This window comes from Eumetopias jubatus, unplaced genomic scaffold (assembly GCF_037043125.1).
Source record: "Eumetopias jubatus isolate StellerSeaLion01/CBP00866 unplaced genomic scaffold, mEumJub1_p1.0 scaffold_2, whole genome shotgun sequence".
Classification (NCBI taxonomy): Eukaryota; Metazoa; Chordata; class Mammalia; order Carnivora; family Otariidae; genus Eumetopias; species Eumetopias jubatus.
In genome coordinates, this window is record NW_028274808.1 from 41945274 (window position 1) to 42017362 (window position 72089).

Below are 72089 nucleotides of genomic sequence, written 5' to 3' on the forward strand. Positions count from 1 at the left end.
ATAACTGATAATAGAAAGTAGCACTTAAATAGGACTTTATGGTTTATAAAGTGCATTCTTATTCATTTATTATCTTATTTAATCTTCATTATAACTCTGTTATAAAGGCATTCGTATTATTCTCACCTTACAAATAAGGAAGTTTTCTATTGCAACATCACTTTTATGTATGGGGTCCTACCACTGCTTTGCTTTGTAAGACTGCTTTCCTCTCCCCAGGTCCCTGACATCCCATGTCATGATTTTATGGTAGATCTAGGTTGAGCACCATACCACCTGCACATTTTCATGAGCTATACCTTACTTTCCTTTTTTTCTTGTGAAGATTTGCTAAGCCACCTGTTGGGTCATCTGCTCTGTCTGCTGACCCACAGCACACTCTTCCTTTAGGAATAGTTGCCAGTTACTGAACTGGGCAAAAGAGTCTGAGTAACCAAAACCAGCAAGATTCGATTCAACTTCACTCTTCTCCCTTGTGATTTCAGGAGACTGCATGATGACTCACTTTGGAGGATAAATGCAAATAGTCCTTGATCACTCCTCCTACCTCTGCTAACACTGTGCTCTTCACTCTCCGGAGGAAAAGCAAAGACAAAAAGGGGAAGGAGAAAGAGGAAGAAGAAGCAGCACATTTTATTTCCAGTAATTTCCTGAAAGCAGAAATTAAAACTTCAAGTAACATTTGTATATCTGAGGTGATGTGGAACATTGGACTGACCTCTCAGCTTTGACTCAGGCTCCTCCCAAGGCCCTGCCCCTAGCCCTCACTGAAGATGCCCTGAAATGAGCCAGTGGTGGGAAGGAAACAGATCTGAAAATGGTGATACAAAAGCCCAGAGATATGAAATGATCTATACCAGGCCACACAGCTAGAACATGGGAGAGCTAGGTGAAAATATTAGGATTAGGTCTGTCTACTCCTGACTTGATCCTCTTTCTATCATCTTATGATTTATGATCATTCCTGTCCTAAAACCCTTAAGACTGTGGAGAGTGCTGTGTTCCAAAGCTACTTCATTCCAGTCCTCCCTTGTTCCAGAAATAGTTCTTCTCCCACAGACAAGACTGTAAGGATGAGCTGTGTAACAGTGGCTCTGGTGTGCTACCCATGAAGCTCAGCCTATGTGGGGGAGAACAAACAGCTGTTAGAGACAACAGAAGTGCTTTGCCACACCCCATCCAGGGACATCTAGGAATGCTAGGGGGAAGGACTGCATTGCCCTTTCTTCATGTCAGCCTCAGAGGACAGACTTACACAAGCATTTTTGAGCTGCCTCCAGGAAGAGAGTTAAGTTGATTTGGGCTATATCTGGGAATAATGAATTCCCTAAGTAATACAATACAGTGGGAGATAGTATTTCCTAATATTTACTCTCATCTTAGCTCTTTAGCACTTTTGGAGTGGCCCTTTGTGGAAGTGTTCTAAGACTCTGGTCACCAAGACTGGGACTTTCTTAAATATTTTAGCTACTTTAATCATATCCCCTCATATTTGGGTCTCTCCCTATAAGAATTTTCCTGTCTCTCTCTACATCACTCTCCCTGCCACTGATTCATCACCTCCTGTGCCCCCTCTACATTTTCTCCAACTCCATAGTCACTGCCTTAATTTGTGGTGCTGTAGCTTCCACCCAGGTTTTGTACTTTGGAAACAAAATGTCTTCTGGTTTGTTTCCAATACTCCCTCTGAGAATGCCCAAAATTTCTCTGGCCTATTGAACACAATGTCTCATTGGTCCCACTATCTTCTCTGCTGCATCATAATTGATAATTCAGAGACTATCATCCTATAAACATGTTTATGGTCTCTTCAACTCCTCTCTTTCCAAAGGGGAAAATACATTTCTTTATCCTTTCCACAGGAGAGGTCATCTGACATTTTATGCTACTTAAAAAAAAAAAAACTTAATTGTGACTCATTTTTGCTGGACTGATTATTTTCATGTTTAGAAGAACTTAGTGTCACCTGTGAATGTGGAACTTTATAATGTATTATTTTCTTCATATCATTTATTAAGCCACTGATGAAGACCAATCCCGGGGTGCCTGGGTGGCTCAATTGGTTAAGCAGCTGCCTTCATCTCAGGTCATGATCCCAGGGTCCTGGGATTAAGCCCCACGTCAGTCTCCCTGCTCAGTGGCGAGTCTACTTCTCCCTCTCCCTCTGCCTGCCTCTCTGCCTACTTGTGCTCTCTATCTCTCTGTCAAATAAATAAAAAATAAAATCTTAAAAAAAAAAGACCAATCCCATTGTCTATTTTTATGGGATTCTCCTTTTTATACTCTTCCATACATAGACTGTGTTTATGATCTATTTGTGATCTAAAATAAAAAAAAAAGTTCCTTGACTTACTTCGTAGTACATGATGTTGACTTTTCTACAATAAATTATAATTATAATTTATACCCATTGTTTTCCCCAAAATATGTTTTATATTGCTTAAACAATGTTAACTGGCAGGTCAGGGATGAGTTCCTCTTTTAAAAATTCTTCCTATTTTATAAATGTGTTAACAGTTTTTGTAACAAGCCCAGTCTTTATTATAAATCCTCCTCCCCAGGTAGGAGTAAGGAGTGTACCATTGTCAGTGCCCCTGACTCCTCTGCATCCTAACTTACCTCACTCCCTCTTTGTACAGGGGTCCAGTGGCCATTCACTCAGTCTACATGTAGTTACAGCTTACATATTTTGACAAAGGATTTTCTAATTTTACCTTGGGATTCTTCAAATTCTGAGACAAATAATATCTTGACTAAATGACAACATAAGCACAACTGGTTTTGAAAATCAGGTAAGTCTAGTTAATGCTAACCTTCTAAAAACATATCCATAAATCAGATATCCATTGTCCAAGTGATAAGGATTCATTGAGGTTCAGCTTGAATGTGTTCTGGTGATTTGAGGCTTGCCCTGAGCCCACCAAACTCCTGCAAAGGAGTGCAATGATCAGAGCCAGATATCATTCCAGAGTAAAGTTTGAACATCTCAATCTGATATCCAGGTATCCCTACAGCCTGCACTTGTGGGTCTTTCCATTCCTACCTCTGCCTCCATTTCCACCATTATTCCCCACCCAGACTATGAGCATCCCTACCTCTTTGTTCTTGAACACAGAGTGTATACTAACTTGCAGTATTGATCAATTCTATACTGTGTATATCCTGTTTGCTCAAATAGATGGGAAGCTACTTAAAAGGGGGTAGCATGTCTCCCATCTCTTTGAAACCCCACATTTAATAAATGTTTCAAAAAGGTAAAAAATGTCAAAATATTTATAGTATCTATGTATTTGCCCACACATTCTCTTTTGCTATAAGAGCATTTAGTCTACCATGTCTGAATTAGGTAATAACTTATTCATTGACAAGTGAGAACAATTCCCCATTATAATCATTGTATTAGGAAATCCATTGTGGGAAGGGATTTCAGGGTGGTTGCTTTTCACTTCCTCCAATAAAATCTTGTAGTCAATAATTTTTTTCTGTCCTTTCCTAGGAAAGGTGTAAACCCAGCCTTCCATTCGCTGAGGGCAAAATCACTTTAACAGCTATAGGTTTAGCCACAGAAAAACCACTCAGCTTCTAAAAAACAGGCAAACAATTTCCCAAATTGGCAATCTGGCAGCAGTATAACATTGAGGACACTTTCTCAACTCAGCTGAGAAAACTCAGGAAGGACCACATGGAGGAACAGAGGACAAAAGTTTTATGGTCTGTTGGGAATGTGTCAAAGAAAATCAGATAGCAAATGAAATGAGGTTTGTCAGTCACCCCACTGGTTTCAGGGGCACACTGTGCTCACTGCTATTCCTGTGGAATAAGTCACTCCTTGCAGCACCCACCAGCTCAAGTTTAATCAGCCTCACAACAGCCTAGGAGAAAGCATCACTACGTCCTCTCATAAAAGATGGGCACCTGAGGCAACAAAGCTTAGAGGAAGAACTACGGGTTACACAGGTAAGGAGGGAACCAAGGAATGGCACTCGTGGGAGGGGAGGAAAGGAGATACCCAGGGGAAAGGGAAGTGAAGCCTATTGAGCAGCCCATGGTGATCTGGTGATCAGTCCAAAGCTGATGAATCCACATGTGACAAGGTTCGGAGACCACCTTCTCCTACTACTCTTCACTGCCAGCCTCCTCATCGCTGTCCTCCCCCAGAGGAAATTCCCTTGTGGGCTTCTGAGTTGCACACATCCGAGTCTCCATGGCACAGTCCTGGCTCAAAATTGCCTGAAGCATGACACAGGAAGAGAAATTACTGCATATCTTTTACCAGTCTCCCTGTTCCCTTCCCTCACTAGTTCATCCAAGTCTAGTGTTGCTCAAGAAAGATTCAAGAAACAAGCATAGGATTCTTTTTCTGCTTCATTTGCAGGCACAGACCTCCCAAGGCACCTAGGTGTAGCAATCCTGGTCAAGACAAATATCTGGTATGTTTTTAATTGAATCATAACAGTGGTAGTGTAAGCTATAGCAGGGAGCCAGCTGAAACTGGTACTATCCCCTATCAGACCTCTCTGTCTTTTTTCGTCCCTGTGATCAGCCCCTACATCCATCATTAAGCCACCCAGACCCCTAGGGTCCTCATGCTGCAATAAAGTATCTTATTAACTAAAATCACAAGTTATGGTTCTCTTCTCTGGGGTTTTGTACTTTAAAGGATGACCTGCTAAGGGTAATGGCAGACATGAATGAATGAATGAATGAGCCCAGTGGAATTTTGCCCACCTTGAGGAGATAATGTATTAACTCACATTTTGCTGGTAACTAAAGTATAGGATGCCTTTGATGGCCCCTGCCCCCAACTCTTTATAAGCTTCTCATTTTTGTTCTTTACTTAGGGCCCTTCTTAACCACCTAGTATAAAAGGAGAAGTGGTTAGTAAAGAAGGGAAAATAAGGAAGAGCACAAAGGAAAAATAAAGATGAAAACGGGATCAGAAAATATGGCAAAGCAAAAATGACTTCCAAAGAGGGAGGAAATAGCATACAATGAAAAGCAATGAGAGAGATGAAAAACAAACAAATAAACAGAAGATTATTATTCTTTTAGCAACAGTCAGAGCCCCTTACAAGATTTTCCTCCTTGGCTGGGGGGCTTCTCAGGTAGTAGCAGAGAGGAGCATAGATGATGTTGATGACCCCAATGATGACCATAAGCCAAGGGAAGCCAATGGCATGCACAATGGCACCCCCAGTGGATGGGCCTGTGAGGAATAAACCAAATTCACAAGTGTTTATTGACCCTTGATCAAAAAGAAAACACTATGCAAGGGGCAATGGGTGGCCCAGAGGATGTCCCAAAGTCAAATATCTCCAGAACCCTGGGAGAATCAGCCTCCTGGCTTTACTTTCTGCTGGTAAACAGTAGATAAGAGAAAATAGGACACCAAGTCCTGGGTGCTCCCCTCTCCCCTGCCAACATACCTATAGCAAAGCCCATACAAAAAGCCACATCAGCTATGGCATAGACACTCCCATACACTGATGTGTGACGCAGGTCCACCAAGTGTCCCATTATGGGCATCATAGAGGAATCAACCATGCCTGTGGCGAAAGAAACAGGACACTGTCAGCTCTACCCACAGTCCCTTCTCTTTTCTGTGGCACCCTTCCTTCTTCTCCTCCCTTTAGTCTATTCCCTTTGCCTGCTATCCTCCCACTCAGCACTAACACCTATTCCTGGTAGGAGTTAGGAGCCCACACCTTTGCCATCCACCCTCCTGCTTCTTCTGCCTTTCCATATACCTCCTCTGATCTGACCCAAAGCCAAAATTCAGGGGCTTTTTGTCTCCTTTAAAAGTACTCTTACCTATGGAAAAGCCAAGCCCTGCATTGGGGCCAATGAGACCAAAAATATTGTGAGCCAGAGGAACCTGCAGCAGGGAAGAAGGAAGAGTTTATCAGAAGTCCAATTAGTTACCACAAAAACAGAGGGTTTTGACATGATAAACATTTATTAACCATGTGCTATGTACCACATATATTATCTATCTGGATTATCACTTATCCTTATGAAGAAGAATCTTTACCTTTATTTTAAAATATGAAAGCTAGATTGGTGCCATTTGGGTTAAATGCCCTATCCAAAGTTAAAAAGCTAGTAAGTGGCAAGATTAAGTCTAAATCTCAGATTTGACTCCATTATACATAATAATGGACCTCTTCTATTGCATGAATTCTTCTTCCACTCCCTTTAACCCCCCTCCCAGACATACTTCTGTCCTCACTCTTCACTGAATGGAGTTTCCTCTCAACAACATTCAAAGGTTTTAATTAAATCCTAATTTGGTAGCTACTGGAGCAAGAAGACAAAGAAAAGACACCAACAACCAATTACCAATAACAGATTAAAGAAAAATATCTAGAGGGGCAGGTGGCATGGTTTGGGGTGCTGCTTCAGCAAGCTTGTGAAACTCATTCCCAAACCTCCAATGAAAGACTTCTTTCCTCTTTCACCACTTCCTTAGTTCCCTCCCTGAACACCTGTTACCTAAATCTGCTACCCCAACACATTTACCCCTCAGAGGTTTAACATACCATCTAGATGTTTGTGGCTAAAAAAATTTTAGGGATTATTCCTCAAAAGATATTTATAGTTTATCAATAGTTTGGGTTAAGGTTTACTGTGGGCCCACTGTGTGCTGTAGTTTATATGGACAGTCCTATGAGAGGCTATCAGAACCCTCTCTATACCGATGAGGATACTAAACAAAAAGAGGTGACATATCTAGCTCAAGATCCTACAAGCAGCAAGTGGCAAAGCTGGGAATGAATGTGGAATTCATGCTCCTGATCAAGACTTCCAGCCTTTCTTGAACACTGTACTCAGTGCTTTACAGCTCTAGTCTCATCTCCTTTAAGCCTAGGAGGCAAGTGTGCTTATGATCCCCAATATGGGGAGGAGAAAATAAAGGCTTAGAGAGCTTGAAGGGGGCTCTTGAAAATAGGAAAGCTCTTCTTTTTTTCTTTTTCTACCAAACATTCTGGCACCACAGACTGCAACTCATACGATGGTTCCCCTGGTGGCTTATGAGGTCCTGTTAGGGTGAGATAAGTAAATTAAGTCATAAAATGAACCACTTTGATGGCCCCATAAATAGATGACAACATGAATTGTTTCATGTGGCCGTACATAGTGCCTCAGACCTCTGGCTACAGCTGCTCCCTTCTTCTCTCCTTCCCCACCTCCTTTAATGGGATGCTTGGTGGCATCTCTCCCAGAGCTAAATTCTTACCCATGCAGAAAGAGTTTCCAACAGTCATTGCCAAGTTAAGCTCCTGTTCATTTTAAAGGAAAATGGTATTTAAATGTCTGGGTCTCTCTCTCTCTCCCTTTCTCTCCTTCTCTCCTAGACCTTATTATACTTACACAAAGCAAGCTGGTGCCTACTACAATCATCCCAATCAGGGAGCACAGCCACCTGGAAGAAAAGAGCCATCAGCAAACTGTGCTAAAGGGAGAAATCCCTTCTACCTGCCACTTTATCTCCACAACACTAGTCAGTCCTACACCCTGAATTCCAGGAACCCCTTAGGATGTGAGAAGATGATGACATCTCTACATGATCTGTTTATAACGAGGTGAGCCCTTTCCCTGCCCTCCTCCTTGCCTGGCTCCATATCTCTTTCCATAGTAGAAGCAGAGGAGGTGCAATGGGACATATTCTTTCTTCCCCTAGCAGAGGAATCAGCTTACTCAGAAGGTTCCTGCCCCTTGGAAGTAACCTTCAAACTTAATTCATGCTGTTTCCCAATTCAGACTACCTCTCACCTATTCATAGTTTATCTGGTCTTCAAGGTCCATCTCAAAACCCACAAAAAATACCAAACTTCTTTCCTTTTCTGATTTCCTATAGTAGGGGTTTTTAAGCTTATCTTAAAAATCTATATGCTGAGCTTCAAAGATATAATTGAAAATTGAAGCTGTTCTCACTGTAGTAGAACAAGATCCAGACTCATACTTTTTAGCCCTCAAACCCTTTCCACTTGGTGGCCTCTGAGGTACCTCTTTAGAACTCTCTAGGGCTCCAGGGAACATAGTTTTACAACCACTGCCCCCAAAGTACTGAGCTTTTTCATAGTTGTTCTCTGTGGTGTTATTTTAGCTCTTCAACTAGACAACAAACATCTGGAAAGTAAAGGTTATCCCTCATATATTCACAACCAACTCAGGGCCTTACTTTATCCATAGCCCCCTCACCACCTACCACTCCTATCCTCCCTGTAGGCAACTTGTATCCATGTGTACTTGTCCTAAACTTTCAACCTCAGAGAAGCTGTTCATTATCCTAGGTGCAGGGACAACCTCAAAAAGGCTCTCCCATCTTACATTCCTGTTACTCTCCACAGATTCCCAGACTACATACCGACCCAACTTGTTGGCCAACACACCAAAGAGATTGGTGCCAATGAGGTAGGACACACTGGCAGGCAAGAAAGCTAGACCTGTAGAAAGACACAGTTCTAAGATTAGGACATGCCCAGTTTACTATAAAATACTTTATTTGCTGTAAGATAGTGAAGTCTCTCTGTTACCTTCAAGGATTCCAAACCACATTGTTTTGTGTGTTGGAGATCCTTGTGCAAACCCAGAACAGTTAACATGAGGCTCTATACTTCCATCTTCCTCAGGAGCTGGGCTTTGTTTAGCTTTAATACAATGTACTCCCAGCTCCCCACTTAGATTTCCTAAAGAATGGCCCTAATGAGCCATTCTCATGTATAAAATCCTTCTGATTATCAGCATAAGAACATCATCAGCCTTACAGAAAGAAATACATATTTCCTGGGAAATGAAATTCCTGCCTTGCTATTCACCTTTCTTTCCATTGCTCTGGTAGTGATCTTGGATAAGTTACTAAACCTTTCTGAGCTTTAACATCCACATCTAGCAAAAACAAAGCTATGATTCTATCATACCAATTTACACTGAGGAGCAAATTGGATAGCATATTTAAAAGTATTTTGTAAACTGAAGCACTGGTCACATTGCTTTCTCTGACAGTAGAGTCAAGTGCTCTAGAGCATGAGCTTTGAATCCACACAGTTCTGGGTTGAAACTGTGGTTTGGCTACATTTTAGCTCTGTGACTTTGGGCACCTTACCCTCCCTCAGTCTCATTCATTCATTCAGTACTTTTAATGAGCTCTTACTCTGTGTCAGGTGTTCTAAGATTAGAGGGGTAAATAAGCTAGACAAAATCTTAGCTTTTGGGGAGTTTACATTCCAAGGGAGGGAGCCAGACAATAAACAAGTGAACAAATGAAGGAAAAAGATAATTTAGAAAAATATTAAGTTGTGTAAAAACATTTAATGTTGTGGCATGGAAGTGTGATCAGGAATAGAGCTAACTTCAATTTGGTGTCTGGTAAGGCTTTTTTGAGGAGATGACATTTAAACTGAGATCTGAATAACCAAAACAGAACATTCCAAGCAGAAACAAACAAATAAACAAATAAAAACATCTAATGCAAATACAAAGAAATTAAAGAAGAAACTATTTGTCTGTTATAAGAATAGAAAGGAGGTCTGTGTGGCTGAAGCACAATGAGCAAAGTGAAGAGTAATAGAAAATGTAGGCCTAGAATTTGGAATTTATTCCAAGTGCAATGGGAAACTTTGAAGGGGAATGACATATTTTAATTTACATTTTTTTCAAGCCCTCTGGTAGTGGTTAGAAGAATGCGTTCACAGGACAAGACTATTTGAAAAACCCAGGAAGAAAGAGATAATGCCTCAGCTTAGATGTCATGATGGAAAGAAGTGAATAAAACAAGAGGTATTATTATGGTGGTAGAGTCAGTGGAATTTTCTGTTGGATTGGGTATGGGCATAGTGGGAGTGAGAGAAAAAGAAATCAAGGATCGCTCATGTTGTCTTACTCAGTTGGGTAACTAGAGATGGAGGCAGAACTTAGGGAAACATGAAAGGTTTAAAATGCATATTAGAAATCCAACTGGAGATGTCAGGCAGTTGGTGTACAGGTCTAGACTTCCCAGGACAGATCCTAAGCACAGATATACATGTTTAACTGATTGGTTTATACATGGTTCTTTAAGCCATAGGAAGGGGCGTGAGCAAGATGGAGGAGGAGTAGGAGACCTAAATTTCATCTGGTCCCAAGAATTCAGCTAGAGAGGTATTAAACCATTCTAAACACCTACAAACTCAACAGGAGATTAAAGAAAAGAATAGCAGCAACTCTCTGAACAGAAAAGCGACCACTTTCTGGAAGGTAGGACGTGCAGAGAAGTGAATCCAAGGCAGTATTTGGGAAGACAGACCGAGAGGGGAGGGAACCAGCTACCAGCAAGTGATAGAGCAGCAGAGCACAAAATCGGAACTTTTAGAAGTCTGCACCGCTGAGGGATGTTGCTCCAGTGGCTAAGCAGGGGGTGGAACCCTCTCTGGGACAGTGTGGTCTCAGGATCCTCGGAGTCACAGAAAGACCGGGGGTGCCTGAGTGTGGCAGAGCTCCTAGGTATCGGAGCAGGGAAGCCAGCTGCAAAGATGGAGCTGAGGAGTGGGCTGTCAGCTCGGCATTGCCATAAACTGTGATCCATGGCACAGTCGGGCCACTGCTCTTCCAGCAGGGACCCAACAAGTGGCAGATCCGGGGAGACTCCCCTTCCTCCCCCAGGGAGGAGTGGCACAGGAGTGTACTGCAGGAATCTGCTGGGTTTGGAGACTCCAAATGGGGTGCTGTGCCAGAGATAGAAATGCTCAGTCACAGGCCAGGTGAGCACGGAGTGCGGCTGGAGACTGGGAAGAAGAGAGCGATTGACAGCTTTTCTCTGGGGGCACACGGAGGAGTGGGGCCTCGAGCTCTTGACTCCTCCAGGATCAGTGATTGGGAGGCTGCCATTTTCATTCTAGTCCTCCAAAGCTGTATGGAAAACTTGCAGGAAATAAAAGCTACCAGAGCAAATCTGAGCAGATTACTTAGTCCAGCCCCTATGAGGGTGGGGCAATTCTGCCTCAGGCAAAGACATTTGAGAATCATGGCAACAGGCCCCTCCCCCAGAAGATCAGCAAAAACAGCCAGCCAAGACCAAGTTTACCAATCAATGAGAATGGAAAAACCCCAGCGCTAGGGGAATACAGCACAGAGAATTCATGGCTTTTTTCCTCCTGATTCTTTAGTCTTTCAAAATTAATTTTTTTAATTTTCTTTATTTTTTCTTTTTCTATTTTTTTAATTTTTCTTTTTCCCTTTTTGAACCAACATCTTAACAATCCTTTTTTAAAAAATATTTTTATTTTTCATTTTTATTTTTTTTAAGATTTTATTTATTTATTTGACAGTGAGAGACACAGCGAGAGAGGGAACACAAGCAGCAGGAGTGGTAGAGGAAGAAGCAGGCTTCCCACTGAGCAGGGAGCCTGATGTGGAGCTTGATTCCAGGACCCTGGGATCATGACCTGAGCTGAAGGCAGAAGCTCAACAACTGAGCCACCCAGGCGTCCCTTATTTTTCATTTTTAGAGTCATATTCTATCCCTTCATTGTAGTTAACCTTAGTTTTTGTATATATATGTTATCTTTTTAAAATTTGGGGATACAGTTTCTTCTAACAGACCAAAATATACCCTAAATCTCTAGTGTAAGGCTTTGTTCTAGTCTCCTGCCTGATCACATTCTCTCCCTTTTGTTTCTTTTTTAATTGCTTTTCCTTTTTTCAACCAACTTCTTATCTTATCAATTCCTTTTATAAAATCTTTTATAATTTTCATCTTTACAGTCATATTCCATCCCTTCATCGTATTTACCCTTATTTTTATACATATATAAGTTTTTCTTTATTTAAAATTTTGGGAGGCACTTTCTTCTAATGGACCAATATATGCCCAAAATCTAGTGTGTGGCACTGATCTATTCACCAGCCTGATCATATTTGATCATATTCTATTTTTTTTCTTTCTTTCCCTTACTTTTACCCCCCAGTTTCAGGTCTTTTCTCATTTGTTTAGTGTATATTATTCTGGGTTTGTTTTTACCACATTAGCATTTTGATCTCTCATTCATCTATTCTCCTCTGGACAAAATAACAAGACGGAAAAAATCACCTCAGAAAAAAGAACAAGAGGCAGTACTGACTGCCAGGGACCTAATCAATATGGACATTAGTAAGATGTCAGATTTAGAGTTCACAATGACAATTATAAAAATACAGCTGAGCTTGAAAAAAGCATGGAAGTTATTAGAGAAACCCTTTCTGGAGAAATAAAAGAACTAAAATCTAACCAAGTCAAAATCAAGAAGGCTATTAATGAGGTGAAATCAATATGGGAGGCTCTAACTGCTAGGATAAATGAGGCAGAAGAGAGAATTAGTGATATAGAAGACCAAATGATGGAAAATAAAGAAGCTGAGAAAAAGGCAGATAAACAACTACTGGATCACAAGGGCAGAATTCGAGAGATAAGTGATACCATAAGATAAAACAATATTAGAATATTTGGGATCCCAGAAGAAGAAGAAAGAAAGAGAGGGGCAGAAGGTATATTGGAGCAAATTATAGCAGAGAACTTCCCTAATTTGGGGAAGGAAACAGGCATCAAAATCCAGGAGGCAGAGAGAACCCCCCTCAAAATCAATAAAAGTAGGTCAACACCCCAACATCTAATAGTAAAACTTACAAGTCTCAGAGACAAAGAGAAAATTCTGAAAGCAGCTCGAGACAAGAAATCTGTAACCTACAATGGTAGAAACATTAGATTGTCGACAGACCTATCCACAGAGACCTGGCAGGCCAGAAAGGACTGGCGTGATATATTCAGAGCACTAAATGAGAAAAATATGCAGTCAAGAATACTATTTCCAGCTAGGCTGTCATTGAAAATAGGAGAGATAAAAACTTCCAGGACAAACAAAACCTAAAAGAATTTGCAGACACCAAACCAGCCCTAAAAGAAATATTGAAAGGGGTCCTCTAAGCAAAGAGAGAGACTAAAAGTAACATAGTCCAGAAAAGAATAGAGGCAATATACAGTAATAGTCACCTTGCAGGCAATAAAATGACACCAAATTCATATCTTTCAATAGTTACCCTGAATATAAATGGGTTAAATGCCCCAATCAAAAGACACAGGCTATCAGGTTGGATTAAAAAAAAGACCCATGAATATGCTGCCTGCAAGAGACTAATTTAGACGCAAAGACACCCCCAGATTGAAAGTGAGGGGTTGGAAAACCATTTACCATGCTAATGGACACCAAAAGAAAGCTGGGGTGGCATTCCTTATATCAGACAAATTAGATTTTAAACCAAAGACTGTAATAAGAGATGAGGAAGGACACTATATCCTACTTAAAGGGTCTATCCAACAAGAAGATCTAACAATTGTAAATATCTATGCCCCTAACATGGGAGCAGCCAATTATATAAGGCAATTAATAACAAAAGCAAACAAACACATCGACAACAATACAATAGTGCAGGACTTTAACACCCCCCTCACTGAAAAGGACAGATCATTTAAGCAAAAGATCAACAAGGAAATAAAGACTTTAAATGACACACTGACCAAAAGGACTTCACAGATCTATTCAGAACATTCCATCCCAAAGGAACAGAATACTCATTCTTCTCTAGTGCCCATGGAACATTCTCCAGAATAGATCACATCCTAGGTCACAAATCAGGTCTCATTTGCTACCAAAAGATTGGGATCATTCCCTGCATATTTTCAGACCACAATGCTTTGAAACTAGAACTCAATCAGAAAGTCAGAAAGAAGTCAAATACGTGGAGGTTAAAGAGCATCTTACTAAAGAATGAATGGGTCAACCAGGAAATTAAAGAAGAATTAAAAAAATTCATGGAAACACGAATTCATGGAAACAAATGAAAATGAAAACACAACGGTTCAAAATCTTTGGGATGCAGCAAAAGCAGTCCTAAGAGGAAAGTATATAGCAATACAAGCCTTTCTCAAGAAACAAGAAAGGTCTCAAATACACAACCTAACCTTAGACCTAAAGGAGCTGGAGAAAGAACAGCAAATAAAGCCTAAACCCAGCAGGAGAAGAGAAATAATAAAGATCAGAGAGGAAATCAATGAACTAGAAACCAAATAACAGTAGGACAGATCAAAGAAACTAGGAGCTGGTTCTTTGAAAGAATTAACAAGATTGATAAACCCCTGGCCAGACTGATCAAAAAGAAAAGAGAAATGACCCAAATAAATAAAATCATGAATGAAAGAGGAGAGATCACAACCAATGCCAAAGAAATACAAACAATTATAAGAACATATTATGAGCAACTCTATGCCAGCAAATCAGATAATCTGGAAGAAACGGATGCATTCCTAGAGATGCATCAGCTACCAGAACTGAACCAGGAAGAAATAGAAAACCTGAACAGACCTATAACCACCAAGGAAATTGAAGCAGTCATCAAAAATCTCCCAACAAACAAAAGCCCAGGGCCAGATGGCTTCCCAGGGGAATTCTACCAAACATTTAAAGAAGAATTAATACCTATTCTTCTGAAACTGTTCCAAAAGACAGAAATGGAAGGAAAACTTCCAAACTCGTTTTATGGGGCCACCATTCCCTTTATCCCCAAACCAAAGACCCCACCCAAAAGGAGAATTATAGACCAATATCCTTGATGAACATGTATGCAAAAATTCTCACCAAAATACTAGCCAATAGGATCCAACAGTACATTAAAAGGATTATTCACCATGACTAAGTGGGATTTATCCCTGGGCTGCAAGGTTGGTTTCACATCCACAAATCAATCAACGTGATACAATACATTAACAAAAGAAAGAACAAGAATCGTATGATCCTCTCAATAGATGCAGAAAAAGCATTTGACAAAGTACAACATCCTTTCTTGATCAAAACTCTTCAGAGTATAGGGATAGAGGGTACATACCTCAATATCATAAAAGCCATCTATGAAAAACCCACAGTGAATATCATTCTTAATGGGGAAAAACTGAGAGCTTTCCCCCTAAGTCAGGAACATGGCAGGGATGTCCACTATCACCACTGCTATTCAACATAGTATTAGAAGTCCTAGCCACAGCAATCAGACAACAAAAATAAATCAAAGGCATCCAAATCAGCAAAGAAGAAGTCAAACTCTCACTGTTTGCAGATGATATGATACTTTATGTGAAAAACCCAAAAGACTCCACCCCAAAGCTGCTAGAACTCATACAGGAATTCAGTAAAGTGACAGGATATAAAATCAATGCACAGAAATCAGTGGCATTCCTATACACCAACAACAAGACAGAAGAAAGAGAAAGTAAGGAGTCGATCCCATTTATAATTGCACCCAAAACCATAAGATACCTAGGAATAGATCTAACCAAAGAGGGAAAGAATGTGTACTCAGATAACTATAAAATACACATGAAAGAAATTGAGGAAGACACAAAGAAATGGAAAAACATTCCATGGTCATGGACTGGAAGAAGAAATATTGTGAAGATGTCAATGCTACCTAGAGCAATCTACACATTCAATGCAATCCCCATTGCATCCATCCACTTTTTTCAAAGAAATGGAACAAATAATCCTAAAATTTGTATGAACCAGAAAAGACCTCGAATAGCCAGAAGGATGTTGAAAAAGAAAAGCAAAGCTGGTGGCATCACAATTCCAGACTTCCAGCTCTATTCCAATGCTGTCATTATCAAGACAGTATGGTACTGGCACAAAAACAGAGACATAGATCAATGGAACAGAATAGAGAGCCCAGAAATGGACCCTCACCTCTACGGTCAACTCATCTTTGACAAAGCAGGAAAGAATATCCAATGGAAAAAAAAACAGTCTCTTCAACGAATTCTCTTCAACCAGTCTCTTCAACCAATTTCCCAAGGTGTTGGGAAAATTGGACAGCCACATGCAGAAGAATGAAACTGGACCATTTCCTTACACCACACACAAAAGTAGACTCAAAATGGTTGAAAGACCTAAATGTGAGACAGGAGTCCAACAACATCCTAAAGGAAAACACAGGCAGCAACCTCTTCGGCCTCAGCCACAGCAACTTCTTCCTAGAAACATCACCAAAGGCAAGGGAAGCAAGGGCAAAAATGAACTATTGGGACCTCATCAAGATAAAAAGCTTTTGCACAGCAAAAGAAACAGTAACAAAACCAAAAGACAACCGACAGAATGGGAGAAGATATTTGCAAATGACATACCAGATAAAGGGGTAGTATCCAAAATCTATAAAGAACTTCTTAAACTCAACACCCAAAGAACAAATGACCCAATCAAAATTGGCAGAAGACATGAACAGACATTTTTCCAAAGAAGACATCCAAACGGCCAAAAGACACATGAAAAAGTGCTCAACATTGCTTGGCAACAGGGAAATCCAAATCAAAACCTCAATGAGATATCACCTCACACCAGTCAGAATGGCTAAAATTAGAAGTCAGGAAAGGACAGATGTTGGTGGGGATGCGGAGAAAGGGGAACCCTCCTACACTGTTGGTGGGAATGCAAGCTGGTGCTGCCACTCTGGAAAACAGTATGGAGGTTCTTCAAAAAATTGAAAATAGAGCTACCCTATGATCCAGCAATTATACTACTGGGTATTTACCCCAAAGATACAAATGTAGGGACCCGAAGGGGTACGTGCACCCCAATGTTTATAGCAGCAATGTCCACAGTAGCCAAACTGTGGAAAGAGCCAAGATGTCCATCGACAGATGAATGGATAAAGAAGATGTGGTATATATATACAATGGAATATTATGCAGCCATCAAAAGGAATGAGATCTTGCCATTTGCAACGACATGGATGGAACTGGAGGGTGTTATGCTGAGCGAAATAAGTCAATCAGAGAAAGACATGTATCATATGACCTCACTGATATGAGGAATTCTTAATCTCAGGAAACAAACTGAGGGTTGCTGGAGTGTTGGGGGACGGAGGGATGGGGTGGCTGGGTGATAGACATTGGGGAGCATATGTGCTATCGTGAGCACTGTGAATTGTGCAAGACTGTTGAATCACAGATCTGTACCTTTGAAACAAATAATACAATATAAGTTAAAAATAAAAGAAGATAGAGGGAGGGGAAGAACGAAGGGGGGGAAATAGGAGGGGGAGATGAACCATGAGAAACGATGGACTCTGAAAAACAAACTGAGGGTTCTGGAGGGGATGGGGGGGAGAATGGGTTAGCTTGGTGATGGGTATTAAAGAGGGCACGTTCTGCATGGAGTACTGGGTGTTATACACAAAGAGGAAATCATGGAACACTACATCAAAAACTAATGATGTAATATATGGTGATTCACATAACAATAAAAAATTAAAAAAAAAAACCTTAATGAGATACAACCTCACACCAGTCAGAATGGCTACAATTAACAAGGCAGGAAATGACAGATGTTGGCGAGGATGTGGAGAAAGTGGAACCCTCCTACACTGTTGGTGGGAGTGCAAGCTGGTGCAGCCACTCTGGAAAACATTATGGAAGTTCCTCAAAAAGTTGAAAATAGAGCTACCGTATGACCCAGCAATTGTACTACTGGGTATTTACCACAAAGATACAAATGTAGTGATCTGAAGGGGTTTGTGCACCCCAATGTTTATAGCAGCAATGTCAATAGCCAAATTATGGAAAGAGCCAAGATGTCCATCGACAGAGGAATGGATAAAGAAGAAGTGGTATATATATACAATGGAATATTATGCAGCCATCAAAAAACCAAAACCAAAACAAAACGAAATCTTGCTATTTGCAATGACGTAGATAGAACTAGAGGGTATTATACTAAGCAACATAAGTCAATCAGAGAAAGACAAGTATCATATGATCTCACTGATAGGAGGAATTATTAATCTCAGCAAACAAACTGAGGGTTGCTGGAGTGGTGGGGGGTGGGAGGGATGGTGTGGCTTGATGATGGACTTTGGGGTGGGTATGTGCTATGGTGCACGCTGTGAATTGTGTAAGACTGATGAATCACAGACCTGTACCTCTGAAACAAATAATACATTATATATTAAAAAAAATAGAAGAAGAAGATAGCAGGAGGGGAAAAATGAAGGGGGGATCAGAGGGGGGGATGAACCATAAAAGACTATGGACTCTGAAAAACAAACAGGGTTGTAGAGGGGAGGGGGTGGGGGAATGGGCGTAGCGATTAAGGATGGTATGTATTGCATGGAGCCCTGGGTGTTATATGCAAACAATGAATCATGGAACAGTACACCAAAAACTAATGATGTACTGTATGGTGACTAACATAACATAATAAAATAAAATTTAGAAAAAAAGCCATAGGAAGGGCTGGGATCACCTCTGAAACATCAGATAGAGAAGAATAGAGATCCAAGGTCTGAGCGTTCATGGACTCCTACCTTTAAAAGTTATCAGGGAAGAGGAGATAACAAAGGTGATAAGAAGTAGCCAATGAAATAGTTGAGAGGGGATGGAATGAAAAAGAGGAAGGAGGAGGAGGAGAAGAACAGCAACACCAAGAAGAAGAAGTGGTGGAGGAGGAGGGTGAAGAGGGAGAGGGAGAGGAGGAGAAGGAGAAGTAACGGTGGTGGTGGTGGTAGTAGTTGTTGGCCTCTGAAGGGGCTGGGATGCTTTAACTATAAAAAGAAGGCAGTGAATGTGGGTACAGATGCAGGAAAAAGAGTATACTTAGTAATGGGAACATATGAGTTCCCATCTCATTGTTTCTAATTTCTCAATGACTAGGAACTGAGAATGATGAAGGTAAAAGGATGAGGGTGTGGAAGAGATTTGAAGGGATAAGTATAAAACAGTCATTTCAGAAAGTGGGAAGGAGAACATAACTGGGGACTTAGAGAAAGATTGTTGGGCAATGTGAAAACCTACTTTAGATTTGTAGCCATAAATGTAGGGTGAGACCAATAGTCTCGCTGTGTGTTTTCCCACGGCCCCAAAGCGCTGCTCATGCATAGGTATGGAGTAGGCAACCAGATTGGCTTAACCAGAATCAATGCTGACAACCCCAGAGGGAGAGCAAGGCAAAGGAATTAACAATACTTTCAAAGGAGTAACATCATGATGGACTTCAGGCTGAATAAATGAAAAAGTGAGGACATGAGAAGTGATGCAAATAGAAAACCTCCAAGTGACCAAAATTTGTTGATATGGGGATATTAGAATACCTGAGCAGGGAATTAAATTTAGAGATGATAAACTTAGAATTAAATTTCAGAGATGATAGAATTAATGCCAAGGTCAAAATTATATAAAGGTTAAGGCAAAAAGGAGAAAAAGATCATTGCAAAAGATTATTGCAAGAAAGTAGATTAAGGAAGAGGCCAAGATGTTGGTAGGGTTATCCACCTGGATATTGAAGCCACCAAAAGTGGTGACAGGAATAATGGAGAAAAGAATATGACCCAGGTGTTGATAATTTTAATGAATGAGAAGGGGTAACTAAGGGGTCAATAGGTGATTGCAATGAAGAGAGGTAGAGGGGAGGTATAATGTAATGACATAATCTTCAAGGCAGTTTGGGTCTTTGAAGGAGAATTAAGAAGAAATGATTCTGGGGTGCCTGGGTGGTTTAGTCAGTTAAGTGTCTGCCTTTGGCTTAGGTCGTGATCCCAGCGTCCTTGGATCGAGCCCCGAGTCAGGGCCCCTGCCGGGAGCCTGCTTCTCCCTCTCCCTCTTCCCCTCCACCTGCACGTTTTCACTCTCTCTCTCAAATAAATAAATAAAATCTTAAAAAAAAGAAAGAAGAAGAAGAAGAAGAAGAAGAAGGAGAAGGAGAAGGAGAAGAAGAAATGATTCAGAAGCAGCAAAGGTGAGCAAAGTCTAGGGGAACGTGGATTTTCTCAGGACAGCTGGGAAACTGTTCTCAGGAAACAGATCTCAGGGCAAGATGATGGAAGTATTTAGAGATGAGGCTGAGGACATGGGGACACTTGTCAATGACAGGAGGTTCTACAAGGCCCAGGACTTTTTAGAGGGGGAGATAGGAAATTGGGTTAGATTAAGAAATTTCTGAAATATGGGGATAATAATAATTCCTACCAGATAGGCTGGTTGTGAGCCTTAAATGAGATAATGTATGCCAGCCATTTTGCACAGTGTTTGACACAGAATAAGTGCCCTCTGAGCATCAGCCTTAACCGTTATTTTCATTAACTGGTGAGTAACAGGGTCAGGACTTGAACCCAGGCCTTTTCCTTCAGATGACTCTGGCATAAGGGACTGCACAGAATCAGCAGTGAGAGTTTCTTCAGGTCTCACTAGCCTCTCTATGCCTTTCTGTACCTACAGGAAACAGTGCTGCCTAATAGAAACTGTCATGATGATTACAATTAAACCTAAAGTCAACAATTCACCAGTTACTGGTTGATAGCTTGTTTGATTTTAATATTCTCTTTGATGGAGTGGAAGTGAAGCATATCTTAGTGTATTTGTCTATTTGTATAGGGCTGCAATATGTTTCAAACTGTACCCATTTGTTTATGTTTAATTGCTTTTCAAAGTTTAGAACTATAACTACTCCACTGTTTACCTAACTACTCCACTGTTTTTACCCGGTGAAAAGCCCCTCTAGGAAGCTCACTATCCTCCTAGATAACATCTTACTATTGTTTTAAATGATGTGGAATTTCCTAAATGAGATTTTCCTCAACCAATGTGACTTGTTCTTTAAAACCTGGGTATAGCTTGCATTTCAGTAGCATTTTGTGCAAAATAGGTGTTCCAAACTATATGTCTATAGACAAACGTGTATTTTTCACAGCATATCTTCCAAGGAGCAGGGAATTACACATATCTGTGACTGTCAAAATAATTTCAACAAAAACAATGATGAAAATAGTAATTTTTATTTAAGTAGTATATCTATCCTGTATTCCATCCACTGTGCTAATCCCTTTATTTACTTATTTTTAAAGATTTTATTTATTTATTTGAGAGAGAGGGAGAGAGAGGTGGAGGGGAGGAGAAGAGGGAGAGGGACAAACAGACTTCAAGCTGAGCACGGAGCCCAACACGGAGCCCAACACAAGGCTTGATCTCAAGACCCTGACATCATGGCCTGAGCCAAAATCAAGGGTTGGATGCTCAACCAACTGAGCCACCCAGGTGCCCCTGTGTTAATCCCTTTAGAATACATAGATGTATTTAATCCTGACAACAACCCTGAAAGCATCCCCATTTCTTCAATTGAAAAAAAAAGTGGTGTTTGAAGAGGTTAAATAACTCATCCAAGGTCACAAACAAGTAAGTGGTCAGGATTCAAACCCAGGTAGGCCTGTTTCCTCCCCTAAGGAAGAGTACTGGGCACAAAATGGGTCACTTAGAGAGGACCCAGTCACAGACTACAAATGACTCTCAAACGTGCTGTCTCCTCTCCTCCAAATAATTTTGACAGGTTGTCTGCATTTGGTGCAATATTTTTCAGTGATCCCTGACACCATATCGGCATCACCAGGAAACTTAAGAAAATGCAAATTTGATTCTATTGAATTTCTGGGTGGGGCCCAGCACTCTTGAGTTTTAAAAGCTCACCAGGTGATGTGAGAGCTTTTGAAGCTAGACTTAGAGATGCAGATAGCATTGAGGAAACTTGTAAAGGATGGTGGTAGACAAAGCCTTCTTAATGTTCTTTATTTCCTGAGGGCTTTCTACTGCAGCCTCACCTGCAGAAGGGACTGCATAGAATCAGCCCAGTGAGTTTCTCTGGGTCTCACTAGCCTCCTGATGCCTTTCTGTACCTAGAGGAAACAGTGCTGCCTAATAGAAATTGTCATGACAATTATAATTAAACCCAAAGTCAACAATTCACTAGTTACTGAAGGCTGGTTTGCTTTTAATATTCTCTCCTGTGTGGTGAAGAAGAGCTGGGGAGGAGCTGTTCTGAGCTGTGTTTGCCCACTTGCACCAAGAGCCTGAGCTGTCATAGCCTTGGGGCAGAGGATGCTTTTCTGCACGAAGCACCAACTAACTCAATTAATTGTCAGGTCAGAGGCATTTGCGGCCCAGAAAAATTCAATTTGAGGCTAGGAGTGCAGCTTGGAGCCTTGCTTGGAATTGTTCCCTTAAAAAATTAGATTTAGTGCTTTTCATTGTATGCAGAGCTGTATCAGGTCCTTATCGACTTCCCCTCTGGCCCCATACGCCTCTCCTCCCTACAGGGACTGAATGGCACATAGGCTTCTCTGCTCACTTTCCTCAGGCTTCCTGGGAAGGACCAGAACCTCCTCTCTAAACTCAGAGTCACAAGGACATCTCTCCATGAAGCAGAGGAAACTTCATGGTACCTCCATAAGCACCTTGTTAGAGGTAAAAGGATAGATAAAGAGAAATCTAGGGGAAGGGGAGTTGAAGAGAGAAAAGTGTGGGTGGTAATGATGGTGCATATTAATATTATATAGGTGCAAAGCATTTCCACATATTATGCCATTTATTTCTCAAATTATCCTTTGAACTAGACAGTATTCCAATGCCCATTTCAGAGATGAGAAAGTTGGTGCTCAGAAAATTGATGTGATTTGGACAAGTTTATATAGCCAATCAATGGAGCTGAAATGAAACCCTTGATCTTTTGACTAAAAATCATTGATCATTCTACCACACTGCTAGGTATGTTGTCACTCCATTGCCCCTCTCAACTCCTCCCACCCTGCCCTTCTTGGGCTGCTTCTTGGAGGTGTTGCCTGCCCACTCAGTTTTGATTTACAGGTGTGGACAGAGAAGATAATTCTACAAAGGAAGCCCATTGTGTCTCTGTGACCCTGAAGACCTGGGCTTGATAGTGCATCTCAATTACCTGGGAAAGGGCCCATGGCATACACCTCTGCCCAAGCCCAAGTTGGGGAGCAAGATCACTTACCTAACTGCCACTCAGGTGAGCACATGGTCTGCATCATCCAGATGGGCAGTGTAGGCTCCAGCATGGCCACTCCCATGTTAGAAAAGCAGAGGGAGCCTGGAGAGACAGTTCTGTGAGTCTCCAAGGGCTACCCAGAAGCCCAGACTCTCCCAGCCCAAAGAAAGGCATTTTCAGGCTTACCTGCAGCCACCAGGATATAAGGGTCTTTGAGAAGTGTAAGGAGAGGAGTCCCCCTGGCACTCTGAGAACATGGACAACAAAAAACTTCCATTTGTACAGTGTACATCTCTCCTATTGTCATAGAATCTGAAAATATGCAGACAGAACCTTAGAGATCATCTATGTCAGTTCCTTTACTGAAGAGACCAAATAACCAAATCAAAGGAGATAAAGTGACTTGCCCAATGTCACAGAGTCATCTGGCGGTGCACCTTCTGTGTACAAGGCAAACACTGTGGTAGTCACAAAGAGTAGGACAACAAATTCCAGACATGATTCCTGCTTTCATATGATCATCTCAACTAGATGAGTGTGGATAGTCAGCAAGGCCAGCAATGGACAATGGGTGTCTGGACTCTCAGTCTTGGGCCTCACCACTAGATCTTGCTGGCACTAATTGTTTGCCTTGGGAGAACCACAGGCAGAGTGCTGAATCCCAAAGGTGAGCACAGAGGTGATAACTCAGAAAGCTCCTCAAGCATTCTGGAGGCTTTATTATGACCATTTTGAGCCATACTGGCAAGTCTAGCTGAAGGTGTTTGAACATCTAGATTAAAATGCAAGCCTAAGTGTTCAGTTCTGATTTCCCCCTCCCCTCAGAAAAAATTTATTCCAATTAAACTCAATCACTCTGCCTTTCTCCCATGCATTCCAGCAGGTTATTTTTGCCTAAACTATGTTCATGGTTGGTTATTTTTGCCTAAACCACCTTCCTTCTCTCTACAGGTCCAACTCCTACCCATTCTTCAAAGTCAGTCTTAAATGGCTCCTTCTTTTCCACTGCATTCCCTGACTCAGTAGCTGAAACTTGTCCCTCTAACAAAATTCCTGAGCACTGTGCCCTAATCTGTGATGCTAACTACATTCTATCTGGTAATAGATTTAATAGTTTTGATATAATAACCCTTTCTGCACACTTACAGGGGTGGATAAAAATATTCAGAGATACTAAAGCTAAATATATAATTCAAAATACAGAGACAGATCTAAATCACAAAATACACATAAAGAAGTCCAATAAGCCCTTTAGCCTAACAATTCCACTTCTAGGAATTTATTCTATAGATTATCTCCAATGTTATAAAAATGCATATACATAAGGTTATTAATTGTAGCACTCTTTATAACTGCAAAATATTGGAAGGTAGAAAAATAAAAATTAAATTTTTTGAATATGTAGAACATATTCAATGTAGAACATTACCATCTAAGTCAAAACTATTCAGAAAGATATTAAAGGAAAATAAATTCTCCTTTCACAACACTTTTGGTACCAAATGTGGGAGCTTTCCCACCAAACAATTCTTTAGTTCTCTATGGGCACCAACTCAGTGTCTTATAATGTAATTCAATTCTGACACTGACTACTTGGAGTTAGCACACACCCCACAGGTAAAGGGCTCAGGCCCACAAGACTGCCCCCTTTCAGATCCCAATTGCAAATAGTGGGTTCTCAGCTTACCCACACTTCTGTCTGACTTGGCTATAAAATCAAAGTTTTTAGATCAAACTTTCCCATATTTTCCATACTTCCTTATCTTTCATTCTTAGTGGTTTGGTATGGATTTCCCAGAGCCATCTTTGGCTTGGAGTCAGACAAATACCAACTCTGATATTTAACCATGATAGAATGATAGTCTATAAAGATACTCTTGGGGGGAGAGATGATCTAAATAACCTCTAAGGTCTTCTCTAGCTCTGAGGTATTGTAACTATGAACATACAGGTCCCAATGTCATTGTCTCCTGGTTCTGAGTTTATATATATATAGTTTTTGTAATGTTTCTTTGATTCTTCACAAGGCCCTTCCTCCATCTTTGTCCAACATCAGTCCAGACTCCCCCACCATCCCCAATGCTACCCTAAATATGATACCATCTGGGAATCCAAGTATAGTTCTTACTTTCCTTGACTCCACTCCTCTTCACCTTTCTTCTTATGGTTTGACAGGGATGATCTAGGGGTCTTAGCACATAACCATTCTATATATCCCTTGGCAATGGAGCTTAGTGTCTACTTACTTCAGGAGAGACTTTGGAAGGCTGTAGGATACACAGCTGGAGTGCTAAGAAAGAAAGTGGGAGAGAAAGAGTTTATTTTGTCCACTGATTAGTTGGAGGCTCCAATAACAACCACATTGATATCACCTTATCATGTACAGATCTAACTCCCTGAGTTTCTTCCTTCTTTCCTAAAATGGGGCAGTCCTTGATCTTTTAAGCATGTCGAGACTAACACCACAGCATAGTGCATTCCCAACCTGACTTAAGCTATCTTTTGTCTGGTGACCTTTTATGGTGACTTACCTCCATCCAGTAGTGCCAGGAAGGCCAATATGAGGAAGGGTGAAGACCGCCCAACAAATACATACATCACACTTCCAAAAGGAGCTCCCACTGTAAAGGCAAAGCAGGCATGGATTTCAGAAGAAAGGACCAATTCCTAGTTGGTGTGATTTGTCCACATTTACCCAATGAGCCTCCATGTAAGGTTCTGGGGATTCAGGAATGAAGAAGTCCTGGATCTCAGGAGCTCACTTTCTAGTAGAGAAAATGCACGTGGTGGGGGTGGGGCAAGGGGACCCATATAATTAGAACATGGTGAAGAGTAGAGTTCAACAGTAAAGGTTCAATCTACAAGGTGCTATGCAAACACAGTGCAATGAGCAGGTGGCCACAAGGGCTTTGTCAAGTGGGTAATATAGGTGGGGAAGAAGCATAAGTGAAGAGCATTGATGTGCCATAAAAGAGAGTGTGGTTGCAGTATGGAGGTTCCTCAAAAAGTTAAAAATACAGCTACCCTACAATCCAGGAACTGCACTACTAGGTATATATCCAAGGATACAAATATAGTGATTCGAAGGGGCACATGCACCTCAATGTTTACAGCAGAAATGTCTACAATAGCCAAAATATGGAGAGAGCCCAGATGTCCAGCAGCAGATGAATGGATAAAGAAAATGGTGTATATATATACACACACACACAATGGAATATTAGCCATCAAAAAATGAAATCTTGCCATTTCCAATGACATGGATGGAACTAGAGGGTATTATGCTAGGTGACATAAGTCATCCAGAGAAAGACAAATACCATATGATTTCACTCATATGTGGAATTTAAGAAACAAAACAGATGAACATAGGTGAAGGGAAGGAAAAATAAAATAAGAGGAAAACAGAGAGGGAGGCAAACTGTAAGAGACTCTAAACTATAGGGAAATAACTGAGGGTTGCTGAAGGGGAGGTGGGTGGGGGGATGGGGTAACTGGGTGATGGGCATTAAGGAGGGCACTTGAAGTAATGAGAACTGGGTGCTGTATGCAACTGATGAATCACTGAATTCTATCTCTGAAACTAATACTACACTATATGTTAATTAAATTGATTTTAAATAAAAAAATTTGAAAAGAGTGTGGTTGGATAACAAATAGATGAAAATCAGTATTCAGTGTTCAGTCACTAGAATGTGAGTATTTGGGAGAGGAAGAGTAGAGGTAGGGAATGTTGAGGCCAAATAGTCAAAAGCCCTGTATATCCAGATAAAGCATCTAGTTGGTCTTGTGGGCAATGGAGAAACATGTTTTTTAGCAGGAGAGAAATACCACCAGCTCTGGGCATAGGAAGCTTCTTCTGGTGGCACCTTGAGGGAAGGAGGGAATGCACAAGAGATCAGGCAGTAGGCTGGTTCCAACTGAGGTGTGATGAGGAACCGACCTTGAGGAAGTAGCTGTAGAGAATATTAATGGGCTTATCCATTTGGAAGTGAGAAGTGATAAAGGAGACCAGGATGTACCAAAGTTTTAGCTTGGGTGTTTGGGAAAATGGATATTAACAAAGAGCAGGATTTTTGTTCCCTCTTCTCCCTGGGTTGTGGTTGTGGGGGGTGGGTATGGACCAGGAAGAGACCTTTGGTGTTTTCTCCTCAAGTAGCTTGTGAGCTCCTAGAGGGAAGGAACCATGTGTGAGGCTTCTTACCTATATCCCCTGTGTGCTAGCATTGTCCTTGGCATATAGTAAGTGTTCCATAAAATATGTGACTTGTTGGAATAGTCAATCAATCTATATGAGGAATGAACCTCAAAGAAAGTGTTATTTTTTAGAGTTTGGGGTTTGAGTCCAGAAAATCTGAGTCTATATCCTGGCTCTGGCATTTTCTAGCTATGTAATCTTGGATGGCTACTTAACTTTTTTGGTCCTCATCTCTATAATGGAGACAATCATTCCTCCTTCATAGTGGTGTGAGGATTAAAAGAGATTATGTCTGCAATATATTTAGCACAAAATCTGACAAAGAGCTCCTCTCATTTTGAAAGCACTGGCCATGTGTGGAAGCAGAGGTGAGGCGGTGGCTGCTAACATGGGGATATTTGCTCACTGGAATAGACTAGGTTTCTTCCATTTCCAGGACCTCATGGGCTATTAAGCTTCTTAACAGGAAAGAGATTTTGCCTTTCCTGGGAAAAATTTCAGAAAGACTCAAAACATGATTGGACAGAAAAGGAAAGAAAATCCTCTCTTCCATGACCCTTAGGAACACTTGCCTCCTGGAGCCATCTTCGAAGAGTATGCAGTATCTTACCCTCTGAACCTAGATTTGGGACCAGGTGCCACTTACCCAGCACTCCCAAAGCCAGGCCCCCCAAGGCGATTCCCATGGCACGCCCTCTCTCATAGTCATCAGTGTAGACACTTGCCAGCATCCCAAGACCTGAAAGGAGAGTGACATATGGAGTTAGCATACAGGAGCCCTCTGTCTGCCTCTCTCACTGAATCCTTGGTCTATTAGTTCTTAGTTCTCTATCCTTATTATATCTTCAGGGATCATCTTACCTACGGTTGCAGTTTGAGGGGTTTTGTGAAACTTAGTCCATAGTATTTTACAAATACTGTCCCCACTGGTCCCCCAAACCCCCACATTGTTCACTCCTTCTGTTCACAATATTGTTGGAAGTGTGAAGGTCTCTGGGAAGGGTAATACAGAATACCACTGTCCACTGATAGAGCATTTCATTGCATTTTATCATTTCCTAACACATTTCCCTAAATGAATGGATGGATATGGAGTAGGTCAAAGGAAAATCTATAAACACAGACACAATTCTATTCAATGGAGGTGCCCAAGGAAGAGGAAAGTACAGAAGACATGTGAAAGACAGCATGGGCTGGGCTCTCCTATCGTTTACTCATGTGTAAAATGGCATAAAATAGCTACTTCACAGGATTACATTAAATATTGTACTTAATGATACTTTGCAAAGTGATAGTGTTACTGGTAGTATTAGTATTACTTTTCTTATAAAATTTTTTTTCATTTTTACAACAAAACTTTATTTACAGAACCGCAACTCAGTCTGTTTTGGTATCACTATTGACAAAATGCCTACAGCTGAGGTATTACTAAGGCAATACACTGATTTTAGCTGTACCTAAAATCACAATCCAACACCATCCCAGTTTCCTATTTCTGTGTGGCTCTGAATGCAGCTTAAAACAAAAACAAAATTCTTTTTATAATGTATAATGGCTTAAGCAAAACACTTCTTTAGTTTTTTTCTATTTAAGGGTTGGAACTGAGACTACACATTTAGAAGGGGGCAGAGAAAAGACCATAGGGGGCATTAAATAAAAGGCTGGCTTACTTCATGGTTTTACCTTGGGCTTGCTTTGACCTGAACTGGCTGTATCTAAATATTATCAGAGGAAGTTATGTCAGGCTTAGGGATTTATAACACTGACAATAACTCTACAGTTATCTTGTTTTTGAATAATTTCTGCTCACTAGGATACTTTCCTATCTATTCATATAAATCTTATAGGGTCTGAGGGTAGTAAGAGATGGTAAGAGATGTATGTGTGTGTATGCACGTGTGTGTGTGTGTGTGTGTGTGTGTGTGTGTGTAAGATGTCAGCATTACCTGCAACAGATGAAAATGAAGATCCAATGCCTTGAAGGGTTCGGGCTACAAACAGTAGGGTATAGGTACCAGAAAAAGCAAACACTGTGTATAGAGAATAGCAAGAATGCTCCAATTAACAAATTGTCTTTGTTCCCTCACCACCAGAAAATGTGCCCATGATATTGTAGATATGAGCCACTATGTATATATTTTAATAAAGGATCATCATTGCCCCCTATTTTTGGAGTTGTCTTTCTAATCTCCCACACCTTAATCAGGATTGCATTTTAATTGACACGAAGCTGAGAAACCACAGAAACACAAACCAATTCACCACACAGTGGATGGAAGCCTGGATTTTCACATTTCTGGCCCAAAGCCCAATATCCTGTCCACTGGAATCATGGCTGTCCAAAAAGTACAATGCCCTTAGACCCTACTTCTCAATCCTTCATATTCAACACCCAGATTTAACTTTTGCCATTGTTGGTCTCCACTGGGTCATCTACAGTGAGGGAATAAAAGCTATGTGTAATTGAAGGACCATAGGTATTGGGTAGAAAATAGTATCTTGTGATCCAATCAGATATTATTTCCTCTTACCTTATGCTGGAAAATATTTTAGCCAAATCAAATCAGTGAATGTAATATCAAACATACAACTATACTAGAAATGTGAAATAAAGAGAACATTCAGTTCATGCCCTTTAAGAGGGTCCATCTACTTAAGACTAGCATACACAAAACTGAGTACCAAACAGGAATATGTTATCAAAAACCAAATTACAGGGTGTTGGTGGTAAGCTTGGTAATTCCAGACATGTCTCACCTCCATTTCAAGACAATGCCCTTAAAAGAAAGAATTCCTCCCAAAGTATCTGAATCAGCAGAATTTGAATCCCTTTGCCCTTTCATTACAGATATATTTGGTCATTTGATGTCTTGTAATCTTCGTCCATTATTTCCTGATGTGATCACACTGTCTTCCAAACATGCATGTGCTTGGTCTCTCTTTGCTGAGTTTCCTATGCCTTCTCCTAGGCCTTCTGATTTCTAGTCTGTTCAAGGTTAGCTATTCTTATGTCCTTTTTTTTTAAGTTTTTTAAAAAAGATTTTATTTATTTATTTATTTATTTATTTGACACAGAGAGAGAGCACAAGCAGGGGAAGTGGCAAGCAGAGGGAGAAGCAGGCTCCTGGATGAGCAGGGAACCCAACACAGGACTCAATCCCAGGACCCTGGGATCATGACCTGAGCTGAAGGCAGATGCTTAACTGACTGAGCCACCCAGGCACCCCTATTCCTATCCTTTGAGAATAGAATGACCAACTTGTCTCAGTTTGCCAAGGACTTTGCATTCTAGGAGGACCCTGAATCCCAGACAAAGGATGGTTGGTCATCCTATTTAGGAAAACCAAAACAATTTCTTTCTCACTTTACCCCCTAACATGGGTTACCATTTCACTCCTAATTACATTAAGCATGGGTCTCAGCTAGGGGCCCTTAATGGTGGTAAGGGGCATCAGCAACCTCTTTTTAGTATTTAAAAAACCCTAAAAAGGTGCCCCATAAGATTTCCTAAAGACCAAACATTTGCTAGAATTAGGTCAATTCAGTATAGCAACACTGATTATGGCATGGAAACAATAATTATTATTTAATTGCAAAGAATCAAGCAAGGCCCTTATGCTAAAGAGTTTGTGATACTCTAGCATTATCCTATTTTTCAGGGTGTTTGTTACATCTTCCCAGGCATGTATCATAAACTCCTAGGCTGGAACCATGTCATTTCATTCTTTATCTTCCCCCAGTGACTTTTGCCATCAAGACATAATATGTGCGCTCCATAAAGTTTTTTAGAGAAAATTATGAGTCTCATTTGATGAAAGGAAGAATCCTATTAGTTTTTAATTTATTATTTGGCATAGGCTGAGGTTTTAGAAGTTCAATAAACATTTCTAACTTGAATTTCCTCATTTTCTTTGATTTAGCTAGAATTTTCACAAGTAAGCTCCAGTTCTCAGAACTTTACACATCAAGCTTCTGCTCTTTGCAACCTTCCAGCCTTGACTGCAACAAATTCCTGTTAAGCATTGGTTGATAAGAGTCAAGCTATATGCTGATAGGGAAGAAAACTTGAGGAGGAGCAATAGAAAAAGCAGAAAAGCAATAAAAAGTTGGTAAGAAAAACAGGAGGAAGGAGATATGTTATTGGGAGCAGAGTCAGCAGAGGCTCCAGAAGCTGCCTTCTCCTTCAATTAACCTCCCACCCCACCCCACCCGCCATCATTCCTTCTTATTTTAATTCTCAGGATCAATTTCCAGACATAATTTGTTTACTTACTGTTCTTATTCCATCTCTATTTTATTAGAACATTTATCTGATACTGGATAGACTTTCTCTTTCTTGTTTTTTTTAGCAAATTTATTTCTCTAAGCTATAACCTTTAATGACCTATGACATCATTTGAAGGCAGTAGACTTTTTGGTATTATCTAGTTACTATTGTTCAATTTAGATTCTTTGCTGGTGGCTCTTTACCTTTGTGTATCAAAATAATACAACCTCTTCCCAAAGATGGGATATTTGGACTAACCTCATTCAAGGGACTACTGATACACACACACAACAGCATATCTATCAAAACAACTGTTAACAATTTTCACCAGCTGAAGGAAGTAAAGCATCTGTTCTTCTATAGCAGAATATACAAATTCCAATTAGACTGATTTGCCACTACTGCTCTAAGGCCCATATCCAAAACTGCAGAGGATTTCAATCAGTGTCATAGGCCATTTTGTCAGATGCCTAATTAGCTAACTTGACCCTACTCTCTGCATTGTAGTGCATGTGATAAAATCAAAGGTAATCAGTGAAAAAAATAAAAGAGGAAGCAAATTACTTACTAACTGTGGAGAGAAACAGGATAACAAAGCCAGCAAACATGGGGATGTGATATCCAATTCTAAAAGAGAATTACAAAGATAAAAGATACAGTCCCAGTAGGCATCTATATAATTGGACTATATTTTTTCATGTAACTGGTAACAGAAATGCAGTTATTTGAGTACATAGAAAAGCATGTCTCTGAATGCAAGGGTACAGATAGGATATGACATATTGATGTGTACAAGTAAATGAACAAACATGCAAATGTACCTGTAGACCAGGGCAAAAATCCTCTTTTCCAGAAAGGATGGCCTAGTCAGAGTGTATATCCCTTTGAAACATCAGGATAATCCTAAACACTGCTAATAAGCCAGTGCTCTAGATTGCAGTAGTTCTGCCTTGGAGCTATGTTCCAAGGCACTGATATAACATCCCCAGTATACTTCTGATCACTGGTTCTTTTTTTGGTGCTTAGCAGTCATTACATCACTAAGAAAATTTGAAGCCTATGGCATTTCATCAATATCATATTATCGTTTGGGTAACCAACTTTCCAAACAGTTGATTGCCTGGAGACTGACAAGTGAGTTTTCCTACTTTTTTCCTTCTAACTACCTTTATGATACCTCAGCCTATCATCCTCTTACTCCTGAGCCAGTGAGTACTATGTAGAGAACTGTACCCATTGAGATACCTGTTGGTGAGAGGTCCCACAAAAGGGTTGACCAGAAGTTGCATCAAAGCCTTTGAAGCAAACAGAAGCCCAACCCGCAAGTTCTCTTCCTCCAGAAACTCTGTGCCTTGCAAGCAGTTGTTTTGTTGTGCTGGGATGGCTCCAGTGACTGGAGGGGGGATGGTGCCAGCATTGTCATCTGTCCATGCTGTGCCACTGGGTGCACTTTCTTCGATAGCCATGGTGTTGTTATCAAAGAGGGAGAAGATGGTGGAAAAGGCAGGAGAAGTAAGGACATGCTGAGAAATTGTGGTGAGGCCAAGGTATAGAGGAGCGTTGATTTCTTTGAACTCTGTGGCATATAGAAAGTTGGGTATAATGGGCACTGAAAATCAAGAAGGATAAGTGATGAGAGCTAAGCACACTTTTTAACACTAACTGGTTCAGGGGCATTACTATGAGCTTTATATTCATGTTGAGGAAGGTGTCTAAATGACATGATTTGAAGCCTACTAAAAGACTGTACCTGCCCAAATTATCCTATTAGATTAAGTACCTAAATTCCAACCCACATACAATTGGTCCTCATTACTCCTGAATTCTGTATTGGCCAATCACTTACTTGCTAACATTTAGTTGTAATCACAAAATCGATGCCCACGGAGTTTTCACAATTTTTCTTGGACATGCATGCAGAGAGTGGGGAAAATTTCAAGTTACCAGATGCTTATTTTCACAGCTGAGGTTGAAGAATGTAGGCTCTGTCTTATTGTTTCGGCTCTCATATAGGGATGGCAGAGCATAAAAATGGTAGGGGCAGGGAAGTATAATGCAAGAAGCTCCAGCTCTGGGGTCAGTTGGACACAGCTTGAACCCCGACTTGGCACCTAAGGCAAGTTACATAACACTTCTGAACCTCATTTTTTATTTTTTGTTTTCTAAACATAAAAAGAAAAATTCTCAAGTCCACTCACTGTTGAACTTTAGCAGGGTGTATGCTACCTGCTGGGGCCCAAAGCAAATAACCCCCAGCCTAAAGACACCCAAACATACCCACTACAGTAAGCAGCATGTTGTCCAGAAGCAGAGCAACAAACACCACCACCAGTACCAGCTTCCGTGACTCTCTCCCCTCCTTGAGCAACTGCTGAGGAGTATCCAAAAACACCTTGGGCATGGTGATTGCTGGGCTGGGAGTGTCTTCTCCAGTTTCTTATGAAAGGTCCTGTTATAGCTATAGGTCTTCTGCAGCCTTTATAGAAGAGGGGAGAAATCCTGCCCAGACAAGTGAAACTTACTATTAAAATGAAATGTGCAAGTAGTTGCAAATACTAGTATGGTATTTGAACCATTTCCTTGCCTGTGTCTCTGCTCACTTCCTATACATCTCAATAATTCTACCTGGTTCTCAGATTGCCTTCTAAGAAAGCATTGCTTACCAGCTTTTTATATCTGGAATTCTACCTAGCACATTAAGTAGATTCTAGCTCTGTTCACTTAGCTCTGTGTCTCAAATGCCTATCACTTCAATGGTTTATGTCAATATCTGAGGCCTACTTGTATTATTATTTGTTCAATCTTTTCCTCTAAATCCACTTTTTTTAAAAACCAAAATACTATTGTTTTTAAAAAAAATAAATGTGCCATACAAAACAAATTATGGTTCATGTGTATGCACCAATCCAAAATTATAGCCTATGGTCTGTACAACCCCCCAATATGTCATGTGCTACAAGTGTTACTTGTGCTGCCCACATAGAAACACTGACCTAGACCAACACTGTCAGTTCACAGATGACAAGTATGAAGACTCAGGAGGCTAGGAGATCTGTTTCACACAATTAGTATCAAACTGGAATGAAACGCCAAGCTTTTTAACTTGCAGGATTATAGTCCACCATCTTCCCATATTCTGTGGTACTTGAAGCACTTCTATGTTGTTTGAGCTATAAATCCCTGCCCAGTAAGGTGTGTTACTGTGTATAAATAAAATACTGTCATAATTAGTTCTCTACTTAGGGTTTCATGTCATTAGTCAGCATTAAGTCACAGTATTTTGTTAAACTTCAGGTAATAGCAATTTCAGGGAAGAATTTTTTTGTGTGTGTGTATGGCTTCTGTTGTGATATCAACAATACCAATCATACACGTTTTAATACATATTGCTGTCATGAAATGCATCAGGCTCTAAAATTTATGTAGCCTTTTATTCAGTAACTCTACTTCTAAGAACATATCTTAAGGAAAAGATCAGAAGTGTGGCCAAAGATTTATATTTAAAATTATTAATAGCTGAATTATTTATATTAGTGAAAAAAATCAAACATTTTAATGGTGGAATATAAACAGCTCTTAAAAATCATTTTTTCAAATAATTTCAATAACTTAGAAATACCCAATATAATGTTAAGTTAAAAAGGATATTAAACTGTATTTGCAGCTTGACCTCAATTATATAAAAAATCATGTGTATATTTTAAAAGATCAGAAAGATACACACTCCAGTGTCAGCTATTATAATCACTGATTTAAATTATTTTTTTACTTTTCTGTAATTTCTAAATATTTTTTAATTAACTACTTTCATAATTAACATACTTTACAAGAAGTAAATAATTTTAAATGATTATCACTGGAGTTCAATAGTGAGTTTTAAATGTTGGGAGTATCCCAAGCACTGAGCTACTCTGTTCTATTCTAAGACTAGAGCTGGGAGAAGAACATCATCCATGCTACAGTTTTAAGTGACCAAGAGGTCCTCACTGAACCAAATTCCCAGATAAGTTTTAAGCAGAAAATGCATGCAATCATTTAAGATCTTTCATTTCTCTATGTAAATAAGGTGTTTCTAAATACAAATTTACTTAAGATACATAAGGAAAAAAGGAGAGACTAAAAAAAAGGGGGCAGATAGAAAACTGAAGATGTAAAATGGAATAAGTACTGTAAAGACAGATCAAAAAAACACAGCCAGACCAAACAAAACCAAACCAAGAATTTGCCAGCCAGTCAGTAATAAACTTTACCTTAGAGTCAAAATTCTCTGTTGAGAGACAAATTATAAGGAAGAATTAAATTGTGTCCAGGGAAAGAAACATCTTACCTTAGAGCCCATCTTATGTGAGGTGCTCAGTGAGGTATCAGCAGCTGTTAGCAGTTGAGAAGGGACTCTGTTCTCTGAGTGGATGTTCTGATGGATTTATTGCCACCTGTTATCTGAGGATGTCATGTGTGCCCTTTGTCCACAAAGATTTAATTGGAACTTCCAAAAGGTTTCATTCAGAGCCTTAGTTCCCTGCGTCAGAGGCAGGAAAGCAGGACTGGAGAGGATAAAGAGAGGGGGAAATTATCCTAAGCAAAGATAGACTGGGCTGTGCTGTTTTTCATCTGGGCTTATCTATCACTGAATTCATTAACTCTTGCCTAGATCTGAATATAAATTGGCAGATAGAATGAAGCCAGAGTACAGTTCCTGTCCCTTGTTACTTAGTGAAAGAGACTCCGTGTACCCCAATTGCTTTCTGGAAAGAAACGAATCTTAGAACATCCACCAGACCAAAACATAAAGCAAAAAAAATCTATGCATGTCATTCTCAACTCATAAAAATCCAACCTCTATTTCCTCTCTAAGGCATATATTGTGCTGCCATCTTTGCATCTCAATGCTAGCTGATTGCCTGGCAGATAGTGGCCTCCTATAAATACTTCTTGTATGGATGACTGAATTAATGGCTACAGGAGAGAGTGTGGCTCATTGTGGGGTCTTGGAGTACGACCAGAAATCTGTATTTTTCTGACATTAAGAGTCATCAGTGGGGCAAAGAACATAAACAATTCATAAAAGAACAAGAGCAGCAGCAGAGGTTTCCAATTTATGGTCCCTCCTAACTGTTTTAAATAACTTGGGGACTTTCGATTTAAAGTCAGAAAAGAAGGAAAGAGTTTTAAAGGAAACCTGGGAAGAGAAATAAGGGGAAGAGGCAAGGACACTAAGGGAGCATATGAGTTCCCTGTTGCTGCTGTAACAATTACCACAAATTTAATGGCTTAAAACAACACAAATTTATTATCTTAGAGATTTGGAGGTCAGAACTCCAAAATAGGTTGTATTGAGCGAAAAATCAAGGTGTTTGCAGAACTGCAATTCTTCTAGAGGTTCTAGGAAATAATCTGTTTCCTTGCCTTTTTTAGCTTCTAGAAGCAGCCTCTGTTTCTTGGCTTAATGCAGCTCCCTTCCACCTTCAAGTTGGCAGCAAAGCACTAATTCATTTAACACACACACTCTCTCTCTCTCTATCTCCCTAATTCCTAGCTTCCTATCTACTCCCTTTACTTATAAGGATTCATGTAATCGCATTAAGCCCATCTGGATGATCCAAAATAATCTCCTCCATCTCAAAATCCTGAACTTAATCACATCCGCAAAGGCTCTTTACCATGTAAGGTAACATATTCACAGGTTCTGGGATTTGAATGTGGACATCTCTGGGGCCATTGTTCTGCCTATTGTAGGGAGCATCGCATACTGTCCCTGTGGCCTGAGCCTTTATGAAGAGAGGGGGTTGTGGCCAAAAGATGGAGGAGTCATATTAATAAAGACATTTACAAGACTCTAGGCATAACATGGTGTCCTACGTGAAGCCCAGGTGACACTTCTGCCACTGTGTTATCCATCCTAAGTGCAGTTCTGGAACCCTGAGGGCTTAGGAAAGCTACCAGCAAAGCAAAGCAATGATTAAGAGCGAACACCAGCAGCAGAGGGCTTGGGTGGAGCACCTCCACAGTGAAGAAAAAACTGTTCTGAGATACCACCAAACTGGGGATGCCTCACATAACTGGAAAGCCATGGTTTATGGGAGCTGAGGGCCTGAGAGAGCAGGTACAGGCTAAAAATAATTATACTTTATGCATTAATAGAAATAATGGCAACAGTAATAATAGCTATCATTTATTGAGCACCCACTATGTAAGGTATGTTTCTAATACATATATATAATTATACTCACATAGGTTGACTGTGACCATGTTAGTACTCACAGGCTAGCCAAGCCTGAGGTGTTCTCACAAATGCTCATCACTGTTAATAACCAAAGTGTTGTCTGTTAAATAGGAATGAGTTTTTATCTTCCTCCTGTTTGATTTTTTAAATTTTAATTCCAGTGTAGATAACATACAGTGTTATATTAGTTTCAGGTGTACAGTACAGTGATTCAACAGTTTCATATATTACTCAGTGTTCATCAAGGTAAGTATACTCTTGGGCACCTGGGTGGCTCAGTCCATTAAGCGTCTGCCTTCAGCTCAGGTCATGATCCCAGGGTCCTGGGATCAAGGCCGGCATCAGGCTCCTTGCTCAGCGGGGAGTCTGCTTCTCCCTTTCCCTCTGCCTTTTCCCCTGCTAGTATTCTCTCTCTTTCTCTCTCTCACTTGCTCACTCTCTCAAATAAATAAGTGTAAAAAAAAAAAAGGTAAGTATATTCTTAATCCCCTTCATCAATTTCACCCATTTCCTTACCCATCTCCCCTTTGGTAGCCATCTGTTTGTTCTCTGTAGTTAAGAGTCTATTTCTTTGTCTCTTTCTTTCCCTTTGTTCATTTGTTTTGCTTTTTAAATTCCACATATGAGTAAAATCATGTGGCATTTGTCTTTCTCCAACCGGCATATCTTCTCTCATTCAGTATGTTGTCTCTTAGTCTTGTTGGTTGTTTTCTTTTACTGTGCAGAAGCTTTTTATTTTGATGTAATCCCAATAGTGTATTTTTGCTTTTGTTTCCCTTGCCTCAAGAGACATTATCTAGCAAGATGTTGCTATGAACAATGTCAGAGAATTTACTGTCTGGGCTCTCTTCTAGGATGGTTTCAGGTCTCACATTTACATCCTTAACACATTTTGAGTTTATTTTTGTGTATGGCATAAGACAGTGGTCCAGTTTCTTTCTTTTACATGTAGCTGTCCAGTTTTCCCATCACCACTTGTTGAAGAGACTGTCTTTTTCCCATTACATATTCTTGCCTCCTTTGTCAGAGATTAATTGACAATATAATTGTGGGCTTATTTCTGGGCTCTCTGATCTTTTGATCTATGTGTCTACTTTTGTGCCAGTACCATATTGTTTTGATTACTACAGCTTTGTAGTAACTTGAAGTCTGGAATTGTGATACTTCCAGTTTTGCTTTTCTGTTTCAAGGTTACTTTGGCTATTTGGGATCTTTTGTGGTTTCATACAAATTTTAAGATTGTTTGTTCTACTACTGTGAAAAATGCTGTTGGTATTTTGATAGGGATTGCATTAAATGTGTAGATTGCTTTATGTAGTATAGACATTTCAACAATATTTGTTTTTCGAATCCATGAGCTGGAATGGCTTTCCATTTTTTTGTGTTGTCTTCAATTTCTTTCATCAGTGTTTTATAGTTTTCAAAATAAAGGTCTTTCACATTTTTGTAAGTTTATTTCTAGACATATTATTATTTTTGGTGCAATTGTAAATGGAATTGTTTTCTTAATTTCTCTTTCTGCTGCTTCATTATTAGCATATAGAAATGCAATGGATTTCTGTACATTGATTTTGTATCCTCAACTTTACTGAATTCATTTATCAGTTTTTTCATCCTCTTGTTTAATTTCTTAATGTAAAAAAAATGAAGCTGATATGTATAGAATGCAAGCAAATTTCTGCACTATTAATACACTATTAGTGGCTATGCAAACATACAATTCTTTTATTTTAATTTTTTTATTTTTTTAAAGATTTTATTTATTTATGTGACAGAGAGAGACACAGAAGGGGGAGTGGGAAAGGGAGAAGCTGGCTTCCCACTGAGTAGGGAGCCTGATGCAGGGCTTGATCCCAGGACCCTCGATCATAACCTGAGCTGAAGGCAGACACTTAACTGACTGAGCCACCCAGGTGCCCTACAATTCTTTTAGAAAGCAATTTGAGTTTCTATCTTTTGTCTTTTAAGTCATAAAATGTTCATACCTTTTGACCTAGTAATTTCACTTCTTAGGAATCTATTCTAAGACAATAAGCTAAAATATGTGGGGAATATGATAAGTACAAGATTTTTATAATAGCATTTAGGGAAAAATTGAAAATATCAAACATCAAATATCCAACTATAAAAAAACGTGTAAGTACATGGGCTTAAGAACTATCATGTTGTTGTTAAAACAGAGAAGAAAAGATTATTATGAAGACTACATATCAATCTGGAAAAAATTTATCTAGGCATACACATAGTTATTATAATGGGAATGAAAGGTAGGACAAAACACTTTATGTATATTCATGGCAGAATTATGCACAATTGCCAAAAGGTAGAGGTCGCCCAAATATTTATTGATGTATGAATGGATAAACAAAATGTGGTATATCCATACAGTGGGGTATTGAAAGTGGGGTATATCCATAGAGTGCTTCCTTTAAAAGGAAGGCAATTCTGGGGCACCTGGATGGTGCAGTTGGTTGAGTCTTGGTTTCATCTCAGATCAAGATCTCCAGTTGGTGAGGAGATTGAGCCCCATGTCAGGTTCTGCCCTTCGTGATGAGTCTGCTTGAGACTTTCCAGGGCAGAGTCTGCTTGAGACTTTTTCTCCCTCTCCCTCTGCCTGCCCCCCACAAATAAATAATCTTAAAAAAAAAAGAAGGCAATTCTGACACATGCTAATCTTGAAGATGAATCTTGAGGACATTATGCTAAGTAAAATAAGCCAGTCACAAAAATACAAATACTGTGTGATTCCACTTATAGGAGGTATCTAGAGTAGCGAAATTCATAGAAACAGAAAGTAGAATGGTGGTTTCCAGGGTCTGGGGGGAGAGAAGGAAATGAGGAATTGCTTAACTAACAGACTAAACTAACAGAGTTTCAGTTTCGCAAAATGAAAAACTGGAGATTGGTTTGTTGCACAACAATGTGAATATCTTTAATACTACTGAACTGTATACCTAAAAAATTTTAAGATAATAAATTTTATGTATATTTGACTACAACTGAAAAATGTTTAAGACTTTATGTATATTGTAATTATATGCCTATGAAAACTCCATATAAATAGGATACATACACTTAAATTATATTAGTGGTTATGCTAAATGCCAAATTATGGAAGATTATTTATTATCTAAATTATAGTGGAAAATGTAAAAATAAAGAGTCACCAGTAAAAAGTAATAGCTCAGTCTATATGTTTTTGGACTAGTGAACTCTGAGTCCTTGATATAAACTAGTGATTTCTAGCCAGAGCAGCTTATTGAGAGCAATTTGGGACTGAAATGGAAGTTTGAGGCTCTTTGATAGTGGTTCTGTTATCACTCCAGTTAAAGTGGTTGGCATACAGCATCATCAGACAGATTTTTCTCCAGACCAAATAACATGCATAACCTAATTACACTTACATTTGCTTGTGACTGACATGGCCTGCCAGAGCAGATGCTCCCTTAGCTCAGACCTAGAGGGTGCTTTTGTTTCTCATTGTTTCCTGTTTTTCTTGCTGTTGAAATATTGAACAATCAGTTCAGACTTCCTCTTATATCAGGTGTATATGTCAGCATTCCAGCCTCAGAGTAGAGGGGTTTGGTTCCTGTCACAGGCTTCTGAAAAGAAGGCCAGGAAGATGTTACTTTATGGCTACAATTTATATGGCATTGTAGACCCCATAGGGGTGAATTTGTGTCCAAAAAGCATGGAATTGCTATGCCTGGTAAAGTGAGGAAAGAGCTCATTTCAGATCAAGGGAAATGAGGTGGTTTAAAACCAAACTCAAAATAAGCTGGAATTTCATAGAATAATTGTATTGTAGAGACCCTGGAGACAAACTGGATAATAAATGAATAAGTAGACTGGAGATTAGGGAAATTCAGCACTCTGCCATTTCCAACCAACATCTCTTGATCCCCAGTGCTCTTGAGGATATAGCCCTGCCTAAGGAGATAGTAGACCCAGGAATGTTTAAAACAAAAGAAGATAAAAAATTTGGCCCTGTGATACCAGATACCAGAGAGAGGTCCCTTCAAATTCAGTCTGGATTTCCTTTAGCCAGGCCTACCAGGGGGAGCCTGCAACTCTCCCATGACAGTAGAATTAGGGGGCTTTTCTAGCTGTTGCTTCTTACCCGCCATCTCAGTCATTTCCTTTGTTTCCTCAGTATAGACCTACGATTCTTATCCACACGCCTATCTTGTACTTTCTACCTGCTTTTAACCTAACTTGATAAAGGCCCTCCCTTCTTTCTAGTTTCTTATTGCTTCTCAGTATGTCATTTCAAAAATCCTCCCTTGCTATCAAGTTTCTGCCTGCTGTCTTTCCCTGATAATCAGGGTGCCTAGTGTGATTCAAGCCTGCCATCCTTAGGAACTGCAGCCCCAGCTACATTTACCAGTCAGTGCTTCCATCTCCTTTCTTTCGTGCCCACCTTGGAGCTATGCAGGAGTTGGTTGAGAACAAGACTGGCCAAAAGCCAGAAGCAGAGATATGATACTTTATTACACTTGTGGCATTTTTCTTTGAATTGCAGTTATCTGCTTCTAGACTGTACACTACTTAAGGGCAGGGTTTTATCTTCCTCAGCTTTGTACTCCACATAGTACCTGGCATCTTGCCCAGTAGAAGTACTTGATAACTAGTTGTTGTTGTTTTTGTTATTGTTGTTGGTAATGATGATGACAATGATGATGAACTTTCTTTCCTTTTTGAGCATCACATAAGACTGGTGAAGTATTAGTTGCCTTGAAGGAGATTTGTAATTTCCAGACCCTCACTGCTTAAGAATGGGAATAGGAAATTCCACCTTCCATATGGAATTCAGCTCCCACTCCCACCCACTTTGACTCTGTGAGCAGAATTCCACAAGCAGAGTTGAGAGTTTTGAAATTCAGCACTGGCCCTTGGGATCTTAGCCTCAGCCATGTCTCCTTACTAACCTTAATTCATAGACCAGGGATGGAAAATTTACCATCTCATGAACCACTGCACTAGATCAGAGAATGTATAGAAATATCCATGACTTCAGTAGGCTATGAGAGGCCACTGGTATTGTCTCTTAAAAACAAGGGCCATGTTTTCTATGAATATATTTCTATAAACATGAGGAAACAGAAAAGAAGCCCCTGAATTAGCAGGGTTTGGGTCCTGGTTCCTCTATTCACTAGCTATGAAAATTTGGATAAACTACCTGATTTCTTTGTGCCTCAGTTTGCTAACTTCTATAGTTCATGTGAAGTAGATTAATCTACTACAATGAGTAGATTAACAATGAGTACCTGTAAGAGTGTCTGGCACATAGTAGACATATAATATTAGATTCTATGAACTTATTTATCAGAAAAACAGTAAAACATTGACTCTGCTCCAACTGAACTCTATTTTGGAGTGGAATTAAGTTCCTTAATTTAAGTTCCTTAAAATAAATTCCTCTTCTAAATGGAGCATCCACCATGAACGGCTTCAGAGCTGTTACTTCTTGTTTACCATGAGAACTTACATGCCTTGCTCCACTCCCATCAGATACCCAATTAATGTTCCTCTCATCCAAATTCTCTCCAGATTCCGTCTAACTGAAAAGATCTGCCTTTCCATGGATACCAACCTAAGAAAATCTTAGCTGACTTTTCCCTTACTAGTTAGACAATCAACATGTCATTTCATGCTGTTTTGCATGTTCTTTTTGTCAAATCAAGTGTGTTAATCTTGTTACAATAATTTAACCTTTAGCTTCTTAGAAATAACATTTTACAGATATGTCACCTTTACTTTAAAGATGTGACACAGGCCCAAAGAAACTGTGTGCCTGAAAGCACAAAGCTCAGTCCAATGTAGTCCTATCTGCTTACAACTGAGGAGCAGAAACATGTACTCTAGTTCTTCTGAGGCTTTCTAGTGCCTAGCACCATGTTGAATTCATTATCAGTACTCATTCAATATGTACTTGTTGATAGAAAATGTCATTCAAGCTTTAACTGTACTTCTTTAATGAGTACATTGTAAGTAAGCCAAGACATAAGGCCTTCCCTAGCTATGGTCAGATTCAGACATTGAGATTGTACAGGCATGTTGCCATGACAACTAGTGGAAAAATAGAGATGATCCAAATCAGAATAAATCCCTAGATTTTTTCCTGAGAATCCCAGATGTTCTAAGTCTAGCTTGTCCCCAGGTCATCTGTGCAACCAAAGTAGGAGCTTCAGGCAGACACCAGGTCAGTGCCTGCATCTTAGATTCTCATTTCAGAGAATCAGAATCCCCCACCTCTTAGAGAATTAATTTAGTCTTCCAAAGGACCTCTAAATAGGGATAGAATAGACCATCTATAATTACCCTGCATCAGAGGGAATCTCCCAGACTTAAAGAAATGTATACATAGGTGACAGAGCAAGAACTGGGCAGCTGTGGACCAAAAAAAAGCATGGTCTAAGGTCTAGGAAGGTTAGATTGTCTTCTTAGCACTGCTACTATCTTGCTTCTGGAATTTGAGAAAATCACTTTATTTCCCTGAGCTTCAGTTTCCTCACCTGTAAATTGTCAAGTTAAGTCTAGTTGATTCTTAAGGTCTATTCCAAGTCAAATAATCATAAACCAGTCTTAGAGTTAAAACAATGAGTTCTCATCAAATGTGGACTCTGTGTCATCTGTCGCTACTTTCTTTGACCCAGATTCCTTGTAGGTATCTGTAATATGGAACTTTTCATTTACCTGATTATATACCTATTTTACCACTAGTAAAACCCTCTACCTATTAAAATGAAAACTGTACTATTTTAAACAGAAGCATCTTGACATTCTCAATTTTATTGCTGATTAAAAAGTGTAATGGAGGCTCAAGCAAAAAAAAAAATGACATAGAATACTAAACCTCCCATAACTCAGAGACCACCACTGATAACATGTATTCCTTTCTAATATTCTCTCTGAGGGTACGTGTACACATATAGATAATAGAGATTATACTGTGTATGCTATTTCATATAGAATTTCAACTTAATACTGTATTGTGAAAGATATTTCTGTCTGTCTTAATGTTTGAATAATATTCCATCAAATAGACACATCAGCATTTATCCAACTGATTTCCTTTTGTTTGGAATATTTAGGATGAGAAAAGTCTATTTAGATCTGGAGGGGGAAGAAAGGCTTTGACAAAGGACACCTGGAGTTTCAGACTTTTTCCCACTTCATTCTACTGGCATGATACAGCTAGCATTTGGTAAAGGAACTTCCAACCATTGTTTTTTTCTTGGACTTACATGTTTAAACATTTTTACCATTTCCTCAGTAGCTATTGCTTTGATTATAGGGGGCCCTCTATTTTTCCCTCTCTTTCCACAATACATGAGTAACCCTAGTGACAATGAAAATAATATAGAATAAAACCAAAGATCTGTTTTCAGGAGGTCAATACAGTTTTCAGCCTATAAAGCTCACTTTCCATCTGTTGATCAGAAATACAAGATAACCAACACAACAACAAAGAGAAAGTACACACACATACACACACACACGCACCCATACCCATATGCAGGACTTGATTAGCTTCCTTTCCCATCTGTTGCCAAAAATTTTATATCGATGATTTCATACTAGTTTCTGCCTTGTTACATGGAAATGTATAGCTCCGTTTATTTAATCTGCTGTGGTTTGTCTTCATAATGCTTTCCTTGATCAAAATTTTCCAGCAAGTGAAGAGAGATACATTGTGTATGGGGAAAATTAGATCACTGACATGAGCTTTTCTTTCACTTCCCTTCTCTGATTTTCTTCCCCAATAATCATTTGTAATAAAAGAATAAGCTTTTTCATTTCTTTCTGAGATGTTGATTTCTAGAAGCCTTCTTTTAAATCCTTGAGAACTATCACATAAAATCTTCCTGACATATGGATGCTCAGAGACAGAAGGAATTGCGAATTAGCGCAAAGTCATACTGTGCATTAAGACACAGTCCACAATGAGACTGGAGATGCTGACTCTGAGTCTTATGTTCTGATCACATTCCCTACTGCTGGCGCCAGCTGGTCTTGCATTCCTTGGGGGTAAAGTAAGGACAGGATTTCAACAAATAATAAAAGGACAATAACCAGCATACAGGATGAGTACTCCTTGGGGCAAAAAAAAAAACAAAACAAAAAAAACCCCCAAAAACCAAAAAAACAAAAAACCCTCCATATGTAAGTATAAGATTGGTGAAGAGCTGCTCATCTTTAGGAAAGGAGCAACACATTTTGATTCATCTAATAGTATGTATTAAATATTATGTGTAAGTTGCCTTGCTAGGTACTATAGATATAAAACAAGAAAATTACAACATATAATGTCTGCTTACTGTGAACTAGTTAGGGAGACATGCCATTTATAACAACTACAGAAAAGAACCTGACACATAGCAATTAATATGTAAATGTTTGATCAATCAAAGTATATAATAATAACACTAGCTGAACATATTTAGCTTTTGATATTTGCCAAATTAATCTCTTTTAAGGCTTACAAGTTTATGAAGAAGGTAGTATTATGTTTCTCAGTTTGCAAATGAGACTTAGAAAGAATAAATAAACAAATAAAAATTTGTTCAAGGTCAACGAACTAATAAAATCAGGACTTAAATTAAATCTGTCTGGCTCCAGAGCCTCTTAACCTTAATACAGTATCCCACCCCTTTCCTCAGGTTACACTGTCTGTGAGTGTATGTGAATTTGGATAGTTAATGTCTACTTAAAAAGAAAAAAAAATGAAACCCCTAAAAACACTGCAATATCAATTATTTATATCACTGCACAAAGTCTCCTCATTTTTATCAGTGTAAAAAAGTGTTTTATGCTATTGCAATTGGTCTATATCTGTGTTTAGTTCTTTTTACTATTATTTTGTACAAGTAGTTCCATATACTTAAAATCCACTAGTTACATATTATATGTATACCAGTATCCATTAAATATAGAATCCTTTTATTAAAAATCTACTAGAAGTAATAAATGAATTCATTATACTTAAAGGACACAGAATTAAGATACAGAGATCTGTTGCATTTCTATACACTAATAATGAAGTAGCAGACAAGGAAATTAAGAAAACAATTCCACTTACAATTGTCCCCAGGAATAAACTTAATCACAGAGGTCAAAGACCTATACTGTAAAAACTATAAGACACTGATGGAAGAAATTGAAAATAACACAAACAAATAAAGGATAGCCCATGCTAATGGATTAGAATTAATATTGTTAAAATGTCCATACCACCAAAAGCAATGTACAGATTCAATGCAATTCCTACTAAAATACCAATAGTACTTTTCACAGAACTAGAACAAATAATACTAAAATTTGTAGGGAAACACAAAGACCCAAATAGCCAAAGCAATTGTGAGAAAGAAGAAAAAAGATGGCAGCATCACAACCCCAGATTTTGAGATATCTTACTAAGCTATAATAATCAAAATAATATGGTGTTGGCACAAAAATAGGCACAACAAGGGAAGAAGGAATATACAGTGGGAAAAAGACAGTCTCTTTAATAAATAGTGCTGGGAAAACTGGACAGCTACATGCAAAAGAATGAAACTGGATTATTTTCTTACACCATACAAAAAAAATAAACTCAAAATAGACTAAAGACATAAATGTGAGGGGCAGAGCAAGAAGGCAGAGGAGTAGGAGACCTGGATTTCGTCTGGTCTCAGGAATTCAGCTGGATAGGGATCAAACCATTCTGAACACCTACAAACTCAACAGGAGATTGAAGAAAAGAATAGCAACAACTCTCTGAACAGAAAAGTGACCACTTTCTGGAAGGTAGGATGTGCGGAGAAGTGAATCCGAGGCGGTATTTGGGAAGATAGACCGAGGAGGAAGGGAACCGGCTACCAGCAAGTGATAGAGCAGCGGAGCACAAAATTAGAACTTTTAGAAGTTTGCACCGCTGAGGGATGTTGCTCCAGTGGCTAAGCAGGGGGTGGAACCCTCGCTGGGACAGTGTGGTCTCAGTACCCTTGGGGTCACAGAAAGACTGGGGGTGCCTGAGTGCAGCAGAGCTCCCAGGTATCAGAGCGGGGAAGACAGCTGCAAAAATGGAGCCGAGGAGTGGGTTGTCAGCTCGGGGTTACCATAAACTATGATCCACGTTACAGTCGGGCCCCTGCTCCTCCAGCAGGGACCCAACAAGCGGCAGATCTGGGGAAACTTCCCTTCCTCCCCCAGGAGGAGCAGTGCGGGAGCACACCACAGGGATCTGTTGGGTTTGGAGATTCCACACGGTGTTGTGTGCCAGAGATAGAAACACTTGGTCACAGGCCAGGTGAGGACAGAGTGTGGCCAGAGACCGGGAAGACGGAAGTGATTGACTGCTTTTCTCTGGGCCACACTGAGAAGTGGGGCCCCAAGTTCTTGGCTCCTCTGGGGCAGAGATTCAGAGGCCTCCATTTTCACTCTCGTCCTCCAAAGCCAAACAGAAAGCTTGCAGGGAACAAAAGCTCCCAAGAGCAAACCCGAGCAGATTACTGAGCCTGGACCGGCAAGGGCAGGGCAATTTGGCCTCCAGCAAAGACATTTAGGAACCATCGCAACAGGTCCCTCCCCCAGAAGATCAGCAAGAACAGCCCGCCAAGACCAAGTTTATGGATCAATGAGAATGGCAGAACTCCAGCGCTAGGGGAATACTGCACATAGAATTCATGGCTTTTTTACTATGATTCTTTAGTCTTTCGAAGTTATTTTTTACCTTTTTCTTTGAATTTTTCTTTTTCCCTTTTTTCAACCAACATCTTATCAATCCCTTTTTTAAAACACATTTTCATTTTTCATTTTTAGAGTCATATTCTGTCCCTTTATAGTAGTTACCATTATTTTTGGCATATATATATATATATATATATATATGCCAAAAATATATATATATATGCCAAAATATATATATATAAGTTGTTCTCACTTTAAAATTTTGAGATACAGTTTCTTCTAACAGATCAAAATATACCCTAAATCTCTAGTGTACAGCTTTGTTCTAGTCTCCTGCCTGATCACATTCTCTCCCTTTTTTTCTTTTTTAAATCGTCTTCTTTCTTTTTTCAAACAACTTCTTATCTTATCAATTCCTTTTATAAAATCTTTTATAATTTTCATCTTTACAGTCATATTCCATCCCTTCATCGTATTAACCCTTATTTTTGTACATATATAAGTTTTTCTTTCTTTAAAATTTTGGGAGGCACTTTCTTCTAACAGATCAAAATACACCCAAAATCTAGTGTGTGGCACTGATCTATGCACCAGCCTGATCATATTTGATCATATTCTATTTTTTTTGTTTTGTTCTGTTTTTGTTTGTTTTTATCCTTTTCTTTTTCTTTTTTCTTTCTTTCCCTTTCTACTCCCCTGGTTTCAGGTCTTTTCTGATTTGTTTAGAGTATATTTTCTGGGGACATTGTTACCCTGTTAGCATTTTGTTCTCTCGTTTCATCTATTCTCCTCTGGACAAAATGACAAGACAGAAAAAAATCACCTCAACAAAAAGAACAAGAGGCAGTACCAACTGCCAGGGACCTACTCAATACAGACATTAGTATGATGTCGGAACTAGAGTTCAGAATGATGGTTTTAAAGATACTAGCTGGGGTTGAAAAAGGCATGGAAGCTATTAGAGAAACCCTTTCTGGAGAAATAAAAGAACTAAAATCTAACCAACTCGAAATCAAAAAGGCTGTTAATGAGGTGCAATAAAAAATGGGGGCGCTAACTGCTAGGATAAATGAGGCAGAAGAGAGACTTAGCGATATAGAAGACCAAATGATGGAAAATCAAGAAGCTGAGAAAAACAGAGATAAACAACTACTGGATCATGAGGGCAGAATTAAAGAGGTAAGTGATACCATAAGATGAAACAACATTAAAATAATTGAGATCCCAGAAGAAGAAGAAAGAGAGAGAGGGGCAGATGGTATATTGGAGCAAATTATAGGAGAGAACTTCCCTAATGTGGGGAAGGAAACAGGCATCAAAATCCAGCAGGCACAGAGAACTCCGCTCAAAATCAATAAAAATATGTCAACACCCCGACATCTAATAGTAAAACTTACGAGTCTCAGAGACAAAGAGAAAAACCTGAAAGCAGCTTGGGACAAGAGATATATAACCTACATTGGTAGAAACAGATTGGCAACAGACCTATCCACAGAGACCTGGCAAGCCAGAAAGGACTGGCATGATATATTCAGAGCACTAAATGAGAAAAATATGCACTCAAGAATACTATATCCAGCTAGGCTGTCATTGAAAATAGAAGGAGAGATAAAGAGCTTCCAGGACAAACAAAAACTAAAGGAATTTGCCAACACGAAACCAGCCCTACAAGAAATATTGAAAGGGGTCCTCTAAGCAAAGAGAGAGCCTAAAAGCAACATAGACCAGAAAGGAACACAGACAATATACGGTAACAGGCACCTTAAAGGCAATACAGTGGCACTAAATTTGTATCTTTTAATAGTTACCCTGAATGTAAATGGGCTAAATGCCCCCAATCAAAAGACACAGGCTATCAGGTTGGATAAAAAAACAAGACCCATTGATATGCTGTCTGCAAGACACTCATTTTAGACCCAAAGACACCCCCAAATTGAAAGTGAGGGGGTGGAAAACCATTTACCATGCTAATGGACACCAAAAGAAAGCTGGGGTGGCAATCCTTATATCAGACAAATTAGATTTTAAAACAAAGACTGTAATAGGAGATGAAGAAGGACACCATATCCTACTTAAAGGGTCTATCCAACAAGAAGATCTAACAATTGTAAATATCTATGTCCCTAACATGGGAGCAGCCAATTATATAAGGCAACTAATAACAAAAGCAAAGAAACATATTGACAACAACACAATAATAGTGGGGGACTTTAACACCCCCCTGACTGAAATGGACAGATCATCTAAGCAAAAGATCAACAAGGAAATAAAGACTTTAAATGACACACTGGACCAAATGGACTTCACAGACATATTCAGAACATTCCATCCCAAAGCAACAGAATACACATTCTTCTCTAGTGCCCAAGAACATTCCCCAGAATTCATCATATCCTAGGACACAAATCAGGTCTCAACCAGTACCAAAAGATTGGGATTATTCCCTGCATATTTTCAGACCACAATGCTTTGAAACTAGAACTCAATCACAAGAGGAAAGTCGGAAAGAACTCAAATACATGGAGGCTAAAGAGCATCCTACTAAAGAATGAATGGGTCAACCAGGAAATTAAAGAAGAATTAAAAAAATTCATGGAAACCAATGAAAATGAACACACAACTGTTCTAAATCTTTGGAATACAGCAAAGGCAGTCCTGAGAGGAAAGTATATAGCAATACAAGCCTTTCTCAAGAAACAACAAAGGTCTCAAATACACAAACTAACCCTACACCTAAAGGAGCTAGAGTAAAAACAGCAAATAAAGCCTAAACCCAGCAGGATAAGAGAAATAATAAAGATCAGAGCAGAAATCAATGAAATAGAAACTAAGAGAACAGTAGAAGAGATCAATGAAACTAGGAGCTGGTTCTTTGAAAGAATTAACAAGATTGATAAACCCCTGGCCAGACTGATCCAAAAGAAAAGAGAAATGACCCAAATCAACAAAATCATGAATGAAAGAGGAGAGATCACAACCAACACCAAAGAAATACCAACAATTATAAGAACATATTATGAGCAACTCTATGCCAGCAAATTAGATAACCTGGAAGAAATGGGTGCATTCCTAGAGATGTATCAACTTCCAGAATTGAACCAGGAAGAAATAGAAAACCTGAACAGACCTAGAACCACTAAGGAAATTGAAGCAGTCATCAAAAATCTCCCAACAAACAAAAGCCCAGGGCCAGATGGCTTCCCAGGGGAATTCTACCAAACATTTCTAGAAGAATTAATACCTATTCTCCTGAAACTGTTCCAAAAAATAGAAATGGAAGGAAAACTTCCAAACTCGTTTTATGAGGCCACCATTACCTTGATCCCCAAACCAGACAAAGACCCCATCCAAAAGGAGAATTACAGACCAATATCCTTGATGAACATGGATGCAAAAATTCTCACCAAAATACTAGCCAATAGGATCCAACAGTACCTTAAAAGGATTATTCACCATGACCAAGTGGGATTTATCCCTGGGCTGCAAGGTTGGTTCAACATCCGCAAATCAATCAACGTGATACAATACATTAACAAAAGAAAGAACAAGAATCATATGATCCTCTCAATAGATGCAGAAAAAGTATTTGACTAAGTACAACATCCTTTCTTGATCAAAACTCTTCAGAGTATAGGGATAGAGGGTACTTACCTCAATATCATAAAGGCCATCTATGAAAAACCTGCAGCGAATATCATTCTCAATGGGGAAAGGCTGAGAGCTTTTCCCCTAAGGTCAGGAATGCGGCAGGGATGTCCACTATCACCACTGCTATTCAACATAGTATTAGAAGTCCTAGCCACGGCAATCAGACAACAAAAAGAAATCACAGGCATCCAAATTGTCAAGGAGAAAGTCAAACTCTCACTCTTTGCAGATGATATGATACTTTATGTGAAAAACCCAAAAGACTCCACCCCAAAACAGCTAGAACTCATACAGGAATTCAGTAAAGTGGCAGGATATAAAATCAATGCACAGAAATCAGTGGCATTCCTATACACCAACAACAAGACAGAAGAGAGACAAATCAAGGAGTCGATCCCATTTACAACTGCACCCAAAACCATAAGATACCTAGGAATAAATTTAACCAAAGAGGTAAAGGATCTGTACTTAAAAAACTATAAAATACTCATGAAAGAAATTGAGGAAGACACAAAGAAATGGAAAAACATTCCATGTTCATGGATTGGAAGAACAAACATCGTGAAGATGTCAATGCTACCTAGAGCAATCTACACATTCAATGCAATCCCCATCAAAATACCATCCACTTTTTTCAAAGAAATGGAACAAATAATCCTAAGATTTGTATACCAGAAGAGACACCGAATAGCCAGAGGAATGTTGAAAAAGAAAAGCAAAGCTGGCGGCATCACAATTCCGGACTTCAGATCTATTACAAAGCTGTCATCATCAAGACAGTATGGTACTAGCACAAAAACAGACACATAGATCAATGGAACAGAATAGAGAGCCCAGAAATGGACCCTCAACTCTATGGTCAACTCATCTTTGACAAAGTAGGAAAAAATGTCCAATGGAAAAAGACAGTCTCTTCAACAAATGGTGTTGGGAAAATTGGACAGCCACATGCAGAAGAATGAAACTGGACCATTTCCTTACACCACACACAAAAATAGACTCAAAAGTGTTGAAAGACCTAAACGTGAGACAGGAGTCCATCAAAATCCTAAAGGAGAACACAGGTAGCAACCTCTTCGACCTCAGCCACAGCAACTTCTTCCTAGAAATATCGCCAAAGGCAAGGGAAGCCAGGGCAAAAATGAACTATTGGGATTTCATCAAGATAAAAAGCTTTTGCACAGCAAAAGAAACAGTCCACAAAACCAAAAGACAACCGACAGAATAGGAGAAAATATTTGCAAATGACATATCATATAAAGAGCTAGTATCCAAAATCTATAAAGAACTTATCAAACTCAACACCCAAAGAACAAATAATCCAATCCAGGAAATAAGGAGAAGACATGAACAGACATTTTTCCAAAGAAGACATCCAAATGGCCAACAGACACATGAAAAAATGCTCAGCATCGCTCAGCATCAGGGAAATCCAAATCAAAACCTCAAGGAGATACCACCTCACACCAGTCAGAATGGCTAAAATTAACAAGTCAGGAAATGACAGATGTTGGCGGGGATGCGGAGAAAGGGGAACCCTCCTACACTGTTGGTGGGAATGCAAGCTGGTGCAACCCCTCTGGAAAACAGTATGGAGATTCCTCAAACATTTGAAAATAGAGCTACCGTACAATCCAGCAATTGCAGTACTGGGTATTTACCCCAAATATACAAATGTAGGAATCCGAAGGGGTACGTGCACCCCAATGTTTATAGCAGCAATGTCCACAACAGCCAAACTATGGAAAGAGCCAAGATGTCCATCGACAGTTGAATGGATAAAGAAGAAGTGGTATATATACACAATGGAATATTATGCAGCCATCAAAAGGAATGAGATCTTGCCATTTGCAATGACAGGGTTGGAACTGGAGGGTGTTATGCTGAGTGAAACAAGTCAATCAAAGAAAGCCATGTATTATATGACCTCACTGATATGAGGAATTCTTAATCTCAGGAAACAAACTGAGTGTTACTGGAGTGGTCGGGGTTGGGAGGGATGGGTGGCTGGGTGATAGACATTGGGTAGGGTATGTGCTATGGTGAGCGCTGTGCATTTTGCAAGACTGTTGAATCACAGATCTGTACTTCTGAAACAAATAATGCAATATATGTTAAGAAAAAAAAAGAAGAAGAAGATAGCTGGAGGGGAAGAATGAAGGGGAGTAAGTCGGAGGGGGAGATAAACCATTAGAGATGATGGACTCTGAATAACAAACTGAGGGTTCTAGAGGGGAGCGGTTGGGGGGATGGGTTAGCCTGGTGATGGGTATTAAAGAGGGCACATTCTGCGTGGAGCACTGGGTGTTATGCACAAGCAATGAATCATGGAACACTACATCAAAAACTAATGATGTAATGTATGGTGACTAACATAATAGTAAAAAAATTTAAAAAAATAGAGCTAACGTATGACCCAGCAAGTGCACTACTAGGTATTTATCCAAAGCATATAAACATAGGGATTTGAAGGGCACCTGCACTCCAACGTTTCTAGCAGCAATATCCACAATAGCTGAAATATGGAAAGAGTCCAGATGTCCATCAACAGATGAATGGAAAAAGAAGAAGCCCAGATGTCCATCAACAGATGAATGGAAAAAGAAATATATACATATATATACCATTTCTTTTATATATATATATATATATATATATATAATATCCCAAATACAATGGAATATTAGTCATCAAAAAGTCATCAAAAAGAATAAAATCTTGCCATTTGCAATGACATGGATGGATCTAAAGGGTTTTATGCTAAGTGAAATAAGTCAGCTAGAGAAAGACAAACACCATATGATTTCACTCTGAAATTTAAAAAACAGAGCAGATGAACATTGGGGAAGGGAAGGAAAAATAAAATAAGGAAAACAGAGAGGAAGGCAAAGTATAAGAGACCCTTAGTTATAGGGAGTAAACTGAGGGTTGCTGGAGTGGAGGTGAATGGGTAACTGGGTGATGGGCATTAAGGAGGGCACTTGACGTAATGAGCACTGGGTGTTGTAAGCAACTGATGAATCACTGAAACTAATAATACAATATATGTTAATGAAATTGAATTTAAATTAAAAATTAAAAAAAATAAATTTTGAGGTTAATACTTTGCTTATGCACTGTAGACCCCAACTGATTCCTGCTCGCACAATAGCAATTACACAAAACTTCTTAAAAATTAAGAATTTTGAACTACTCCTAAGATAAAAAGATAAAAGTTGTAATTATATTAATTCACATTTTTTTGTTATTCAAAATGTAGAGCCAATCTAAATGTCCATAAAAAGGAGATGATACAACAACTACATTTGGAATATTATATAAAGTTTCAAAACAATGAAGTAAATTTTTATGTATTGATATGGAATGATACCCAGGATTTATTATTTTCATTTATTATTAAATAAAAAGAGCAAGTTATAGAACACAGAATGGTATGTACAACATCATCCTATTTATATTAAATACATACACACACTTCAAATCTATACAGATACCTATCAAATTGAAAAGAGTGGTTCCCTTTGGATGGAACTGGATGGAAATCAAGAGAAACTTTTGACTTATTTGTATTGTGCACATTTTTTTTAAAAAAGAATAAAATACGGTATTGTTCGATTGAAAATAAATTTTAGACAAGAAAAACAGGTGTAAAAGTAGCTAATAGTTTGATATTCATATTTGAAACATACTTATTATGAAAAGTTAACATGAGAATACCAGATTGTAATTTTTATTTAAAAAAAAAGCTGTTGCATATATGGAAAAGAAACTCAGTGCAAAAAACTGTTAAAGGATTGAGACTATACAGACAGATTATTAAATTAAAAGTAGAATTCTCTTGGGGTGGCTGGGTGGCTCAGTTGGCTAAACATCTGCATTTGGCTCAGGTCATGATCTCAGGGTCTGGGATCAAGCCCCATGTCAGGCTCATTCAACAGGAAGTCTACTTCTCCCTCTCCCTCTGCTCCTCGCCCCCCACTTGTACTCTCTCTCTCAAATAAAATCTTTTTTAAAAAAGTAGAATTCTCTCACATATGCACATATATGCATATATCTACATATATACCTCTTTATACATATAACTACATTTATACTTATATACACTTTTACATATATATTTATAATACTACACATTTATATATTACTTAAAATATATACAAATTAATCTACTTTGCAATTTCTTTTTAAAAAACTTAATAATTTATTTTGAAGGATTTTTTATTTTTAATTTCAACACTTAAGGCTATGCTGAATTCTTCAAAGGTTAAGGAGTACCTTTGACTGGATAGGCCGTAACTTATGAATGGTCATCTAGTTTATTTCTAGATTTTTGGTATTTCAAAATGTTTCAATGAATATGACTGTATATATCCATGTATATGTATATAGATCAATATAGATTGCATATCATATAATAATATGTGTATATGTATGTAATTAATATGTAATTGCAAATATTTATCATATATACTGATATAGATAGATAAAGATGATAGATAGATGAATCTGACACCACCAAATTGCTTTTCTAGATAACATACCAGTTATACCTTTAGCAATGAAATATGAAAATTCTTGTTTCCTTATGCTCTTGCCAACTTAATTGTCATTCTCACAAATCAAAATGGTGTCTCATATTGTTTTCCCTTTCTTTACTATAATTATTAAGACATACTAAATGATGCTCAGTATCACTCAAAATTAAGGAATGCTTGCTTCAGTGATATGGTTCAAAACAGCTATGGGCATTTATACCAAAGGGCATGGAAATGAGATTCACCTAGAATAGCCTTTAAATAACCAAGTAATGTTCACTTAATCTGTAATATACCATCCAGATATACAGTTCAAACCCTAAAATTTTCACATATGTGCAAAAGTTTATTGTTCTCTATTAAGCATCCATCTCCCCATCATATCACAATGGTTTTCTAATGGCCAAATACAATGAATATTTGTAATACTTCGATCATTTGTCTTCTCTTCAGTTTTTGGCATTATACAATAATCTGTCCTTAAGATTTTTCTCTTCCTTTTGCTTCTAGGACATGTGTTCTAGGTTTTCCCAACTCTAATATCATTCCAAATTTGATTGCAGGATACTCTTCATTTGATCTTAGTGATCTTAGTGATCCCTTAGAGGTGGTCTCCCCACAGTACACACATTCTCTGACTTACCTCTTTTATTTACATGTTACCTACATGGTGATAAATCAGAAATTTTGATCTCAGGTTAGCCTAGATATCTTCTTGTGAGGCATTGACCTATATAATCCAATAGAAATCTCTTTCAGAATATTCCACTGCGAATTTAACACATCCCCGATTAGCTTTTCTCTTTTCCTCCACCACCACCAGCGAGGTTTTTCACTTCTTTCTCTATTCTCTACCTATAAACAGCACCATAATCAATTCAATCACTCAGGCCCTGAGCCGGGACTGTCACCTCCCACAACCACCTAGTCATTCTTGTATGAGTTCTATCTCTAAAATAATATCGAAATATGTTACACTTTGTGTTTCACACCGCCCTAAATAGTCCACTATATGTTTTTTGAATGGATACATAAGTGAATAAATTGGATAGGAAGATAGTAAAGTGCAAGAAATGATGGCACATAGTGCCCTATGTTAATAACTAGAATAGGTTTAATGTTTGTTTTTCAAAGTGCTTTTTCAGAACTTTCAGAGTTTTCTTCGTTCATTGTCATGAAAATGGACACCAGTTGACCTTTTCTTGTACCTGCTCGCCTTTCTTCCCCCTCCCTCCCTTCATGCGCATCCTTTTTTCCTCTTTCTTCTCTTTCTTAAGTCTTGCCTTTCTATCTGGGACCCTCTTAACGCTTCTCTTCTGTCCCTGGCCCAGCGCCTTCCGTCGCAGCACGCTGGTCAGCTCCTTTCGCCAGTGCGCGGACTCAGCCCCGCCCACGCGGAACCCGAGTCACGAGGCTGCGGGAGGTGAGCGGCTAAGGGGCGGGGCGGGCCGGGGCTTCGCCGCGCGCGTGGGCGGAGCCGGGGGCACAGGCCACCCCTGCTATATCTGCGCCTGCGCGGCGCGGCTGCGGGGCCAGTCGGGACGGAGGAGACAAGATGGCGCTGCGAGCAATGCGGGGGATCGTGAACGGGGCCGCACCCGAGCTACCCGTGCCCACCAGTGGGCCTGTGGTGGGATCTCGGGAGCAAGCGCTGGCAGTTAGCCGGAACTACCTTTCCCAGCCTCGCCTCAGTGAGTATCAGAGAAAAGACAAATCCTGTCTTGCTCCTTAGCTGTCTCTTGCTTCTATTCACCTGCTTAGCGGGGGAGGGGGCATTTATTTTTCCCTCTCTCCTCCCACCTACTCTGACTCAGTCTGTCTCTAGAAGGAGATTTGAGTGTATTTGATTTATCTGATGTTTTCGTAACATAGGTGGGCTGAGGGCAAGAGCATCGACGAGAACTTTTTCCTGGGGTTGGTGGGCTCCTGGCTATTGCCGCGTCCTCTCCAACTTCCCTAGACTGGGGGACACTTGCGCTCTTGCTTCTTGTCTTTAAAGGAGGGCCGCTTCTTGTCACTTCAATCTTAATCATTCCCTGACCTCAAATGGATTTGTAGGGGTCGAGGGAACGCCCCTTCCCATCTCCTCCCACCAGTGTAGATCTTCAGGGCTGGTCAGGAGTTCCTTCCGAGGGAGACTATGTAGTGCCAACGCTGACGTGGTCTGGCCTTTCGTTGATGGTCAGGCCCGCAGCCAGAGGGAGATGTTCTGTGGAGGGGCTGCTCCACAGGAGGACACCTTGATATCAGAGAAGCTACAGCTGAAAAGTACCCTGCAGGTCATCTACTCTAACCCTCTCATTTTACAGTGGGAAGCTTAAGGTGCTGGGAGGGACAGGACTTGCCAGACTTTAAACAGTTATTGGCAGAGCAGAAACTAAAATCCCCCCCCCTTTTTTTAAGTAGGCTCCACGCCGAGCGTGGAGCTCAACACGGGGCTTGAACTCACTGAGATCAAGAGTCGCCTGCTCAACCGACTGAGCCAGCAAGCGCCTCTAAAATTCCATTTAATTCTCGCTGGTCCTTTTTTTACCATTGTCTCTTCATTTACTGAGGAGTTAAACCTAACACAATTAAGTGCAAGGCTATCTTGGGGAAGCCGAGTAGCTTTGCCCATATTATATAGTATTATGTGCAAAATAATATCATATGCATGTTTAAGTGTTGTGATTATTAAAAAAAAAACAAAACCTGTCTTAATGAGGTTTTTAGTGGACTACCCAGTAGTTCCAAAAGAAATGCCTTTTTTTTTTTTTTTTTTTTTTACTAAACAGTACAGTTGTGTAGCACCAGATCTCTTCACAGCTTCCTTCGGAATTGAGCCCTGGAAATAGACTCTTTTTAAAACTTGGGAAAGCTGATGTTTCCCCAGGTGGTGAGACTATGTTTGCACTGGTTAGTTGCCAGAATGCCTGTTTGTGGGTGGCTCATTGGTTAAAAAGAACTTCAGATGAAGGGTTTCAGTCTAGCCACCCTCCTTCTGACTAATCCCATCCTGATCTGTCACTAGGTCATATGACAGCACTGCAGTGTGAGGAAGAAGGAAAACACAGTTGATTCCGTGGTTTGCTGAGATGTGCTTTTTACAGTGGGAATTATCTGAATTATCTGAGACTGCCTATTGGAGGTTTATATAAGCTGAAGTAAATGTTTCAGGAAATTAACAGATTCTATAGATTTTGACAATTTTATACCTAACAATTCACATTCTCTTTTATGAATTGCATTTGCATGCTTTGCTTTTCTTTGGGTAGACAGACATAATTGGTGCTTCTAGGAAAAGATTATAAGATTCTAAGGGTGCAGTAGTCAGTTTCCATACAATTACTCATTCTATGTCAATTCGAAGAGTATCAACTGCAATAATTGTTTCAAGAGTACTCCATGATTGTTAACCCTTAAGGGAGATGAGTATGCTTTTTCAGTATTCTTTGTGTGCTTAGCCCAGTGGCTAAAGAATTCCAGATGAGATTCCTCCTGACAAAGTTGTTGCAATATAATGCTTAAAACTGACCTCAGGAATCCTTTTTGTATCCTCAGTGCCTAGCACAGTGCTTGACACATAGAAGGTGTCTTGTGATTGTTTTATAACTTGCGTTAAACCCCTTGTTCTAATAGTTTAGTAGATTCTTAATGTGGCTGGAATCAGAGTAGGGAGTTGGGACACTTGGTTGAGTTACTTTTCTGTACCCGGGTTATTCTAAAAAGCGTAAATGATACCATTCTTAGACTAACAGCTAACTACATTTGAATATCATCCTTTTCTTATATTGCCACATTCTTGATTCTAGCCCCACAGTTTTAATTGCCTCTGAATAAATACTGATTAACCTCTTAATTTTTCTAAAGATTGATCATACCATCTTAGGTGGTATGTTATTGTAGTTATTTAATGTGTGCTTTTGAATGAAGGAATGGGACTGATAATACTGGCAGTACTGCTGTACAAATTGGATCCTGTTTTAAAACAACTTCACGATACCAGGTCTTTTAACAAGAAATGGAAAATGAGATATGCAGCCTTAAAGTAATCTTGAGCACTTTAGTTGAATTTCTAAATTCACAAGGAAAGAAAACTTAATTGTTGTTTAAACTTTGATCAAAGTTCAGTAATATATATTGAACTTTTTGACACTGAACATTTTGAATTAGATAATTTCCATTGTTCTTGAGACCTTAGATTAGAACTGACCTTAAGTTTATTATTTCATAAAGCAGAGGTGAAGCCTCAATGAAAAGGAATCATAGGCCTACTTTTTCTAGAACCTCTCCCTCATTGCCTACCTGTCAGGGTGTGGGTCTCTACTGTTCTTGCACAATAGATGATTGCTGGGGGGAGGTTTTTGTTTTGCTAATAAGGTGGAGGCTAGAGTACTGGATCTCTTGTGCAATGACTGTCTACTTTTCTCTTTGAAAATTTCACAATCATTAAGTGGTGTTACTAGTGTTGAACAATCTCATATCTTGCAGGAGGAAGAGGATGTCATCTGACAAAATATGTGCTGCTTAAAACCTTTGTAGATTTTGGTTTTGAAAAATACTCTAAATATTTATTGCCTGCTTGATAGTTCAGATCAGAGATGTAACTTTTTGGTTGTAAAATATGTTCACCATGTAACGTAAACACGTGTCAGTATTGTCAGAAGTTCTGAATATCCCCTGCGGATCTAACTTCTTATTCATTTGGAAATTTTCATAAGAAGAGTGTTCATTATTTTGGTAAATAGAAATGTTTATATAACTTGTGAATGGGTTTTGACTTTTTAGAAGAGTAGCTTAATGTCTTTGGCAGCCTTTCTTGAAACTGTTCTCTCTGCTTTGGGCTGTTAATGATAATGGTGAGGAAGGCTGGATAAATAACTGTTTAGAGTTAAATGGTGTTTGATATTTTCTTTGCTTGTATTTTTTTAAATAATTTTATTATCATGGAAGAGAGCTATAGTTGCTATACAAACTGCCTTTTAATACCTGTTTGTAATCCAAATATTAGGAGCTCTGTCATCTATATTTTTTAATTATATTGGAGACTAAGTTCAGAAATATTATAAGGTCCTAGAATACCAACCTTAGAATTAGGGGTAGGGGGAAGCCAAACAAACAAAAAACCCAGTTCTAAGTCTTGTTCTCCCCTTGAGTAATAAATTTCTCAGAGCCTTAGTTTCTTTAAGTGTTGAGTGGGTATATCAGCCTTGCCTATCTCCCAGCATTTTGTGAGTCTGAAATGAGGTAACCTATCTGAAGACATTCTGTGTAAGTGTGAAGCACTCACCGAATGTAAAGTTTGGTGATATTTTTATTTGGGTTTGGGTTATAACATTTATTAGTTCAGTTTGTGTATGTCAGTTTAATTTGCAAGCATGCATGTTGCTTAAGCTCTGATTTGTATCCGAAGTAGTCTCCTTGCATTTCTTTGTATGTGTGTTTTGCAGTGAAGGGAAACTGCTGAAGTAAGCAATAGTAATTAGATTCTCCCTTTTCTGCTTAAAAACTCTTCCAGTGACTATACTCCCATTAGAGAAAGATTGTAGTGACAAATGTAGTGACAAAGCAGTAGTGACAAAATGTAGACACAAGGGAAATACTGTCCAATGCATTGAATAGTAAAAATAGCTTACTTTTTCATAGCTAAAGTTGCAGACTCGTGAAATTATTTTGAGTAGTATAGCTACGTAAGTCTTGCAAATAATTACAAGAATGTACCAGGCCACAAAAAATAATGAGTTGAGTTTTGGAATTTGAGCTGCAATGCATTGAATAGTAAAAATAGCTTACTTTTTCATAGCTAAAGTTGCAGACTCGTGAAATTATTGAGTAGTATAGCTACGTAAGTCTTGCAAATAATTACAAGAATGTACCAGGCCACAAAAAATAACGAGTTGAGTTTTGGAATTTGAGCTGCAGTACAGAGTTAAAAGAACAAGTGACTTTGGAGCCAGACTGTACAAGTTCAGATCCTTGGGCAAGTTACTTGATTTCTGAGTGTGTTTTTTCTCTTCTAAAACTTGGAATATTAGTTAACTCATAGATCTTTTATGGAGATTAAGTGAGAATTCCTGACAAGTACTTATTAAATGTATATTGGTGGTGTAGGTATTAATCAGTTTGAATGGTTATTTATAGGCTTTTTAAAGGCTATATACATTGCAAATTTAGAGACTTGTTTTTGATGAAGTAGAATCTTAATAAAAGTCAGCTTGATTCACTGTTTCCCGCAAAAACAATGACTAGTGTTTCTTTTTCTTGGTCATGCTTTTGCTTGTGACTGGCAAAACTTAATAATTTTAAATGAGCTTGAATTTAAACATGAGAGTCTGAGGCATCTTTGTTGTAGAGGTTAAAGTTAAAGGAGGTGAAAATCATGGTGGAAAAAGTAGAGAGAATTTTCAGAACCTGAAGGATTTTGTTGGTTACATTTTATTCAGAACAATTGCTTCTAAATCTCAAAACTAGATCCTCTCCCCAATCCCACCAGCCCACACCCTCCTCCTATCCCTGACTATTCTAAGTAAAGGTTTTGAGATGTTGTTTCTATATTTTTAAAAACTGGATTCTGAGAAAACATGTTTCAAATGTAGCTCCTTCTGCATTTCTACTGAGCAATTTTAGAAAGTGATTGAAAAATTGAATGTTTGAACACAGTAAAAATGAGAACAACAAATTTTTAAGGGGTAGGAATTATTTTTAAGAGTATTAGTTTATTTTCATACAATGGGGAAGATTTTCATAAAAATAAGTGTGACAGCTGAGGTTTTTCTATAAAGGGAATAAATGATTAATTCTTTTACATTACTATCCATTCAAGTAACTTAAGTCTTTAAATTTGTGACTTGCCTTTTATTATCTAAGGTTAAAAAAGTCATCTGGGAGTCTCTGTTGAGATAATTACAATTACAGATATTCAGGCAAATATTTGGTATCAGGTTTAAATGTCCTATGAGCATGAATGACAAGTAAGTGCCCCTGATGGTGCTTTCCTGCTCGCAGCATTTGTACCAGGGCACTTGCTTCCTGTTTTTAAGTTCTTAAGCCCCTTGAGTAGACAGGCTAGATATATTAAATGGTTTCCTCATTCTTGGGAGTCTACATTTGTGCCAGATATGTCTGTCCCAAGACCTCACAAGAAATCATGAAAGTGAAAAAAAATCTCAATTAGTTGACAGTTTCTTACAACATATTCAATGCCTTGTAGGAAGTTTTCTTCATTTATTTTTTTTCAGCTGTTCTGGTTATGAAATTTAGTTAATTCTGACGTTAGAATTACTGTCTTCTGAGCGTTCTGTTTTATACCTAATTACCATTACATTTGACATGTTTGTAGGTGTGGTAGGGTTGCAGGATAACTATCTCCTTCTAAAATGAAGGATTTGAATAGAGCCTTATAGATTGGTAGTTTATTCCTAGAGAATAATTTGCAGTAGAAAATAGAAGCCTCTAAACTGACAGTAACATTTGACTTTTTTTTATAAGGATCTTATTTGACCTCTGGCCTTTCATTCCATTGCCCACTCCCCTCTTCTTAAAGCTCTTTTCCCTGTAGTTTTTATGACATTTAATTATGGCTTTTTACCTCACAGTTGACAGTTTCTCACATTGCCTTTGTGAGTCTTGTCACTTGTGCTTAAAGTTGTTGAGGCTTTCCTTTGCCTTATCTACTTTGCTAAGTGCCACCTCTTCTTTAAAGCATTTCCTTTTCTCTTCTAGGTAAGAACTTCTGCTAGGTTTTTCCTCTGCTCCCACAAACCCTCTGTACACCTCTGTTACAGCCAGCCCTTAACTCTTACCCCTTCTCCATATAAAACTGGGAACTCTTGAAAGGACTCTGCCCTTGTGTGCCTTCTTTGTTTTTGTATTCTGGGTCCTTAAAACAAAGTGACTTACAGTAAGAATGCAAAATGTTAAAAAATAATAATAATAAGGCAAAATGTTTTTGGATGAAGGTGGGTAATGAAAAGTTGTACACACACAGGTATATTTTATAAATTCAATTAAATTTTGTAACTGTTTGAGTGCTCCATATTATAATAGGTGCCATAGAGAGACGAGCTTTTTGGTAATAACTACAGAGGTAATTGTAGGTTGTTGTCCTGTTTGACTAAAGGTGATTCTTCTGTTTCTTTCTAGCATACAAGACAGTATCAGGAGTCAATGGTCCACTAGTGATCTTAGATCATGTTAAGGTAATCCTGTGATCATTTAACCATTTATGTAAAAACATGGCATTAAGTCCTGTTCAATACACTTTAAATCTTAGTTATGATTTTTAACCCACTTTTTGGTCTGAATGTCAGCGCTGTATAGGGGACGAGTTTTTTTTTTTAAAGATTTTATTTATTTGACAGAGAGACACAGCGAGAGAGAGAACACAAGCAGGGAGAGTGGGAGAGGGAGAAGCAGGCTTCCTGCGGAGCAGGGAGCCCGATGCGGGCCTCGATTCCAGGAGCCTGGGATCACGACCTGAGCTGAAGGCAGACGCTTAACGACTGAGCCACTCAGGCACCCAGGGGACGAGTTTTATTTTATATTTTTATTTTATATTTTTTTAAAGATTTTATTTATTTATTTGACAGAGAGAGACACAGTGAGAGAGGGAACACAAGCAGGGGGACTGGGAGAGGGAGAAGCAGGCCTCCTGCTGAGCAGGGAGTCCGATGCGGATCCCAGGACCCCGGGATCATGACCTGAGCTGAATGAAGGCAGATGCTTAACGACTGAGCCACCCAGGTTCCCCAGGGACAAGTTTTAAATCAAAAGTCAGAAGACTGGATCCCAGTAGTGGATCAACTATGGATTCTGTTAGAATAGCTCATCTGCAAAATTAAAAAAAAAAAAATTTTTTTTTGGGGGTGTCAATCCTACCTCATAGGTTTACTGAGGAAAAACAATAATATATGAGTGTGTTTTATAACCTATAGGTTATTGTATAGCTATATGGTATCTTATGGTTCTTGTCATAGACTGCCATGTATTATAATTATTTGTTAATAGTATTTGTCTTTTTTTAATAAATTTTAAGGTCTTTGAGTGAATAAACAAAGTTACTTTTATCTTTGAGGGCCTGACACTGGTATTCAAGTAACAAATAAACAAGAACAGATTATCTCAACAGTGATTAAAACCCTAAACCTATCTCTAAACCCTAAACCTAAAGCAAAGAACAGTTTTTTACTTAGTTTGTTGTAAGCATGTTTAGTTATATATTGGTTTTTTAGCTACACCTATACATAAGAATTATAAACACTATTACTGTTATCATAGAAAAAGTGACATAGAATATAGACCATAATTGAATACCCTAGGGAAAGCCTCCTACCTGAGCTCTATGATCAAAATATCTTCAGAGAAAATAATTTATATAGTTTGCTCTCTAGAACAATAATTATATACTGGTTGATGTTGGGGTGGTTTAGGGGAAAGGCACACAATTACTAGTTTGTTGAGAAAAGTAATGATGGAAATATGTTTGGCATGTGACCCCTCTGGAAGCAGAAAATAAATGGAAAAACATTTCATAAAACAAAGGGCAAAATGCATTGTCTCTTCAGTTTTATACTAAGATTATATTACTAAGCATGACAAAGGTACCTATACAAATTAACCTCAGGGTTAAACGTAACAAATTTACCTCAAGCCAGTCTCATACTAGTCTACAATTTGATTCAAAGTCTCAATATAGTGCCCTCAGTTTGTACAAGGTTTAGGCAGGTGCCCATTAAATGTCTTGTGAAAGAGGGGAGTCTACGCTTTTATTTTTGAGGAAAAGATAGGAAGCTTTCTTTGTTTTTGTTTTTTTTTATCCTTTTATTTTTTTTCCTATAGTCTTTTTTAGATAATATTTTTGGCTCACATTTTAGGAACTTGAAACTTTTTGTTAGTAAATATGTTACTGAAAACAAAAATATTTGCATTTCTTTTTTTTTTTTAAGATTTTATTTATTTGAGAGAGCAGAGGGAGAGAGAACATGAGCAGGGGGAGGGGCAGAGGGAGAGGGACAAGCAGAGCCCAACACAGGACTCAATTCCAGGACCCTGAGATCATGACCTGAGCTGAAGTCAGCATTTAACTGTCTGAGCCACCCGGGTGCCCCCAAAATATTCACGTTTCAATTATGTTAAGCACTGAGCTCAGAACAGAAGATATGATGGGGAAAAATGGGTCTTCCCCCCAGTGGAGCATCATGAAGGGGAGAAGCAAATATGCAGATAAACACGTATCTATTTAGTAAGTGCTATGAAGGCTAAGTGTGGGGTGCTATGAGAGTCAGTAAAGAGAAGGACTTTAGAAAACATCTTTGAGGAAGTAACTTTAAGAGTGTTCAAAAAGTCTCCAGCTGAGGAAAAACTGGTAAATAAATTATATGTAGTTGTAGGAATGGTTTTATAACACCAGATTTAGAGTGTCTTTTTAACTTAAAGGATGAAGGAATAGATAATCTTACACAAATTGTGTCAGAATAGAAGATGGAGACTGCTACTCATTTCTTGTTATGAAATTGGCTTACCTTTTTTTTTTTTAAGATGTTATTTATTTGTCAGAGAGAGAGAATGAGCACAAGCAGGGAAAGTGGCAGGCAGAGGGAGAAGCAGGCTCCCTGCTGAGCAAGGAGCCTGATGCAGGACTTGATCCCAGGACCCTGGGATCATGACCTGAGCCGAAGGCAGACACTTAACCGACTGAGCCACCCTGGTGTCCCTGAAATTGGCATATTTTTAATTTCCAAACCAGACAAAGGGTGGTACTAGAAAAGAAGAAAGACAGTTATCCTCACTTATAAGCATAGATTCCAAAGTTCTTAATAAAAGTATGCTCATGTATTGGAAATTAGCAAAAATAATTATGTAAAAAAAATCAGTAGAATTATGACAAAATAGAATTTATCCCAGTAATACAAAGATGATTTGATGTTAGGAAATATATCAGTAACTTAGCTTAATTCAGCTCATTCATAAATTAAACTAGAAAGAGCTTATGGTCTTCTTGATAAATAGTATCTGATAAAGTTACTCATTTCTTAAAAAAAAGAAAGAAAAGGTCTCTTGGAAATAAAGAGTAGTAGAACAAACTTTTAACCTCTTAAAAGATACCCACCATAACCTATAGCAGACAGCATACTTAAGAAGAGACTCTGGTAACATTCTCATATAAATCAGAAACAAGAGGAGGATGCATGGTTGTTACCACCACTCTCCATCTTTGTACTTAGAACCTAACCAGTGCTGTGGGAAAAAAGAAATAAGGGTATAAAGGTATTGGAAGGGAAAAGGCACAGCTGTCATCATTTCTTGGTGATGCAGTTAACTAAGACTCAAGTCATTCAGTGGGCAAACTATTAGAAACAATGATGTAACACAGAGTTGCTGGATACGAGAATCAGTCTACAGAAATCAGGAGTATTGTATATGCCAGAATTCATTATTTACAGAAAACCATGAAACTTTGTTGAAAGACATCAAGGAAGACTTAAAATAAATGAAGACTCCATGTTCATGAATGAAAAGACTCAGAGTGGTAAATATATTGGTTCCACCAGGCAACAGAATCAGTGATAGAGAATTAAGGTTAAAGATTTGGTGCAGGCAAAGCAATTGTTATCAGTGGAGCAAAATTAAGCACCCTGAAACCAATTCTTGTCATACTGGATATGTGACTTGGTAAATGGTAAAAGCAGCGTTACAAGTCAACAGGGGACATGTGCTGCTTGACAAATATTATTGGGGGGTAATTGGCTTTCTATATGAAAAAGAATGAAAATGAGAAAAATAAAACTGCATACCACAAATAAAGCCAGTTGGATTAAAGGCCTGAACCTAAAGAACCTATTAGAAGACAAAATCGAAAACCATTTGTATGAATTTAAATTAGAAGGTTTTCCTAAACAAGATACAAAAGGCACAAATCATAAAGGAAGACAAGTCATTTTATTACTTAAAAAGTTTTGAAACTTCTTTGTGATAAGATACCATAAACAAAATTAAAAGGCAAGATACAGAGTGGAAGCACATATTTACAAAAGGGTTAATATCCAGAATCTATAAAGCTCCTACACATTAAAGAAAAAGCAGATCCATTTGAAAAGTGAAGAAGAGATATAAGCCAGTCATAGGTAATAAAGTCTGAATTGTCAGTGAACATGAAAAGCTGTTTAGTATTAGAAGTATTAGGAAAATACAAGTTGAAAAGATGTTATTTTTACTTTAACAAAATGGCAAAAATTAAAGTTCAATAATGTAGGATTGGCATAGCTATAGGGAAAAGATGATTTTGTACACTGCTAGGGAGATTGTAAATTAATACAATTCCTTTGCAGAGTAATTTGAATATTTACATAATGGGCACAGCCTGTATGTAGCTCACGACTTGGTAACCAAATACCTTGGGGAAAACACACTTGGCCTGAGGAGCCGCATGCAAGAATGCTTTTGTAGCATGTTTGTAATACCCTAAATTTGGAACAACCTTGAACTCCACTGTTAGAGAACTACTTAAATAAAATGTGTCATTTGATTTTAACTACATTTGTTTTATTTTAACATTAATTCTAAGATGCCCATTTGTTCACATGTTACCATCTCCATAATCAAGAGTTTTACAATCAGTGGTTCACCATATTTTAATTGAGAGATATTTTCCTTCACATCACTCAAAGTAGTGATGTGCTTTTCAATAGATTATGTTGATAAAATGAGGTAAATAGTACCATAACGGATCTAAAACATAAGATCAAGTGAAGAAAATGAAAAGTTGCAGGATGATATATTTCGTATGTTGCCATTTATGTAAATAAAACACTAAAATCTATTTTTGGAAACCTGCATTTTAAAATAGTAAAAGTGGAAGAGGAATATATATTTGGTTAGGAGAATTTGAGGGGGGCGCATTTATCTTATTATAATAGTGATTATTGTATTTTTAATTGGCATTTTATCCCCCTCCCCACCAAGCATACAGGTGAGTACACACACAGCCCAGAAGCAAACATCAGTTCTGAGTAGTGGGAATGTGGTTATTGTAATTTTTGTGCCTTTATTTAGTCTCAGAGTTTAAAACCTATACACAGGAGAAAAAATTGCTGCTGTTTTATGGATTTAAGACCTTTCTCTGTACCTTATGCTGTGTTTACCAAATTATATGTGCCAGTCTAAGTGTTTTAAGGACGTAGACTACCTGAAGATGTTACAAACTCTCAATATATACCTGTGTGGTTTGGCGAGGTGGGGGACGTTTTATGTGCATACATGCTATGATAGAGATAGAGCATATAGGGTAATTTGGGGAGCTTTTACATATTGGTTATTGATCCTTTATTTTTTCTGGTATAGTTTCCCAGATATGCTGAGATTGTCCACTTGACATTACCAGATGGCACGAAGAGAAGTGGGCAAGTTCTAGAAGTTAGTGGTTCTAAAGCAGTGGTTCAGGTAAGCATCACTTTCACAACCTGGCCAGTTGAACAAAAATAAGGAACACTTCTTGTCCTTTCTAGAGATCATTGAGTAAGTCTGTCTTTAGAGATTGATTACTGGCTGTGGGGAGAAAAAAATTATTTTTTCTTGTTGTCTTGCCAAATGTTAGCCATCTATATACATTCTAGTCCAGTAGCTCCACTGCCCCTGGTAAATGGCTTTTTTTTTTTTTTTTAAACAAAGCAGATAATCACATGGAAGGAGGTAGATGAAGGGCAGAATTTATAACTTATGGGATGAAACCAAAACAAGATCTAAGTCTGTTTCTTTAAATTGTCTCTTATAATACCTAGTTTTTAATGTTACCAATTATGGGAAATGCCAGTTTTCTCAAATAACATGTTCCCTTAAAAAGTAATCTAGAGCAAGGGTCAGCAGGATTTCTGTAAAGAACTAGATAGTAAATTTTTTAGGCTTTGTGGGGCCACCTAAGGTCTCTGATGCATACTCTCCTTCTTCCTTCCTTTTCCTTTTTTTTTTTCTTAAACCCTTTAAAAATGTAAAAAACATTCTTAGCTTGGTGGAGTTAGACTAGAGTCATGATCCTTGATCTAGGGGTTGGCAGTTTGGTTCATTACCATGGACATTTCTTTGTTCATTATATTGAAAATAATGTTTTACTTTATATGGGCTGAACAGACAGAAATAGTACTTAAGTACTTATGATCTAAATTCCTTTTGCCTTCTGATTACTTCTCTTTCTCACTAGGTATTTGAAGGGACATCAGGTATAGATGCCAAGAAAACGTCCTGTGAGTTTACTGGGGATATTCTCCGAACACCAGTGTCCGAGGATATGCTTGGTAAATTGGTGTTATGCATTCAGGGCAGAGATCTGTTTTCTTTTAAACATTTTTCCATGGAGTCTTTCTTAAAAATTACCTATCTGAGCCATAGTCCACTCTGTACTATCTTGTTACTGTTTCACAGGTCGGGTCTTCAATGGATCAGGAAAACCCATTGACAGAGGTCCTGTTGTACTGGCTGAAGACTTCCTTGACATCATGGGTATGATGATAAATGGGTTTCTGTGTTTTGAAGAAAATAGGCTCTGTTTTATATCTTTGTCAAAGAGTGATTTTTGTGATATAAGTAGATAACCAATGTAGTCCATATCAATTGCTTTATTATTTAATAAATAGAAATCATTTTAAAATTTTATGTAAAATATGTTAAGATATTACAAATTATCACTGGTATATCTGAAATGTAAATAGCTTTAAAATGTAAATGGCTTCTAAATTAGGATTTTTCTCTTATTTGCTATACCTTTATTTCATTTTAGGAACTTGTTCTGCCATCATATATTTTGTGAGGCTACAAAAGACTAATGGGAAATTTTCTTAAACGGTTTCAGATTTTGAAAAATAACTGATTTTTTAAGAGAAGAAAAAAATGGCTTATATGTCATAGTCTTAATGTCTTAAAATTTTCTCTTTTGGAAACGCATTAGGCCAGCCAATCAATCCTCAGTGTCGAATCTATCCAGAGGAGATGATTCAAACTGGCATTTCGGCCATAGATGGCATGAACAGTATTGCTCGGGGGCAGAAAATTCCAATCTTCTCTGCTGCTGGCTTACCACACAATGAGGTGAGAGCTAGGATCTCTTTGGTGTGAAATTTAACAAGGGAGAATTTCTAAATGCTTCACTGTTAATAAGCCAAATAAAAGGTTTTCAACAATACTTGTATCCAGTACCCTTTTCAACAATACTTAGTGTTATTGTTTATATACTCCCAGCTACATTGAATCTTTATCCAAGCCGATTTCTGTCTTCTTGCTTACTCTTACAAATCTTTACAAAAAGTACAAAGTAGCTTTTTTGGGGAAAGTCCTTTAGAACATCATTCCATTTATATAATTGCAATTCCAAAAAGTTTGGGATAAATGTTATTTTGTTGCAGAAATGTTATTTTAAATTTCAGCTCAGTTCTTTTGTACTTCTTACCAGATTGCAGCTCAAATCTGTCGCCAGGCTGGTTTGGTAAAGAAATCCAAAGATGTAGTGGACTACAGTGAGGAAAATTTTGCAATTGTATTTGCTGCTATGGGTGTAAGTATAATTTTTTTCTATTTTGGTATGACATATAAGATTGTTTATTTTTTTGGAACAATGCAGAAAACAACACATACATCATTGGATTTATTTCTAGGCAGAGAAGTTGTAACTTGGCATTTTGGGTAAACTCAGGATTAAAATTTAACATTTGACTGCAAAATTTAAGAATAATTTTCTTTATGCCCAAAGCAGGCTGTTTACCTG

At 38.7% G+C, this 72089-nt stretch overlaps 2 protein-coding genes across 5 annotated transcripts in view; one reads left to right on the top strand and one right to left on the bottom strand.

Annotated features, from left to right (window-relative positions):
* Window positions 1-4116: 4116 nt before the first annotated feature.
* Window positions 4117-33686, bottom strand: SLC18A1 (solute carrier family 18 member A1). 4 transcript variants are annotated; one of them, XM_028093109.2, is made up of 15 exons: window positions 33563-33686; window positions 32531-32894; window positions 31854-31912; window positions 28965-29048; window positions 27665-27757; window positions 25352-25441; window positions 25067-25110; window positions 23007-23067; window positions 22827-22922; window positions 8369-8447; window positions 7372-7423; window positions 5812-5875; window positions 5427-5546; window positions 5073-5206; window positions 4117-4230 (listed from the first exon to the last, which is right to left on the bottom strand). In XM_028093109.2, exons 1-15 carry the CDS (start codon window positions 33684-33686, stop codon window positions 4117-4119), a joined length of 1578 nt encoding a protein of 525 aa, XP_027948910.1. The 4 variants fall into 4 exon arrangements, with proteins under 4 accessions (XP_027948910.1, XP_087877539.1, XP_027948911.1 ...); XM_088021413.1 differs by lacking the exon at window positions 28965-29048; XM_028093110.2 differs by lacking the exon at window positions 22827-22922.
* A 24193-nt stretch (window positions 33687-57879) lies between these two features.
* The window catches only part of ATP6V1B2 (ATPase H+ transporting V1 subunit B2), a 25107-nt gene continuing 10897 nt past the window's right edge, over window positions 57880-72089 (top strand). Inside the window, exons 1-7 of the mRNA XM_028093103.2 lie at window positions 57880-58053; window positions 64484-64539; window positions 69680-69778; window positions 70533-70626; window positions 70754-70831; window positions 71277-71416; window positions 71778-71879. Coding sequence (XP_027948904.1) covers window positions 57918-58053; window positions 64484-64539; window positions 69680-69778; window positions 70533-70626; window positions 70754-70831; window positions 71277-71416; window positions 71778-71879 — 705 coding nt within the window. The 5' untranslated portion in view covers window positions 57880-57917. The remainder of the gene's footprint in view (window positions 58054-64483; window positions 64540-69679; window positions 69779-70532; window positions 70627-70753; window positions 70832-71276; window positions 71417-71777; window positions 71880-72089) is intronic.

Coding starts and splice junctions, on each gene's coding strand:
- SLC18A1 (XM_028093109.2), bottom strand. CDS start 33,686: ATGCCCAAGGTGTTTTTGGATACTCCTCAGCAGTTGCTCAAGGAGGGG. Junction 27,758..28,964: donor TTCATTTTCATCTGTTGCAG/GTAATGCTGACA, acceptor CTCTCCTTTCAG/GTCTTGGGATGCTGGCAAGT. Junction 25,111..25,351: donor CCTGGCACTACTGGATGGAG/GTAAGTCACCAT, acceptor TTTCTTTCTTAG/CACTCCAGCTGTGTATCCTA.